The 64,591-nt window shown below is 40.1% G+C and overlaps 1 protein-coding gene across 2 annotated transcripts; it reads left to right on the forward strand.

The window, feature by feature from the left end:
* The first annotated feature begins 15,734 nt into the window (after positions 1 to 15,734).
* Positions 15,735 to 49,199, forward strand: BTBD3 (BTB domain containing 3). 2 transcript variants are annotated; one of them, XM_081833241.1, is made up of 5 exons: positions 15,735 to 15,894; positions 40,313 to 40,580; positions 41,084 to 41,174; positions 41,753 to 41,871; positions 45,162 to 49,199. In XM_081833241.1, the coding sequence occupies exons 2-5, from the start codon at positions 40,438 to 40,440 to the stop codon at positions 46,192 to 46,194; spliced, it is 1,386 nt and encodes a 461-aa protein (XP_081689367.1). In that variant the 5' UTR covers positions 15,735 to 15,894; positions 40,313 to 40,437; the 3' UTR covers positions 46,195 to 49,199. The 2 variants fall into 2 exon arrangements, with proteins under 2 accessions (XP_081689367.1, XP_006749891.1); XM_006749828.3 differs by lacking the exon at positions 15,735 to 15,894 and having other exon boundaries at positions 36,770 to 40,580.
* Positions 49,200 to 64,591: the final 15,392 nt, after the last annotated feature.

Below are 64,591 nucleotides of genomic sequence, written 5' to 3' on the forward strand. Positions count from 1 at the left end.
GCAGAGAAAGTCAATTATCATATGGTTTCACTTATTTGTGGAACATAAGGAATAACATGGAGGACATTAGGAGAAGGAAGGGAAAAATGGGGAGGGAGAATTGGAGGGAAAGATGAACCATGAGAGACTATGGACTCTGAGAAACAAACAGCATTTTAGAGGGGAGGAGGGAGGGGGGATTGGTTAGCTCGGTGATGGGTATTAAGGAGGGCACGTACTGCATGGAACACTCGGTGTTATACGAAAACAATGGATCGTGGATCACAACATCAAAAACCAATGATGTATGGTGACTAACATAACATAATAAAATTTAAAAAAAGAAAGAAAACAGCTTAAATCCAATACATCTAATGTTTTATATTAGTGTATTACATATTAATTTTACTATTTTCATTTTTGTAGACACATTAACAGATAGTAAGAGCTTGCACTGTTGGTTGTAGAGTTCCACACCACCATGCAAGGCAAGGGCTGCCTATATCTCCCTCATTTATTCATTCTTTCTTCTCTGTCTCTGTTTCATATCAGTACATATACTGTAACAAAAATGGTACCATAACGGAAATGTTTGGAATCCTACTTTTTTGCGTCACATATATTATTTCCATGTCAACACATAGAAATATATACCATTTCGCATTTAGTGAATGCAAAATATTCCACTGCCTGGCTGTTTCACCATTCATACAATGATTCTCCTATTAAAAAACATATAAATTGTTGCTTTTGCTTTAGGATTATGAGGAGTCTACAATGTGCTTTCTGAAAGTAGAATTGCTAAATCAAAGTAAGGGTGGTGTTTGTATTTTTTAATTTGGTAACATTACTGAACTGAGTTTCTGAAAGTTACACCAATTTATCCTTCCTCTTGGAGTGATAGACAACCCATACTCAGACTCCACATCACAAGTGGGTATTTTTAATCTTTCTAATCTTTGCTAATCCAATAAGTAAAATACTCTTTTGCTTTTTTTTTTTTTTTTTTTTTACTGAATTGTTGAACTAAATTAAATTTGTACTGGAGCAAAATAAGAGATCATGGCAAATTTCTATTTTACATTAGGAAGTATAAATTTTTATACTTAATTCATGCTAAATAACTTTTTAGGTCAGATAATTTAAGGATAGCCATATTCAAAGAGGCTTTTTTATAGTTCTTTAAAGACTTTAACTGTTGCATAACAATCAATGTTACCTCAGTCTTCAAAGACTAGAAAACAGATTGCAAAACAGAATACAAGTTTTAGAGTCTGTCTATTGCTCTTTTCACTGATGTTTGGCTACAGGTGTTTAGATGTTTATAGTGGTCTTTGTATGGACATCTTTGCATGCTAGAGATGCTTCTAACATTGGAACCCCCAGAAAACAGAGCAGGGATTAACAAATATTGGTTAAAGGATGGGTTTTATATCGGGAATATAAACATAACACTGAGAGTGAACAGACATGAGAAAAAATCAGCAAAAGTTAAAATGAAGCAAGAAATCAAACTTTTTTTTTTTTAAAGATTTTATTTTTAAGTAATCTCCACACCCAATGTGGGCCTTGAACCCACAACCCCAAGATCAAGAGTCACAGGCTCTGCCAACTGAGCCAGCCAGGTGCCCCTCAAACTTATTTCCATATCAAAACATTAAATTATAAACTTTAATATAATAACAATTGCAAAGTTAAGCAGTAAGTTCATAGTTTATTCTGTTGTGAAATGATGTCCTTGCTATCTATGAGGCTTGGTATGAGCATAGTAATTTTTAATAATTGACAAAACTTTAATACTAGAAGTATTCAAATTTCTGATTTTTTTCTGAATCCTCAGAAGGCCTGATAACATGAGACCTCTCATTCCCCCACAGCAACTATAGAAAGGGCTGAAAAGTAGCAGATTCCTTTACAAAGGGGCAAATTTCATAAGTCTCTAGCTCACCTTCTTTATTCATTTATATTGCCTGCCTACCTTTTGATCAAGAAAGTAAATCAATCTTGAATTTCCTTATAAATTTATATTACTAGAGGAAAGAAATGAAAACTTATTATGGATTCTGATTAGCATATCCATTATACACTTGAAAGGGACAGCAAATAATTTTATCACTCTTTTCAGACATTTTATTTCAGGGAATGATTTTTTTCTTTAATATTGTTCTGTTAAGTTCTTTTGGACTACCTGGCCATATAGATAACCTAATGCTGAAACACTGTGAGTTAATGCACCATTTAGGGGTTACACAGATTTCCACTGAATTTTCCACGGTCCTAATGGAAGCACTTACCAGACTTGGTGCTGGTGTGATCTGCTTTGTAGCTGAGAAACCTAGTCCTTTCATTTATCATCTCCACTAATTCCAGTCCACTTTTCTCTAAGAAAAGTATATAATCTGTCTGAAGTCACTCTCAATATTTTGTGGGCAAACTTCAATGTCCTCTGAGAAGGGTTATATTCTTCTACTCTAACTATAAATGATTTGCTTCATAATTGACTTGGCTAACAATAAAATTCTCAAAATATATGTTTTAGATAAGTAAGTAAACTTACTTACATCTCCTTCAAAACAACCAACACCTAGCAAAGATGGGCACTATGCTGGCTCAGCTGCTTCTGTCAAGATTCTAGAAGAACTGTACTTTTGAGTCTAATTCATTTTCAAACATTAGAAAGAGAGAATGAAAGGCATTTAGCTGGTTTTCCATTAAAGCAATAGAATCCATTATGGCAAAGAATAGAGACATGAACAATTCAAGCTTAGAATGATACTTACCAGCTCCTTAAAAGAAAAGCTAACTAATCAGGGTCATTCATCCCTATCTTGAGGGTATCATAGTACATTGACTGATCCTTGATAAAAGCTTTTTTTTTTTTTAATTCTGTGACTTACTACAGCTACTTGCTCACTGTCAGAGGTCTGTATCTTCCTCATCTTTATAGATGTACCACAGTGACTAGTTCCTTCATCTGTCCAAAGTTAGTGCTCAGTAAATGTCAATCTACTGACTTACTCACACAGAACCTGACTGAATACTCTTCATGCTCCTACTGTGGGTGGGTATATCCCTTTCATCCATCAAGTCAATCACAATATCCCATTAGCATTAGTGACCTTCTGTCATAACAATCCTTTTCTCTTTATCCTTCCCTCTATGGCCCAGGATCAGGAAATGGTCATCTCTCACTTGGACCCCGATAGTCCTCCCTGCCACTGTGGTCTAATATTAAATTCTGAACATACTACCCCCCTTTAAATTCTTCAGTGCCCTCCCCTCCCCACAAAATGATAATCCTTGGGATAATATAAAAGGCCCTTCAGGAATGCTCTAACACTTGCCTACCTGTCTAACTTCATTTCCCATTCCACCTATGATCCGATTTATAAATTCCAGTATTACTGGACAATGTCCAAACATGTTATCTCTTCAGACCCTTTTTTTTTTTTTAAGGTTTTATTTATTTATTTGACAGAGAGAGACACAGTGAGAGAGGGAACACAAGCAGGGGGAGTGGGAGAGGGAGAAGCAGGTTTCCCACGGAGCAGGGAGCCCGATGCGGGGCTCGATCCCAGGACCCTGGGATCATGACCTGAGCTGAAGGCAGACGCTTGACGACTGAGCCACCCAGGCGCCCCTTCTTCAGACCCTTTTTTTACATAAGCTATTTCTTTGGCCTGGAATGTGTACTTCTGCCTGTGGGCCTGAGTAACTCCCACTCATTCCTCTCAGCTCCAAAGAGCCTTCTCTGAAACCGACCCTCACTTCTCTAAAAGGACTTCACTTCGCCACGCATACCTCCAATAGAGTATTCCTCACATTGTAATAAAACTTGTTTGGAAGTATTTCTCACTCCTAGACTGTGAATTCCTCCAAGGGAGGCAGCTGTCTCTATTCTTTGCATCCCTGGCACTTGTTACTGACAAGTTAAGGGAGGTGTGCACAGGGAAGGCACTCAATTCATTTTGACTGAATGGAAGAACAGACAAGGCTGACTAGTCATTTCCTTAAAAACTTCATTCGTTCATTCATATTATCCATTCATTGGGTGCTTCCTAAAAATGAGTAGACTATTGTAATGGAAGCCCCTGGGAGACTTAATAAAAATGAGGCCACTTCATTTTTCAGGGCCAGAGGCACCAAAAGCCAAGTTAACCCACTTCAGAATTCCGCTTAGGGCCAACATATGCCAATTATTAGAGCCACTATGTAAATATAATAAAGAGAATAATGTACACAATAATTATGGCATCTCACACGTATACATCACTGAATAGTTTATGAAGCACTCAGGTGTTTGCAAGCTATTTATCACATTTTAAATCATTAGAAATATTTGAGAGGAGGGTTGGGTTCTGGATTATGATCATCTCCAACTGACAACAGAACTGAGGCTTGGAAAGATTAAGTGACTTGTCTAAGTATACTTTGTGTGATAGACTGCAAACACAGCTCAGTTCCTCACTCTCTCCTGTACCCACGTGTTCAGCTACCAAACTTTGCAGTACCTTCCACATGGACTCTGGCTCTAGCCACGTGACTTGCTTTGGCCAATGGGATGTCAGCAAGCATAACTTGGGCTTGAAAAGTCCATGCACAATTGGGCTTTCTTGCTCTTGCTCTCTGCTCCATGGAAAGCGCCTGCCCAGGCTAGCCTGTTGGTCCCAGAGGAAGGAGGAAAAACACTTGGAGCAGAGAACAGTCACTTCAGTTATCTAAAACATGGCTACATATTCAGCTAACAATTTAGGCACATGAGTGAACCCAGTCAAGGCTAAACTGCCCAGCTCAGCCCACACCAAATTACAACCCTCAGACTCATGAACTAACTATATGCTTATTATTTTAAGCCACTGTATTTGGAAGTGGTTTTGTATAAAGCATTATTGTGATAATTCACCCAGTTAATAAAATAAAAACTAGCACTAGATAAAATAATAAACAAAATATTGTTATTGTAGTCACTCTTTACAGATATTGGCAACCCTATAAGATATTAGGGGCCTAGGTATTGAAGGTTGAACATATCCAACTTAAAGAGTCCAGAATTCTCTTCATTTCCTAGGTGTTATCCACCCTGAGTAATTCTGTGACTTATCGGTGAGAATTTAGAGATACTTCTTTATGTCATGAATGGCTCATGATTTTCTGACTTCCAAAGTATCCTTCTTAGGAGAAAAAATTATTTTTCAATGAGAAAAATATTTTTATAAGATTTATTTATTTTAGAGAGGGAGAAAGAACACGAGTGGGAGGGGCAGAGGGAGAGGGAGAGAGAATCTCAAGCAGACCCTGCACTGAATGTGGAGCCCGATGCGGGGTTCAATCTCACAACCGTGAGATCACGATCTGAGTTGAAACCAAGAGTAGGACACTTAACCAACCATGCCACCTAGGTGCCCTGAGAGAAAATATTTTTATAGCATATTATCTCAAGCTAAGCTAAACTATGATTTGAAGACCAGTTGTGACTAGTGAACTGTTACGTGAGGGCACCCACTCATGGGAGGCAGGGGTATGTTAGATAGAAATGGTATATGTAAGTTTCTGGGTCAGAAATGGGAGGGATGAAGGGATCACTAGAGGTCAGTGGGGGATGTTTTTTCCAAGCTCTCTCTGGCAATCAAGTATAATGACCCCAGACAGAGAGAGAGGAAGGTCATGAGACATGAGCAGGAATGTGGGATTTGGATGGGATTTGGCCAGTTGGATCAAGGCAAAGGGATAGAAGTAGAGGCAGAGACAATGCTTTGAAGCCCAGGTAACAAAGACTTTTATAGTGGAACACAGAATAGGACTCTCGTGTAGGGAAAACAGAATGCAACATACCATATGCTCTTCAGTTGCCCTGGATTTTAGTAGCATCTGAAGTACTGGGCAAAATCCCTCTTGGTAGAGACACAGTACTTACTTAAAGGACGTGGTACTGATTAAACCACCTGCCACACACCTCGTGGGCACCAAACACTAATGAATGGTCAGAGACAAAATCTAGAAGAAAGAACCCTCTGAGCTAAATGGACAATTGGAAATAATTACATGGCTCTGAAGAGGGTATTAAGGCCCCGCATTTATGTAGTTGGAGACAAGGGACAACAAAGCAAATTTCAGTGTTAAAATCAGTGTTTAACCTACAGGCTATGATACCAAGAGGTTTAGTTCCAACTATTAGTATCTCCATAATATGAACCAGCACCTAAAAGAATGACTATCATGAAAAAGACAGATAATGTGATGTTTGGGCAAGATTAAGAAATAACAAGAACTCTCAAATGATGTTGGTGGGAGTATAAATTTGTACAACCACTGTTGGGTGGTATGTCCTAGAGCTGAGTATATGCAAATCCTCTGACCCAGCAATCCTATATGTAGGTGTAAGTTCAACAGAAACATGTACCTATGTTCATCAAAAGACATGTATAAGAAATTCATAGCACCACTACTTATAATAGGAAAAAACCAGAAATGACCAAATGACCATCAATGATCATATGAATGATTAAACTTTGAAATATTCACACACAGGATACGATACAATGATGAGGATGAACAACCTACAACCATACTTCATAATCTGGATGGAGCTCAAAAACTTGATATTGAGCAAAAAGAGACACAAAAGATACATACCATATGATTCTGTTTATATAAAGTTCAAAACAAATAAATGAATGCTATCAGAACAAAAGACAGTGTTATCCTGGGGGAAATGGGCAGTAGTGTCCGTAAGATGTATGAAATAAGCTTTTGGGAAGCTTTAAGTTGGGAAAATTCACTGAGTTTCATACTAATGATTTGTATGCTTTTTTACATGTATTAGTTTGATAAAAAAAATTTTAAATCTTGATATTAAACATCAAGTCAAAGTAATATGATAAAATATGATAAAAATTTAGTGGTTTTGTTTTTTGTTTTGTTTTTTTTTTTTTACAAATAGTGGATACTCTGTCTCCATAGCTGAATCGGTAAATTACCATCTCTGAGTTTTAGCTTCCTCATTTAAAAAAAAGGGAAAATGGTATCTGTTCTGTTCAGAAGGTTGATTTGAAAATCAAGTGAGTTAGCAGACATGAAAAGAAACTTTGTAAACTGTGAAAATGTGTACACATGGAAGATATTCTTGTTGGAACAAAGCAAAAGGGGGTTTTAATTCTAATTTTTAAATGATTTTACACTGTTAAAGAATAACTCCCTTTGACAAATGATAGTAATTTTAACTGTTTTGGATCAAGTTTTAAAAAGCAGGTTTGTCAATTATATAATGGTCTTTAATGTACCCAGATTGTTGCTTTTGTTTCAGAAAACAGAAAATTACATGATAGCTTGTAAATGGCACATTCAATTTCACACACTTGAGAATGTTTGAAAAGGGAAAGGTCCACATATAATGCAGGAACTCAAATTTAATGACATCAAATGATACATAATTTGATTCGTTCAACCACATTTCCAGAAATTAATCACTGAGTGTCAGTATCTTTCCGTCCTTCATGACTTGGTTTGTCAAAAGAAAACTGCCCTTTTTGCCATAGCACTACTAATCAGTAATAGTTGGTTCTCTGGATTTAGCATTTCAATCCTGCACTCAGCATCTGGAAACATTTTAAAAGGTCAGATTGCTACTCCCTTATTCAATTTAGTGTAAGTTTCACAAAACAAAATGAGCTTCCTTTCTGTGCCTCCCAACATGCTTAGCAACACCTTTAGAAATCACTGGAAACTTTGTCAGCGTAAAACTTGGGAGTAAAGATTAGAAGAGGCAATTGGAAGGCACGATCTATAGCTTCTTTCTTACCCCCACTGATGTTTCTCTAGATCAGAGTGTCTGAACAGGGTCACAGCTGAATTTTTAGGATGGCTAATTCTTTGTGGGGTAGAAGGGTATTGTTCTGTATGTTGTAAGATGTTCAGCAGCATCCCTGACCTCTAACCACTTGATGCCAACAGTTCCCTCCCTCCCCCACATTGGTGACAAACAAAAATGTCTCCAGCCACTGCCAAATATCTCCAAGGAGGGAAGGGGGGGGTAAATTTTCCTCCAATGTGCTTCTGATGGATATCTGCTAACACTTTAGTTTTTAGGTCTTCTCCAAGATGCCTACATCTTTGTACAAGTTCTTCCAAACTTTCTAGAAACAATCCGATGTAAAGTGGCCTGCACCAGGGTGTGTAAGTAGCCTGGTGGTTTGGCAAGCCCAAATGGTCCTGTGGGCATAGTGGGTTACTGTCTGGTATGTAGATTTTTTTTTTTTAAGATTTATTTATTTACTTAAGAGGAAGAGGGAGAGATTCTCCAGCAGACTCCCTGCTGAGTGCAGAGCCAGGTGGCTCATGACCTTGAGATCATGACCTGAGCCGAAACCAAGAGTCAGATGCTCAACCAACTGAGCCACCCAGGCTCCCCTAGTATGTGTATCTTTAGAGCATACCTTTATTGAGAGTATTGAATTCTGAGAGCATCAGAGAGGACAAGAAAATAGAAAATATGGGAAAAGAGGCATTAAAGAAAATGAAGATCATATTCAGGTCAGCCTGGGAAGGGACTGCAATGATGCCACTTTGTGTCCCTCTGTACCTGCTGCATACTGGGGCTACACTGCTCTTATTTCCTTACACCTACAGGTGCAAGATGCCTGGCTTACAATTGCCAGCAATTGATACTGACTTTTTTTCTGGCCACAGAAACACCTTCAGTTTATGAGCAAGGGCTAAATCAAAGTGCAGGGAATAGTTTCCCTTGGAGCAGCCCTTCATCTCTGATAGACTAGATGGGTGGGTAATGATTCCATCTCTCTTGTCCCTTGATGAATGGTAGTTAGTGGATAATGATCCCAGCTCCCTGGGCCCTTGACTGGAATATCCCTGAGGCGTGTGCTCTGTGCTGGCTCCCAGAGTTTTCCTTGCATGATTGAACTCCAGCCTGTAACTTGGCTGCTTCCCCTTTATTGTTTTACTTTCCCACTTCACCACCAGTGTTTCCTTGGATCACCTCCAAATAAACTACTTGCACTTGAATCCTGTTTGGAGGTCTGGTTCTAAGGAAAATCAGAGCGGGCCGGGGGGGGGGGGGGGTCTGGTGTCATATTAGGTTCCAGAATATTCCAAATCGACAAAGCTAACCTTGGGAGAATTAGAATCTATAGGGCTTCCCCTGGTCCAAGTTACTTTATCAGAAAGAATATGTTCTCCAGCTTTATGAGGAGTTACACAGTAATAACCGTTTTTAAAAGGGCAAACAGCATAACATAAGTATGGGGTGTTTTCTTAGTCTATTTTATGTCATTTACTCATGTAGGCACAAAATGTTGCACAGTAATTCAAAGCTCTGTGAACTGTAATTTACTCTTATAAGGTTATAATCTAGTAACAAACAATTTATAATGCCTGTTTACAGGGAAAAAGAAAAAAGGTTTCCATAGGACTTTGAATCTCCACCAAATAAGTAACCCCAGAGATGGAAATGTACTTGTTCTAGTTCTTAAAACATAGCTTAGTCATATACCCAACTAATGAAATACGACGGCTTTTATTTAATGTCTGGGTTTATGAATCTCTCCATATATAGCCCTTCAGCATATTTTCCTCAAAATTCAACCAGAAATGGCTTTATATGATGAACTGGGGAATGGTTTTACATGATAAATTGAGCCATCCATTGTAAAGAAATGCAGTGAAAAATGCACGTGTGAACTACAAATGTTAAGTAAACATTGGACAAGCAGGAAGTATTTATCAATATTATATGCATATGAACATTTATTTACTTATTTAATCTTTCCAAAATCTGGTTTAGAATTTTGACAAAATATATAGCATTTAATACCTTTTTTGAACTCAAGATAATATATAAAGTCTTTTAAACACATTGTATCTGTTTACTATTTAGCTGATCAAAAATCATATTTATTTTCATTTATCCATACAATCAAATTTAAAAAGAGGCTTTAAAAGTATAAAAATGAGGGGCGCCTGGGTGGCTCAGTCAGTTAAGCGACTGCCTTCGGCTCAGGTCATGATCCCAGGGTCCTGGAATCGAGCCCCGCATCAGGCTCCCTGCTCAGCAGAGAGCCTACTTCTCCCTTTCCCTCTGCCTGCCGCTCTGCCTACTTGTGCTATCTCTCTGTCAAATAAAGAAATTTTAAAAAAAAAAGTGTAAAAATGACTAAACCACAAAGAAGTTCGAAAAGACAGATACTAATAAAACTTAGAGAAAGATTTCATTTACAACAGGTAGAAATATTCAACCCTGCAGCTAAGATAAATTAAAAAATCATTGCAGAGTAAGAACAACTGGAAATGAACAGAATAGAACATGATAGGACTAATCAAATAAAACACTAAACATGGCAGATTGAATGCCCGAATGTCTGTATCCACACCTTTGGGAGTGCCCTCCTGCCCGGACTCTGGGCTTGCCCATGTGGCTTGCTCTGGCCAGTAAAACAGTGTCAACTTGATACAATCAGGGGCTTGAAAATCTGTTCGTGTATTTTTACACCATCTCTGCAGGGCCACAGCTGCTCTGAGAACAAACCTGCACTAGCCTGCTAGCTAAGATAAGGGACCACACAAAGCAGAGCTGAGTTGTTCTAGTTGAGACCATCCTAGACCAACCAGCCTTCAGGCACCCCATCAGCTAAATGTGGATGCTTGAGAGAGTTTGGACAAGATAAGCCAAGCCTGGCCCAGACACAGAACAGCATAGCAGACCCATAGACTTGATGGAAGAAACAAAGCTTGTTTTTTTTTTTTTTTTTTTTTTATTTATTTGTGAGAGAGAGAATGAGAGACAGAGAGCACGAGAGGGAGGAGGGTCAGAGGGAGAAGCAGACTCCCCGCTGAGCAGGGAGCCCGATGCGGGACTCGATCCCGGGACTCCAGGATCATGACCCGAGCCGAAGGCAGTCGCCTAACCGACTGAGCCACCCAGGCGCCCACAAAGCTTGTTGTTTTAAAGCCACTAAGTCTTAGAGTGTTTTGCCACTGAGAAATATTAGCTATACCCAATACATTAGGTACAGACGGTCAATAATTGCCAGAAAAGAAAACAAGATGGGAAATATTTGTCATGAATGTAGGTTAGCTCTTCTACTTGCAATAGGATGTTGGACACAAGAGTTAAACATATCAAATAAATGTAGGCATCATAGAAAGGTTTTATGATCCCATTGTCAGAGATGACTGCTCTATTAGGACATTTGCTAAATAAACACAAAGTAAAAAATCCAGAGAACATATACAGCAGTGCCACTGAGACCTAGGCTGTCCCACTAAAGTAGAAAATAAGGTATAGAAATAATTATTTTAATATTCACATGACTTTACAAAACCTTGCTTAATGTATGTGTTTACATTCTACAAAACTGGATATAATGCTCTGTAGAAGGTTCATTTTTAAAGGAAAAAACCCTCTGTAACCCAATACTGGATTTGTTGTACTGTTTTTACCATTGCTTATACAAAACAATTTATATGCATTTAATTTTTATGATTATACTTAATTTAATATTTTAAATGTCATCCTGATGTAAAGTTTAATATTCAAAAATAAAGGTATAATTAAAATGTGCAAAAGTCAGCTAATTGGAAAGTTGTGTCAATCACATTTTGTCAGTGGAATAAAATATTAGAAGGAGGTAAAGCCTGCAAAGAATAACCAATATTGTGTCATGTTATTAAATTTTGATTTTTCAAGATCAAATATACTTACAGGAAGAAACATTTATATTGCCATTCTCTCTACTGGGTGATCAACATTCTACTTTTGATAACTGAGCAAACTGAATTCATTTGAATAGCATTACTAAAAAAAATCATGGAGAGTGCTACATATGAATAGTGTAGAGCTAATTGTGTTTTAAGTCTAATTTTAAACCATTTAATGCTAGCACACTGGTTAAATTTTCAAGGCAACAGTCCAGGGTTTGTAATTTAAAAAAAAAATCTGGCCCAGGATGTATTTTAACTTATTTCACATCTCCTATTATCATTATTATTCATCAGATGATAATTAACATCCATGGCTGGAGGCCATTCCTTTTGATTTTTATTAAAACTCTTCCTTTTCTAGTATAGGGTTTTCTTTAATCCCAGATTAATTTATTTCCCATTCACCATGGCAGAGCTTCTGAAATGAATATATTCACAAATTCTCAAAATAAAATATCCTGAGTATTTAACGGTTACTAAAATGCTAGGTATTTTCCCCAAATCACTTGCTTCTGTAAATCCTGGAGTTGGTTCAGTCATCTATGGTGGAATATTTTGTTCTCAGCCAAAAGGAAAAAGGAGGTCACATTATGACAGCACTAGTTACAGGACAAACATAATGGTCATCTTTGTCCACCTGTGTAATGGTTTCCAACTCAATCATTCCTTGTCTTTTTATAAACGCAAACCCCCACCTTTTGTTATTTTCATTTTAGTTTTTATGTATTTTCCTCATAAATCTCCATTAGGTCAGGGAAAATTTATCTCGTTTTTTTTTTTTTTTTCCCTAACGCTAAAGTTACATTCTCCTTTACACAAAACAGCAGCCATGACAATAAAGAGAAACCAGGAGCTTTTACATCTGAATGAATAGTAAATGTCTCTCCTACCCTGCCATCTCTGACTTCATCCTATAAGCTCAGAAATGAGTCAATGGAATGTTATTTTATTTAATATTTATCAACTTTGCTCAAAACAGTTTTAAAAGATGCTTGCTGCTCTACCCCTTTGGTTCACACCATACCAAACTGTGCAAAGCTGTGGGCCACAATGCAGACAGGTTTAGGAGAGTGAGCCCCCAGCATCAAGTTCCTGAACAAAATGTAATTGGCCCAATCATTCACATCCCTCCAAAGGAACTTGCCACACCCTACCTTAAATTATAGGTATGATTATTCATTTTTTTTCTAGGCTCTTTGATAAATTCCCTGAGGGTAGGGATATTGCCTAGTACATAGTAAGTGGCAATATTTGTAGATTTAATGGAATATTTTATCCATTTTTGCATGCTCCCTATAGCTATGGGCCTGCCCCAGAAGGAATTCAATAAACACACTGAATTCTGTATCATGTGCCTACTCTGAGGCTGGGAATTATTTCAAAAGTAACCTCTTCTTAAGTTTCTCCTTCCAAGTAGCAAGTAGAGAGAATTGAACTGATTCTTAAATTGGAATAAGATATTCAGATGTGAATTCATATCTCTGCTTTGCATGTTTGGTGTTTTACAAGTACAGCTAAGGGGTACCTGGGTGGCTCAGTCAGTGAAGCATCTGACTCTTGATTTCGGCTCAGGTCATTATCTCAGGGTCCCGAGATTGAGCCTGGGTTGGGCTCTGAGCTAGGCATGGAGCCTGCTTAAGATTTTCTCTTTTCCGCTTCCCCTCCCCTCCCTACTTGCACATGTGTGTGCGCATGTGCATGCAGATGTGCGGGCGCTCTCCCTCTCTCAAATAAAGTAAAAGTACACCTAAAGTCTATCTTTTTTTTTTTTTTAAAGATTTTATTTATTTATTTGAGAGAGAGAGAATGAGAGAGAGCACATGAGAGGGGGGAGGGTCAGAAGGAGAAGCGGACTCCCTGCCAGAAGGAGAAGCAGACTCCCTGCCGAGCAGGGAGCCCGATGCGGGACTCGATCCAGGGACGCCAGGATCATGACCTGAGCCGAAGGCAGTCGCTTAACCAACTGAGCCACCCAGGAGCCCCCCCTAAAGTCTATCTTTACTCAATAGCTCATTTGGCATTTATTTGCAAATAATTAAAATGTTCATATGTATCACCTTTTAGCATGTCTGAGTTAGGAAGACCAGAATTTTCTGTTACCTCTTAAATTTGTTTATTAAATTTAATATTATTACCCAGTGAACTGAGAAAATACTTTTCAGTGCCAATATCCACCTTTTCTCCTCTTTTGCTTTTGCCGCTGCTATTCATTCACAAGAATAGTAGTTGCCACTCATTCAGACCCTAATACATGCTGCCTGTTTACCTACTTTCACTTAATTTTTCATAATCTCACAAGTTAAAGATTAGAATCTCCGTTTTTCAGATTCAGATGGTAATTAACTTATGTAATTTTCATAACCGTGCAAGGTATATTAATCAGGGTCCTCCAGAAAAACAGAACCAATGTCTATCTACCTACCTACCTATCAAAAGAGAGAGAAAGTGAGAGACTTATTTTAAGGAACTGACTCACATTATTGTGGACGCTGGCAAGTCCAAAATCTGGAGAGTAGGCCGGCTCGCTGGAGACCCAAAGGAAGAATTGCAGTCTGCTGGCAGAATTCCTTCTTACTCAGGGGATGTCAGTATTTTTCTATTAGGGCCTTCAACTGATTGTATGAGGCCTACCCACATTATGGAGGGCAATCTGCTTCAATCAAAGTCCACTGATTTATAAGTTAATCTTACCTAGAGAAAATACCTTCATGGAAATATCTAGGATATGTTTGATGAAATATCTTAGTGCTATGGCATAGCCAAATTGACACATTAAAATTTACCATCATGATTCCATTTTACAGATGAGCACAGTAAGACTCAGATATTAGTCATTTGTGCAATATTGGACAGTTTGTGATGGAACACTTGGGCTTTTTATAAAAGGGTTTTTTTGTTTCCCAAAGCCCATGTGTCTATACACACACACACACACACAGTCTCTCAAATTTGTTTTTCAATTGAGTAGAAATGACTTCTACCAGGATCCGATTCTAGTTAGATGAAACATTTAGTGCCTCTATTTTAGAGGTCTAATTTATCCACTAATAAATACTTCCCAAAGATGATGATCTAATCTAATGAAGTTGGTATCTGTCATTATAAAAAACTCTGTACACCCCAAAAGGCAGTGACAAAAGCTAAGGAATTCTCCTGTCCTTCACAATCTTTGAAAACTATTCCATGCTTTCGCTTCCTGGTACCAACACTGGAATTTAGGACCCTACCACTTCTTACCAGGATATATACATCGTATGTCTCTAGTCTTTATATTCCTAAATTCTGCATTTAATCAGACCTTACCTCCCGTCTCCCCCCATCTTTAACATTTTTCAATTACCCACTGAAAAAAGGTAAAATTTTGAGGTTAAGCATTAAAAATAATTTCCAGATGAGCTTCAACTACCCTTTCAGCCACCGTTTTTGTCCTTCACTATGAACAATACGCTCAGGTTAAACTTGCCCCAGTAGGGTTCGTGTGTGTGTGTACACTTTTTTTTTTTTTTTTTTTTGGCAACTTATTCGTGTTCACCTTTCTCTCCAGGTGAACTTCTGACGCCAGTTCTTATTCTTCCAGGCTTCTCAATGAAGTTTCCGGCATCACCCTAATCCAGCAGCAACTCTCCTTCCCCAAACCGCTTAAGAGTGTAGTGCACTCCCCTTATCTGTTCAAAGAGAAGAACGCAATCAGTACAGGAAAACGAATCTCAAGCCAATGGTTCCCATTATTGGAGAACTCCCTGTATCCTGAACAAAAGCTCTGCCAAAGTAGGTGCTCAATAAATGTTGAACACATTAGTTGAAGGAACCAGAGGCAAAAACCTGCAGTTTGTGGGACAAGGGTGAACTTGCCTCTCAGGGAGGAGGAATCCTAGCCCTCTTCCACTTTGCTCCCATTCACTCACTGGTCCAAGGTCACCGCCCTCTCGGCAACCGGACCCTAGGAAAGGACAAGCAGTGCGCATGCCCCTTATCCAAGGCTGCCTCCGGGCGCGCGGCCTGCTTGGTCCCGCCCCCTCCCGGCGCCGGGGAGCGCGCCCTGTCCCGCGGAGCGTGCCCTGCGTGCGGGTGCCCGCCAAGCCCGCCGGGCGCCGGATCCCCGAGTGCCCGGGCCGGGGCCTGAAGAGTGGGCACCGGGCCGGAGCGTCCAGCGGCGAGCAACGCAGGCGGCGGCTACGCCGGAGGTGACGAAGAGCGCGGACGGTGAGTGAGGGCGCCGTGGGCGAGCTGGCGGGCGCCTCCGCGCGTGCGCAGCACCGGACCGCCCGGCCAGGGGCGCGCTCCCGACCCCGGGCCGAAGGTGCCGAGCGCTGCTGGGTTGGGAGGGGGCCGCCGGTAGGCGCCCCGGCCGGGGGATGCGGGGGCGCCCGGATCCCCCGCCTTGGCTGGAGAGACGTCTGGCTGCACCGGCGGGGCTCCCGAGGGGTTCCAGGCGGGACGGTGCCGGGCCCGCGCGCGGGGGTCCCGGCGCCGTGGCCCGAGGGGCAGGGCCAGCTGCAGCTAAGGGGTGTCGCGGAGGGGCGAAGCGAGCCCACCCGGGGTCTAGCCGGCCACACGGCTGCCCGCAGAGTGCGCGACTAGAGGAGGTGGCGGAGGTCCAGGGAGGGGGCGCGGCCGGGGAGCGTTGGCGCCGAGCAGGTGGCGGGGGCCGCGCCCCTGGGCCAAGGAGGCGCATGGTTGGAAACGGGAGCAAACTTCCCTGAGTAACTTTATTGAGGCGCTGCCCACGGGGCCCGTATTGGGGGCTCCAGGAACCTACACCCCGGCCTTTCCCAGTCCTGGTTGCTTCACAACCCCGTCGAATGATGGTGGGTCTACCGGGGTTCTATTTCCCTCTGGTCTTGGAGCTCGTCCTTCTAAGTTCTGAGAGGCATTCGTGGCGCATTCGCTCTTAACATAGGTGTATAAGTTTGATGTTTGGGTAGCAAGGACGTTTGCTATCTTGGGAAGAAAAAGGTTATACTGCCTAGTCTTTTTATCTCAAAGAAAGTACTGTTACAGCATGCTGGGGATTCCTATTTGTCAAGAAACCTATTGTCCTGTATGCGCTTGGAGAAAGCCAGCTAATTCTATTACTAGCCTTAAAAAGACAAAGGGAGATAATTGTGCCTTCTTTTCTTTTTCTTTTTTAAACACTTTACCACTTCGCCAAGTCACGGACTACAGTAGTACCCAAAATTGGCCGCAGAAGAGAACCACTGGAGAGTTTTAAAACTCTAAGCTTAAACAGCACCCCAGACCAATTAAAACAATGTATATTTTAAAGATCCCTAGGCGTTTCCAATTTGCAGCAAAGTTTGGGAACCGCTGATTTAATAAAAGAAAGTCAAGGTTTCAATTTTACGAAATAACATTCAGTTTGTAATTGGGATAAAAGTCTAGCTTTATTTTCCATAGACAGGAACTGACAAAGGGTAGTTTGTTTCCCACCCGGGAGGGAAGTGTCTAATGGTTCAAACTTCAACCTAACTATAATGTGACTCTAGCGTCCAGGTCATTGTTTTCACTGATGTTCTGAGTTTCCTTTGGGGTTACTCAGCCCTCCTTCTCTGACCCCTGCCACAGCCAAGGAGTTTCATTGTCTTTTAACCTCTCAACCCCCCCCTCCTTTCTTTACCCTCTCCGCCTTCCCTTCTTTTAACCATCCCCCAACCTCTGGGAGAATCTCCCTCCCCCAGACTGCTGGCTCTGAAGGGTTACTGCGGGTTCCTATAGCAACGAGTCCTCCAGGGGAAGTGGGCGGGTCCTCCTACCTTTGGGTTTCAGAATAGGACTCTTTCTTTTCCGAATAATTTGAATCACCCTTTTCAGTTCTTGGCCTCAGCTCAGGTAAGGGTGAGCTCATACAGTTCCAGGTTTTCGAAGTAATTACGTAATTATTAATGTTGTATGGGGTGCTACTGCTCGCAGCTATGAGGAATATTCATTCTTCCCAGTCTTTGCACTGAGAACTTGTTTAATAAAGTTCCAAAATGTGGTGGAAACGATGTTTTTTTAAGTAGTTTTCCTTTGGGCACACAGAAGCCTAAGAATTGTATATATCATTTCTCCAAGGTCCTAATACCTCTTATATTTCAGAAATTTTAAAAGTGAAATATAATCCTACAACATGCAAAAATCTTCTGGTAATTTGTGCCCCCCCCCAAAAAAAGAAAAAATCATTATCAGCCTTTAACTTTTGTTCCTAGAAAGTGCTTTACCTTGATTCTTTACAAAAAGTCAAACCACTTGTAGTATTATACTTTAACAAAGGAAAGACATAGTTTGTCTACAAATTCGCCCACTCCTTCCCTTCCCCAGCATACACACATCCAAAGATAATTTTTGAAAATTTTCACTCTGTTATGCTCAAAACAGGTATTCTATAGCCATCTAATTCCAGTTTGCCTTGCAAACTGAACAAAGTAGTAGAGAAATACGTCATTTACATGTCTTAGGCTTTTTGCTTTTTGAAACCTTTCAAACATTACTATGTAAATCAGATTCAATTCATCAATTCCAAAATGTTTTTAGTAGGCCAGTGATTCTGAGCATGCATTGGGAGTTGAAGCGGTTTTTTCTTGCAACTATCTCCTGTCTTATGTGCTAATTAAATATCCATTAACTGGACTGTCAAGCAAATTCTGAAAGGATGATTTTTTTCCCATTTTACTCTGAGAAAATAATGATGGAAATCCCTTTCATTTGACGTACCTTGTAGTTCAACAGTAATGCTCTGCCGCTGATATAGTAACCTCTCACCTAATCTTTCCCTTTTTCATCACGTTTCAAAATAGAGGTCTTCAAAGCCCCTACATTTGAGCGGATCTGTTGTTTCTATGGCTTCTAAACATTTTAAAATAAAAAATTGTCCCTGTTGTGGACATTTAGGGAATTACCCCCCCAAAATTAAAATTAAAATCACAATCACATCATCAGAAATAAACAACTGTTCATGAGATGGCATGCTTCCACTTGTCCCTTGTTATTTTGTCTGAATATTTTAAAATTGGCAATTTTAATTTCATCTGCAGTTTCATATACTGCCCTTTTACCTAATTTACCGTACACATTTTCCATGCCTTCAAATCTTCGAATGTAAGATTTTTTAATGATGGGTATGTCAAAGTTTATTTAAGTAGTTTTCTGTTGTCTGACATATTTCCATTTTTTAGTGGTTGAAAAATTAGTATTAAATGCTGGTTGCAAATCCTACCTTGGCCACTTCAGATCTAAGTGACCTTTATTAATTACCCAATTCTTTGATTGCATTTCTTTATCCGTGGAATCAGAGTAATAAGGGTGCCTGCAACATAGAGTTTTGGAGAGATGGAATGAACCAAATAGATGAAGGCCTTCAACAGAATCTGGCAAAGGAGGTAGTAGGCTCACGAAGTAAGAGCAAACTCACAGGCAGAGCTGAGATAAATACCTATGCCTAAAAGTCTTGGTATCTTAGACTTGCTTGGGCTAGATTTATAGCAGAATCCCTGGGGCAGAGGTGAATTCTTTATGACTCTTGAGGCCCATTGCCAAACTGCGTATGCCAAGACACATTGATTCCCTTATGCACCTAATGGTTTCCCCACTCTGTCAGCATTCGTGTTTAATCTTTCCTAATTTTCTATAAAAATGTAATCTTGTTAAAAATTATATTCTTTGGTAACTAGTGAAATTAGTGATTTACTTCTTGTTTTACCTTATGAAAGGTGTTTGTTCAGGTACTTTGCCCTCTTTTCTCTTAATTGATGATTTTTAAAAAATGATTTTAAATATCTCTTTCATATAAAGAGTATTATGCCTTTATCGTATTTGCAGTGATTTTTTTTTTCCCCCACAGCTCATTATTTGTCTTTTAACTTACGGTGTTTTCCAAAGAGCAAAATAGTTTTATGCAGTCAAGCTCTATCTTGTCCTTTATGATTTTTCCTTGTAAACATTTGTTTGAAAAGTGTAGAGGTAAATGTAACAAGTTTTGGAAATATATTAGATTTTTACATTAAATTCTGTATTAATTTATGGATATGAATTGTCTTATACCATCTCCTCACCAGCTACTCAGTTCTACCAATACCATTTGTTAAATAGTCCATCCTTTCCTCATTGGTTGTGGTCTTCCCTTTATTACATGTTAAGATCTTGACTAGCTGTGGGTTTGCTTCTGTTTTAGGTCTTACTCATCTGTGTGTTGATCTCTAAACTTAATGCCAAGTGTTTTAAATTGTAGATTTAGAATATGTAGAAATACCTGGTAGAGCAAGTCACGATATTCCTTAGAAAATCAGAATTACATTTATCTGTCCTTTCAGGTAAAGATTATCTTACTATCTTTAATATATGCACATAGTTTAAGTTGAAGAGGACTAAAAGGTTTATTGTAAAATAAATGGTCCCTTGCCCCTCTTTCCCCTACCACTCCCATTCCCCTGAGTTTCCCCTCCCCAGTGGCAGCCTTTTGGCTGTTTACAGTTTCTTCCGAGTTGTTCACTAGGGCCTTTTGTAGAGTCTGTCCTCTTGGGCTGGTCAGAGAGTGTGGTCTTCAAGCATCCCGAGCTGTGGAAAGGATCTAGCTGCCAGTGTTCCCAGAGGCATCTGGCTCTGAGTCTCAGCATCCTCTTTGTATAGAATCACTTTGGGGAAGGTTCCTGTGCTCTCACAGCCCAGAGACTTAACTGTTTTATCTACGCTCTTTGAATCAGTCTCCAGTCTTGCTGAGCTTTGGGGTTGTAGGCCAGACCTTTGCAGCAAGTTGGAAGGGCATCCTGGGATGTAGGGCTTCGTAAACAGCCTTTACTTACCTTATTTTAGCCTGGCATCCTTTCTCCAGTTTGTGAGTAAACTGGAGTATTTCTCAATCTTCCTCACTCAAGGTGTAGCATTTCACTCTTTTAGGTGGACTAAGTTGCTACTTGTCTATCTGCTTTCCCCTTTCCTGATTTTGTTGCAGTTTTGCACTAGTTATGTGCATTCTTGTTCTTTGGCAAAGACTGTCATCTACATGTAGTCACTGTCTGTCTTAAGGAACATGAAAGGTTATCCAGACCTTTTGCTCTCCTAGAAGAGGTTTTGTTTGTTTTGTTTTGTTTCATTTACATCCTAATATATCTTGTTAGAGTAGTTCTTCTTCTTCTTCTTCTTCCTTCTTCCTCCTTCCTTCTTCTTCCTTCTTCTTCTTCCTTCTTCCTTCTTCTTTTTCTTCTTCTCTTCTTCTTTCTTCATGTTTTTGTTGCTGTTGTGATGGGTTCTTCAAATTGGCTACTGCTAGTATAAGACAGTCCTTGATTTTTGTATATTTATTTTATAGCTGGCTTTTACTCTAAGAGCTTTTACTCTGAGAGCAGTTTATTCTCTTGGGTTTCCTAGTTATATAATCAGTTGCCAGATAATGACACTTATTTCTACCTCTTTCTAATAATTACACCTTTTATTTTGGTTTTATGGCATGCTGCACTAATGTTAACATTCTAGAACATTATAAAATGATTCTGGAACATTATCATATAGTAAATGGTGGTAATGTGCAAACTTGTGTTCTTTATTTTACTAGGAAAAACAGTGCGATATTGGCTTTTGGTTTGTCATAATTCCTCATTAGGACAAAATCTATATTTTATTTCCAATTTACCTAGAGGTTGTTTTGTTTTGTTAAGGGATAGGAATTGAATATTAACAAATTACTGTTAGCATTTATAGTTTATCACTTTTTTAACAGTATTTCTTAACAAATCAACTGATTTGAGTTCCAACTATTAAATTGGAGTAAATCCTTCCTTTTGGATAATTCTTTAGAAAAACATTCAATTCATATGCAAATTGAATGATAACCTCCAATTCGATCCATAATTGTGTTCTGGGGTGAGGTGGGCTACAGTCACTAGGACTTTTTCTAAAGAAGATATTCCAAGTGCTAAATCCAAGTCATTTCTCATCTTTACCTATTGGCAGCATTGATATAATTGGTCATTCCCTTTTTTGACATATGTCACTTGATTCCTAGGACACCACATGCTGCTGCTTTTCCTCCTATGCTACTAGACCACTGGTTTCACTTTTTCAGTCATTTTTTAAAATTTGCACTGGTTTTTTCTCACCAACCTATTAATTTGGAATGCTTCAGGGCTCAGTTCCTGTAGGACTTTTGTCACAAACAGTTAAAGATTTTAATAAAATACCATGTAGCTGCATAAGACTCCCAAATGTAGATTTCCAGCTGGGGTGGTGCTCTGAAACTTCTGAAGCACATGTCAACTACTTTTTTGACTTCTGAACTTGAATATGTAAAAGATACCTCAATTTTAACAGGATTAAAACCGAATTTTTTATTTTTCTCTACAAACCTGCTCTCCCTGCAGCCTGCACATTTTGATGGGTGGTAGGTCCATTTCTCAGGTTTTTCAAGCTAAACCTTTGGAATCATCCTTACTCTTTTCTCTCCACATCAAGGCTATCAGCAAATCCTGCTCCTGTACCTTCAAAATGTATCCCAGAATCCTGTTATCCACATAAATCCAGGAGCTCAGCCCCTTTCCCCACCTCTGTCTACTCCTCACACCTTTGTCCAAGTTTCCAGCACCTCTTGATTAGATTATTACAGTGGCCCCTCCTTTCTCCTTCCTTGGCTTCCTTTTAATATATTATCAGCATAACAACCGGAGTGATCTTTTTAAAACAGAAGTCAGGTTACATTAAAACTGTCCCATGGCTTTCCATCTTACTTAGAAGAAAAGTCCGATTCCTCATGGTGACTCACAAAGCCCAATACAAATCTGCCTACACTAACTGCCCTTTCCCCACTTCTCTCCCTCTCCTGCCCTCCATTCCAATCATCTTTATCTCCTTGTTGATCCAGAAATACATTAGGCACATTCCCACTTTCAGGTCTTTGTGTTGGGTTTTCCCTCTGCCTGTAATATTTTCTCCCTAGGTGTATTCATGGCCAGTTTCCTCACCTCCTTCCAAACTTCACTAAAATACCTACCTTGTCAGGGAGGTCTGCTCTATTTGTAACTGCAGGTTAAACTCTATCTCTCTTGTAGAGCTCTGCATTTTCTTTTTCTGTAGCATCTATTACCTTCTAAAGTACTACCTGAATGATTGGTTAATTGATTGATGGTGAATTGTCTCCTGCTAGGCTGTAAGTTCTGTGTTGGCAGATATTTTATGCCTGTTCATTAATGTGTCCCATGTGTCTGGCACTTAGAAGGTGTTCAGTAAATATTTTTTTAATGAATGAATGCAGTCCGCCTTCTCTCTGTTGTTTTTTTTTTGTTCTTTTTCAATGAATTTCTTACAAAGTAGCATAGACCTTGGCATCAGTGGGTCCAACATTAATGATTTAACATCCCACCATCAAGGGAGAAGTTCCAGAACATGTACGATTTACAGTGGATATAATAATACATAGACTGGTTTTGAGGATTAAGTCAGAGACTGTAAAGTGCTGAATTGTGCCGTTGTGTAGGGACAAGTTGCTTAACTGTCAGAAAAGCCTAAAAAAAAAAGAAAAAAAGAAAAGCCTAGCCAACTGCCTTGATTCACATTTGAATGATGTGAATTATGTTCTAGAACCTGCTCTCTGGATTTCAGCTTTTAACCAAGGGGGGACAGTGGCCTTACTTTGGGAACTTTTCAAAATACATGTCTGAGCTCCCTGGTAAATATCAGTGATACACTGTTACTATATTTGTTTTTTAACCACGCCCTTAAAGTGGAATGTAACCATTTGTTTTCTCCTTTTGTGCTTTCTTGCTGTTAAGGATATCTCTCCATCTCTTATGTCCCCTTTAAACTTTTTTCCTCTGAGGTTGAAATAAGTTCTTTTATAAAGTGATTTAGAAACCACTCAGAGCCACAGAGAGAAGCACATAATTGAACATGGTACAAAATCCAAGCATCTCAGTCCTTTACCTTCAGCTTCCCAGACTGCAGTCTGCTGCAGTCATTCCTACAGCAATCATTACAGCAGTCATTTTAGAGTTTTGCTTACAGTGTTTCTAGAGTCTCCTCTTGTGTCCTTCAAATCCAGAGTATCTCAAAAACATCAGATTCCCTTCCCTTCTCTTTTGGTAGAGTAAGAGCTATTTGTATGGTTTGTCCTGTTGTAGTTGCTGTGCAAATAAGTGATGCCTTGTGCAAGAAAAGGATGATCTGTTAGAGATCATACAAGCAACAGAAGAATAGACAATAAACCAAAATGTATGTAATTCTAGAAATGCATAAACCCAATAGCTGTTACCTAAACACAAAATCTGTGAAATTTTTCTTCAGTTTCTACTTTCCTTTCCTCTAAGCATGTCTAGTTCCTTATTTTTTACCTCCTGAATTTTTCTGTAGTAGTATATGAGCAAGAGTGATCCCCATATACAGTTAGAGGGTGTAAATATTTTAGATGTGATAACCGTACCCATCAGAAGGAGAATTTCTGAAGCACCACTGTTCTGAATGCACCTGCCTGATAAATTTGCTTTGCCTTTGAAACTCAGGTTAGCGTTATATCTGGGTTTTGTTATTGTGAAGATTCATTCTTTTGCAAATACCACTGTTATAATTTATTTTATTTTGAACCTCACACAGTCTAATTGGCCAAGTCTGAATGGAAAGCATTGACCTGTCTTTCTGCTGCTAAATCACAAAATAACCCTTAGTTTAGGCTATTTATTGATAGCCCAGTTGGAAAATATACCTTGTTTCTATAGTTCTACACTTGGTTTAGGGACATATGTAGTATTTTTCTTTGTAAAGATTTTTTTTTTATTGCCACCTCATTTTATATTCATCCAGTGTTTTTGGAAGTGGTGATCTTGCCTACCCAGCACCAGCAAACATACCTACACTATAGTGAGGCACTGATTTTGGCCTTCAGGCATTATTATACTTTAGGTCTCTGGATAGACAAGGGATTACCAAGGTCCCACCTATTTTCATATCTCTGTTCATGAAAAATGTAGTAAAAAGTCAAGTGTAGTAGTCAAACTACATTTAGCTGTGTTACTGGGGGGCTTATTGGAGAATGGTCTACATTCCTAGAAAGTTGAGAAAATGGCAAAATTTTTAATTAGTGTTAGAGCAGGCTTCTCTTCCCAAAGTAATATCATTGTCGCCATTAAAAATGGTGGGAAGCTACCCAGAAGCATTTCCTGCTCAAGATGTAAGTTCAGGCTCCAAACAGCTGTTGCTAGCTGTTGCTTTCTCTTGTATAGCCCGTCCCTCAGGCCCCGTCCCCTCTCACCCCATGTCGGACACCCATTCTGGCAAGGGTGCATCCCAGAGCGCCCCCTCCCTTCCCATGGTTTCTTGTCTCTCCCTTTCCTGGGGCCTTTGGAGATACGATAAGTAAGTGCTAGAATGCTAGAAGCTGGCACTGTTTGTTGGAGAGTGGGCGGTCAGTGTAGGTAAGTGTGCAGTGCAGTCACTTCTGGTCCCTGCTGGTCATTCTCTCAGCAGACTCCCACCCCTCCCCGAGGTGGTTTCAGCACACCTTTCAGTAAATGTTGTAGAATTTTCTTCTGTGAATTAGTGGATTTTCTAGTTAATTTAATACTACTCAACAGTATTTCTGTGGGACCTCCAGGGTCAGCCCATGCTTACCTGAAATTCTGGGTTACTTTATTATCTACTTTCTCTGTCAGTGTCGTGAAAGTCTCCTTAAAATTGCCAAATTTGATCCTGAACTCTTGCTAGCATACAGCTGCTGACAAGTACTCAAAATCATCACGAGGCAGTGATATACTCTACGAAGTGGGTGTTGGTTGGGGATGTCAGTATATAATGGTGTCTGGCTTGAGTTATAGAAAAATCAGATGCGCAGGTTTGGGACAACCTGTATTTTGATTTTACTGTCTTTCTGTAATATATAATTATTGGGTATAAAGTAGTTATGAGGATTACAGTTCTACCAACATACACGACCCCTAAAATCCTTTTATGAGTGAAGCTAAGAAAGTGTTTGAACACCAGGTCTTTAGTAAAAGGCTTTTTTTTTTTTTTTTTTTAAGATTTTATTTTTAAGTAATCTCCACACCCAACGTAAGGGCTCAAACTCACAACCCTGACATCAGGAGTTGCATGCTCCACCAACTGAGCCAGCCAGGTGCCCCAGTAAAGGCTATTTTTAAATGAAAAATTACTGCTTGTAGATGAGTATTTCCTTTGGACTTCAGCAAACTCCTAACCTGAACTTTATTTCCAACAAACTATTTCCTACTACTTAATGTGTTACAAAGATTTTGGTATTCTATAAAACCAAATACCGTACTATGTATACATAATACATGGGTATTAAATTAGTGTGAGAGAGGCAGGTTTTAACCAAATGTGTCTGTCTTTAAACGAAGGGAGAACGTGAACATAGAAATTCTCTTCACGTTGGCAGCCATGCTTACCTTGCGGGGGACAGCAGAGGCTGCTACTTCTAATTCTCCTAAGGAAATGTGGTATAGGAGAAAGATTATCAGGGAGACACATCTGCATCTTTCTTACTGCTAAAATTTATGTGAAGCTTCTAAGGACAGTTGTCTACTCAAAATCCATTTAAATTTTTCTCTTATTTAAAGTCTTCCAAGAAGGTATCGATTGATAAATCTTTACCTCATGCTCTGTGAATTTTGTGAGGTTGGGGCAAAACTAATAGGATGCCAAACAGGGTCATAGAACAAATAGAATATTAGTTTTTTGCTGTTAATTTTTGTGGCAGATATTGCTTTGTTTCTCTTGTGTTCTCTATTCTATCTACCTAATGTGCAAAAAAAAAATTTTTGGAACGAGTAGTTGAGAATTATGCTCTGAGAATTATTGTTTTCTAGAAGAATAAAACCAAAAGACTGCTATGTTAAAAGAACCTTTGTTAAAAACCTCTAAGGGCTGACCACCAATCATGTTACAATAAAATCCGAACTCCTTATGATGCTAGGCGGGTGCCAGTGGTTCTCATACTTTTTGGTCTCAGGATTCTTATATTCTTATTTAGAGAAACCCAGAGAAATTTTGTATATAGGGGTTATATCTCTTGTTATTTATTGGAGTAGAAATGAAAGCAAAGAAAAATTTTATGTATTTACTTATGTGTTTAAAAATAAATAAATGTGGGGCGCCTGGGTGTCTCAGTCGGTTAAGCATCTGCCTTCAGCTCAGGTCATGATCCCAGGGTCCTGGGATCGAGTCCCACATTGGGCTCTTTGCTCAGCGGGGAGCCTGTTTTTACCCTGGCTTGTGCGCTCTCTCTCTCTGACAAATAAATCTTTAAAAAATAAATAAATGAATGAATATATGTATGTATGTATGTTTTGGGTCGAATCATATGACAAAAATCTCTTCTCCCAGATAGGTCGCTGGGAAAGGAAGGAGATTTTAATAGCCTTTTCAGATTATTGTGAATCTTCTTTGATACCTTGTCAAAATTTGAATGGTAGCTTTTTTAAAGGTTAATTGCCATGTGAAATCTAAAACCATCAGTGAACTTGTTGTACTCCTGTTACACTGAACTCCATTGGTCTGTCTTGTACTTCAAAGGGACTATTTTTTCCCCTGTGCGTGGTTTTGTAATGTAATTGCATTGTTATTAGAAAACATTAGTTAAGTGAGTTACGCAAATCTTTCAAATGTTATGTTTCATTATATAGTATTTTAAAATTACATTCATTTAATATCATCACCAATCTCATCAGAAACAGTCTTTAAGTGTTGGGAGCTATCAAACTCAAACTCATGGTGGTATAATCAAGATTTCTGAAATTTTAATTTTTGTTTGAACGTTTGAATTTTATCATTGGTAATACTTTTGTTTTTTGTTTTGTTTGAAGTGACACTTCATTTGGAGTAGATATGTCAGCTATTTAAGTGTTATAAAGCATATTTGGCAAATTTTGTCAAGTACAGTGGTATTCCATGAAAAAGTGGCTCGTTCAGCTCTAACACAATTGCATGAGTATTTTTTTCTCAAGGCAACCATTCTGTCTCTGTTTCACTAGAAATTCTTTAGGGGTACTTCCCATTTCATCACAGAATATTAAAAAATATGTGGTCAAGGGTCAGGGTTTAATGAAATCAACAGTTTTTACTGCTGCATCTCCCAGAGATTCCCCCAAGAAACAGTACATTGATTATGGCAAAGGAAGGCACAGTAGCTAATCTGCATTCATGGGAGCTCTTTTACCACTGTTCCTAAATCCTCCCATTCCCCAGGTGTGGGCGGGGAGGAATGGGGAAAGAAAGGCGATTTGACTGGTCCTTCAGTGCGTGTTCCCTTCAGCTGTTGAGGATCCACTGGAGTGATCTTCACTTCAGGTGGCTTGGGAACCAGCAGCATCAATAGTGAAAAGAGTCACAGAGCCAGACTATGGACCAGTTCTTTTGGAGCTTCTGGAGCGAACCCTCCCTTTTCTATTTGAGGAGATGGCTCCTCTCATGAGGGCTTTGGTTATGCATCACCACTACCAGATGTTACTAGGAGGTTTCTGAAGGCTGCAGTCACTTCTACCTACTTCAATTACTTTTTAACTGGTGCATTTCAAAACTGCTTAAAATGCTTCATACCTTAAAGTCATGCATACTTTCAACAACAGACACAAAACAATATATTTGCCTTATCCCACCTTCCAAAAAAATGCATTTTTATAGCCATTTTATTTGGAAATCCAAGTTATTATTTTTTTGCCAGCACACAATTCAAACCATTGCTTTATAAGTTTGTTAACATTATCAACCCTACTAATGATTTTTAAAATCATTGCTGGTGGTAAAAGTTTCCTTTATTAACATGCAAGAGACTTTGCAAGCCATGGAGAAGATATTCAGCTATTGCACTATTGATATTACAATCTTCATTTATTCTTACTCCAATGTTGTAAGAGAATATATAGACAGAAGTTGAGAATTCTTTATTTTGGGGAAAAAAATCAAACACTTTTTTGGTTCTTAGTAAAGGATGACATGGAAATGGACACATGTAAAAAGTGCACTTTTCCACTTGTGCTCATGCTCTGTAGTGACATTGCCCATCCCTGGCACTGTGGTTTGTTTGCCATGTAGGCGTGAGTTTCCAGACTGTTCATATACTGTGCCCTGTACACACAAGCCTGTTTTATTACTTTGTTTGAAGATTGGGTGTGTCTAATGTAGTGGAAATTTATCCTTTCAGTGTTAAGTACAGACAAAACGCATTTCAAAGCAAAAGTCTCTTTAATTATCTTTTTTGAGATTATTCATATGACTGCTTTCTTACTTTCATGTGAATTGCTGAGAATTTATTATCCTTTCCAGTTCATTAAATCACTAAAATTCTCTGCTGGTGCTATAATAAATATGCCAGACCATGAATTGAGACTAGTTGATAAAGGCAGCTTTGTCCTAGTAACTGGGTCTTGCTTGTGGTTAACCCACACTTCGAATATGTGAATGTCTGTACTATAGTAAGTTTTAGACTTCTGGTGAAGCAAAGCCTTGCTTTAACACATGTGGGGACTTGTTTTAAGTGGAGCTTTAGCATTGTCAGTTGGCCTAGCTGCAAGATGAATGCAATATTACAAAACCACATTTGTGCTTAGACATGTTCAGGAGAGCCTCGGGACACATTTAATAGATGTGTAGGTTCTTTACCACTGTACCTCACATAAACCTGCAGCTCAGGCAGCTAGAAACATCATAGACCTCAGTTTCAGACCATTTTAAACCCAGGAACAGTTGCACTCCATAAATGCACTCTAGGGTTCTAGATGGACTTGGACGTGTTGGACTCGATCCTTCCTGTTACACAAGGATTGAAAGCCAGGTGTGGGTGTGGTGCTGTTAGCTCTTACTGGGAGATGTGAAGATGCAGCCCTCAGAGAACTCAGTCTCATCAGACCACGTAAGGCAGGAGGAAATATGAGAAGGTGCTTCATGGAGAGTCCCTAAGCACAGGAAATCTTCCTTGTTGAGGTGTCTTTGGTCTGCATTATGAAGGATGGATAGGCTTCTGGTAGGTAGATTTGTAGGGAATAAAGAGCAGTGAGGATGGCAAGAGGCAACAGGCTCATTTGCAGTATGGGAATAGTCTTGTTTGCTAGGTGAGCACATGAAGAGGACAAGATAGAGAGGTCACAGCCAGGTCATGGCAATTCAAAATGCATTGCAAACCATGTGACTCCTCTCTCTGAGAAAGGTGAGACAGAATTTCTTCATTTCTCCCTGGATAGACCCTTGGTTTGCAGTCCTGACATACTGGTGGAGCAGGAGAGACTGACCCATCCTTGTTTCACATGGTACCTCATTAGGAAGAGCAGCACAGAGTAGTTGGTTAAAACTTGGCCACACACCACCTAATAAATATTCCTTTTTGTTTCCTTATCGGTGCTTTATTTTAAATTTTATGAGAGAGTGTTACCTTAAATACTGACATCAAGTCTCCTTTACTGAACTCTTAGTGGATCATGGCATCCCTATAGCTGTCTAGTAAAATGCTTATGCAGAGATCTAACTCCTGTAAATTTTTATCACCATCTTCAGAGACTGTCTGCTTTTCCTTTGTCTGGTTCGTCATCATCATTACCATAGACCTTGTATGGGTCCATGTAGCTCTGAACTGTGGTGAAATGGTGTTCTGTAATTTAAAAAAAAAAAAAAGGAACAGTTGAATTGCCACATGTTGAGGATATATTTGGATTTGAATGTTCATTAATCTTTAATCTGCTCTTTACAGTTAAGATACACATGTAAATACTGTCTGCATGTTGTTTTGTGATGCAGAGTAGGGAAACCCGAATTTAAAAACTTTCTTATGAATACTTTTGACTTTATAAGTGAGACTCATTTGAGCATTATTTTATGAGCAATTAAGTTATTTTATTCTATACTTCTGGGCAGTTCGAGTACTGACCTACTTATATAGTAGCTCTTAATTAAAAAGAGAAATGTTTGCTGAATATATATTAGAATTGAATTTTTGTTTGAAATACCTTATTTTCTTAGTTCTGGCACATGCAGTGAAACTAAGTAACAGAACCTTCTCAACTTTTATTCCGATGACAACAGCATGAGGGATGGAAACAACAAGGGAGTACTTCATCAGTGCTAAATAATTATTTTCTGCAGCAAATGGAAGCCGTCTTTGAATGTTACTTGGTGTTGATATAGTTAAGGTTTTGCCAACCTTTATAAGACAATGTGCCTTTATATTGTGTCCTTCACAACAGTCATGGGGAATTGTATACTTTAAAGTTAATTAAAAGTAGCATAAAACCTAAGTTTTTAAATTTGGATTTAGAACAGATTTTACTTTGAGTTTTTGCCAGAAGTTGGTTTCTGTAATAATCCTCTGTCACACAGGCTTCTGATTCTACTTGCATTTTTTGTTAGGAAACATTTTGTGACTTAGTTTAGAAATACATGTGCCTTTTTCATTTTCATTTGGTGGTCTCTACTCCAGAAAAGATAGGTTAGAAATTGGGTGTGCAGATGCCTTGTATAATTTCACATGAATTTGTATTTTCCCATAACACAATTTCTCTCAGTGGAGCAGATTTCTTATTTTTAGATCTTGTACTGTTTGCTTAATATAACTATTTTATTCTAGTCACATACATTGTAAAAGTGAAAGAAGGCATTTCATTATTTGAGCCCTTGTGGATGTGTTTATTATGATGACCAAATCATACAGTTGGTAACTGGTTTTTTTTCTATGTGATTTTGTTAAAATAAATAAAAGCCCCTCCCACCTTCCCCAGCCTTGCCTTTACCAAACCTATCCTGTTCACTTTACAGTGATAAAAATTTTAAATCTAAGATAATGCGTATCATTACTTCAAGTGTTTCAGGAGGTAGTTGGTGCATTGATAGGAAAGCAATATTCATTTCCAAGCACTCTATAGTGACGAAGGGCACAGCACATATTTAGATGACTTGTATTTGGTTATCTTATTATTATTATTTTTTTAATCTTGTAGAGCTTTTTTAACTAAGAGTTGTGGATGTTGGGAAGATTGGTCTGTGACATTTATGTCGCTAATTACCAGTATTGATATACAGTATCTGGTGGTTTGAGCATTGTCCCATTCCATGTGCTTATTGGACAAGGATGACTTTCCCAATAGAGCAAGGAATTCTTTAGTTAAGTTTAATTAACCCTTAATGAAGAAGAGCTTTGGGTTTTTTCTTAATGATCTGATTGTGGAAATGTTTTTGGTTATTCCTGAAGTATCGGGAAAAAATAGCACCTGCTAAAGTAAAAAAAAAAAATCTGTGAAAAAATGTTTTTCTTTGACTAGCACACAGTTTTCTTCTGTCAGCTGAAGCCAACAACCAACCTGGAGAAGGCAACAGCAAAGTTAATTCCGTTCTGGCATTTCCAGTAGGATTAATGTCCCCTGTTGGATCAGTACAGTCTGTCTGCCTTCTGGCCTGCTCAGAAGAGACTTTCTGAAGCCTGACTTTACTTTTCTTTGGATAAATTGTTTTTAAGTACCTAGGTGAAAGTCATACATATAAATGGGATCATTGTATTATGGTAATAATATATCTACCTCTTAAACTAACATTTTAATATGGATTCTATTTGTTTGAAAATAATTTCTAAGGAGTCCTTTAGCTCCAGGTTTAATCTGTATATAGTTGTTGTTAATCTTTGATTGATAAAATATCAGTATAAAATATTACCCAGAGAATTAATAGGCTTGTTAGTTGTGCATCATGAGAAAATGTTAGAAATGCATTGTATTAAAAAAAAAAAAGAAATGCATTGTATTAATGCTGGACACTTACCAATGGAGATTCTCATTTTGGAATTTCCATCTAGACTTTCTACCATATCATCGGTTGTCGTAGTAGCAGTCTCAATTGAGAATTGTGATTATATACTTTATCAAATGACTATTAAACTCAGTTATTCTGATGTAGTTGAGCCAGAATCCTGAGCTGCCATCTTGCCTGGTTAGGGGAATAATTAACCTAAAGAAGAGAGACCTTTCTGTTGAATTATATATTTTTTACCTTATTTCACTGACTGTAAGGTGCCATCAGTTGTAGGATATGCTATTATTTTATGTACCAAGAAGAAAGGGAAGAAAAAGTCCTAGTACTTGTACTAATGAGATGCCATCAATTATAAGATAAACCTAATTTCAGAGATGTTAAAATGGGGGAGAGGTTAGTAATAAATAAAATATGGCACATATGTATGTACATAGTTTTTGTTGGGTATTGGTTATAATCCTAATATTAAAATATAAAGAAAACCATATTAAATAAGTAAGGAATAATCAGTATTCCTGCCAAACATACAGATTTCTTAATCCTAGAGAACTATAGAATTGGAAAAAAATAAGAGATTAAATAATCAACACTTTTACACAAGAGGAAATTTACTAGGGAGATCATCTAACCTATACAAAAATTAGCAATTGATTACCTTGTTTACCAAAGTATCTTAAACTTTACAAAAGAATTCATAGTAGTCCTTTAAATAGCTATCTTTAGAGTATCTCATGGTAAATTTTCTATACTGTTCCTTCTCAAGATCACCTCATTTAACATATGATAGAGAATGACTTGGGATTTAGATGAGGTGTTCAGTATCCCAAACAAGTGCCTCCGACACAGCTTATAAGCATCAAATACCATGTTAAATACCATACAGAATTTTTAAAAGACTCCTTGCTTCTGCCTTCAAGGAATAGTCACATTCTACCTTTGGGCATATTTTCCCATTTTAAAGTACAATTTAAGGTTAACGGGAGCTCTGTGTGATGAAAAGGAAATGACTTAGTGAAACTGTCCATGAGCCTCATCCTTCCAGCCAGCAGTTAGGTATGCCAGGCCCAAATACTTGTCTTAGTTATCACCCTTGGTGCCACAGTTAAAACTAGGTCATTGTTGAGAGAAGCCAATTTGAGTTGCTAGTCTAGGCATTACTACGTGCTCCACAGATGGACGGCTTGCAGCTTTGGGCTCTCTGAAAGTGGGTACAAGCAGAGCATCTGCAGGGAGGTGCTCTCACAGGTTCGAAGTCAAGCGGACAGCCAGCCTAGAGTAGGGGTTTCAGGTGCAGATTTGCACATCAGGTGGGGACCTGATCACAGTGTATAACACACATCTTAATGACTGAACCTCACCTGCAAAATACCAGCAAGATCCTCAGCAACCTAGGCCCTTCTTGGCCTGTGAGTGAGGCCAGAGCAAGCCTGCAGATGGGGTGAAATGTCAGTAGTTGTGAAGCCTGGAAAATTATAAAGGCAGGGAGTGCCAGATTAATCTTTGGTTTTTGTTGTTTTGGAAGATTACATCACAAATGTTTCCTGCTTTGGGTACAATTGTTACTAATAGTGAAAGCTTATCTTTGCAAAGTGTTTTCAACTTTTATCAAAATGCTTTCACAAACATGTAATCTTGCCTTCACAGTGAACCTGAGAGGGTTGAATGGGTATAATTATCCCATTTGGCAGATGAAAAAAACAAGGCTCATGGATATTAAATAACCTGAAGGTCACTTTTTTGGGCTCTTGCTTTTTTTCACTATACCGTGCTGTCAATGCTTGACTCCATGTTTATTTCTAAATTTAGAAAGCATATAGCTTGTTTTCCAGCAGCTCTTGCTATCTTAAGGACTGCCAACATTTTGTTGCTTATCTTTTTTACCTCCTAAATCACAAGCGTAACTTTTGTTCAGTACTGAAAAGTAAGCAAAAACAAAACACTGTTCCATCGTTGACTTATCAGGTTAAATTAAAATGCTCTCCTCTGTGATGGTCTGTCAGTAATTTTTGGAAGTGATACTCATTTCCGCAGTCTACCCTACCTTGTTTAAACTTCAGTTAACCTCGCTCTGCAACTGTTTAGGTATCTTGCGGTAAACCATATACAAGTCCAGACAAGAAGTTCAGAATTAGAGCAAGTTAAACAAGACTTGACAGCATTGTTAGTTGTTGACATAGGATTTGTTGGTATAAATCATGAGTGCCTGGTTTTTCCAACTTTCATTTTACCTGGCAAGCCTCTTCTGTTTTAGAGCAGCTTCCTCATGGCTGCTAGTCCCATCTATGTTCCTTCCTGTTATAGTTCCTCTCCATGTCTCTCCAGAAAGTGTCCTAGAGTTCTTCTGCAGGGTGAGGAGCATATATGTTCATGGTTTTCATATCTGTAAGTTTTGCATATATTTTTTTTCTTTTAAAGTAGATCAGAAGTATGAAGATAAAGCATTGTGTAAAAATGTGGGGTAATTAACTGTGGATGGAAATTAGAATGAGTGGAACAGTCAAAATTAGGCAACCAGTCTGGAAATCTGCATTCTAGTCCAGACACTGCCCCACTGCTTAACCATTCACAAAGCCCTTCTGGACACCTAGTCACCTTATCTGTGGACAGAGTTGTATTAAATAATTCCTAGAGTCCCTTTCAGTTCCAAACCTCATTCAGGTCCCCACACTGAATGTACAGGGTTCTGCTAAATAAAGAGAGATGTCTGGCAGACCTTCCAGTGGTGAAGAAGATGATTGAAGTGAGCTTAAATTCTGCTGATAATCTTGTTATTATTGGAAATTGAATGAAAAGAGATAAAGATGGTTGAAATTTCTGACAATTGTAAAAATCATCTGAAACCCACTGTGACTAGCTAACCTGTTAAGGTTGGTTCCTAATCTTGCTCAGTATTGTATGCCAATCACCTAACACGCTGCAAGATCAGCATGTTGAATTTTAAGTACAGGTTTCCCCTACTATCCAAAAGTATAGTGTACCTGTGAAATCTTTTGTAAGCCAAAATGGCATAAATAAGCAATTACCATTACTTTATTCAGAAAAAGTTTTGAGTGTTCCCAGACCCAAAAAATAACCTCTTTTTGGCTTTTCTGATATTTTAGGACACATCTTGCTAATGGATGCACAAAATAAATCAAGATAAAGCAAAGATGCTGTGGCAAAGCTATGGCAGCCTGATGCTGAGTGTAGTTCCTGGGGAAGGAGCTCGGTGACGCCACTTTTCTCGGGATGTGTGCGGCCTCTAACTACTCACTGCAAACAGGCTGAATGCGGTTTTTGCTTTTCCTTTGAAAAAAGCAAAAATTCTTTGGATTTCCTTTAGCTGGTGAAAACAGTATTAATGTAGGTCTTTCATAAAAGCAAAGTGCATAACATGAACTTTCAAAAAGTGAGGGATACATATGTGCTTTCATAAAAGATTAATGGGCTTCTTGACCGATTTACTTTATTAGGGCAGATTAACATGTCTCATAACAGCTTTAAAGTTCAGGAGGTGTAAGAACAAATGATACAGTGCCAGTTGAAAAGTTTTAGAGGGAAATGTGAAAATACATTTTGGGCTGGTATCCTTTATTTATCCACCCTTCAGCCTAGTGGGGAGTGTTTTGGGGTTGCAGATTCAATAGATGGAGTTTCAACTCTTTATGTTTAATTTCAGGGGGGAATGAAATAGACTATAGATATGAAAGCAGAGGGGAAAAGTGATAGAAATATTTTGTATATTCAAATCAATCTTAAATTTTCATAATATTTATTGTGCTCTGGGTCATGGATTACCCTGAAAGACAGATGATAACTGTGGCTCCTCTTCCCAGGAAAATAAATGCACACTCCCGGTTGTGTAAGCCATTTGTTGATGCAGCCATTGCCTTCTTGCCCTTAGTTCAAGTTCTTGATAGAAAACTACCCTGGAACGTTAAACCGCGGAAGCTATTAGAAATCATCTAGACCAGTATTACTTAAACTGTGCTTATGAAATCAGCGGAATTAATCAAGACCAACATTAGAAAGAAAAGAGAAAAATAAGATAGAAAATATCTGTACTATCATTACATGCTAAGTGTTCTTGTTTTGTGAACCGTCTTTCTATTTGTGGGTGTGTGTGTGCGTGCGTGCTAGGACTGAGTCCGAATATAAAATGCGTTTCTTACTGAGGATTGAAGGTAAAGACTGAGAAACACTCATCTATTCTAGAGAACCTCTTCATATTGTAGCTGGGGAACTTGATGCCCTTAAAGGCTAAATGATTTGTCAGACTCCCCTCCCCTTCAACACACACCACACACACAATCAATTTTTTGTGGCTGAGCCAGGACTGAACCACATTACTTGATTGCTAGTTTTGCTGTGCCACAATACTAATTTTTTGAAATAGAATTGTGAAGTAGATTATTTCAAAATATTAAGTGGTTCATCTGTTTCACACTTGGCATTCTTTAATCCTTTATTTTTCCCACTAAAATGATCTCTGTTGTTTCCCTATGAAGTAATCTGAGCTTGGGGTGCCTGGGTGGCTCAGATGGTTAAGCGTCTGCCTTCTGCTCAGGTCATGATCCCAGGGTCCTGGGATCGAGCCCCGCGTCGGGCTCCCTGCTCTGGGGGAAGCCTGCTTCTCCCTTTCCCTCTGCTTCTCTCCCCCTGCTCATATTCTCTCTCTCTCTGTATCTCTGTGTCTCGAATGAATAAATAAAAAAATCTTAAAAAAAAAAAAAAATCTGAGCTTGAGCTTCTTTTTCAAAAAATATTTTGAGGCCTCTTGGTTGGCTGTCCACACACCTGAATCCTAGAATTTTGACATTTAGGGCCTAATCAGAAGAATTTCAGAGTAAGACATCAAGGTTAAGTTTTAGGACCAAACCAAATTAATCATTTTGAATTATTTCTTCACTCACTTGATAACTGAATGCAAAACGTGGCTCCAGATGTTGATACTGGATAACTGGGAGACCGGGTAACCTTCTTTATTTTAATCTTACATGAGGCTTTCTCAAACTTGAATGTCATACAGATTGCCTAGAGGGTCTTGTTAAGATGTGCACTTCTGATCCAGACTCTGGGTGAGTTTCTGGACTTTTCTAGCAGGCTCCCGGGTGGTGCCGCCGCTGCTGCTGCTGGGCCATGGGCCACACTCTCAGTCACAGGGGCTTTATGTTACCTGTTTTTTAAACCACGGTAGGAAAACGAAGCTGGGAAGTTTTCCATGTCTTAGTTTTATTAACATTTTCATGCTTTTCAAATTGGCTACAAAAATTAAAATTCAAATGTCATTTAAATGTTTTTAATTGGATTACTTTTTGTATTTTAGAACGTATCTTTAAAACAGCCATACTCCTCAGTCCCCACATTTCCCGAATGACAGTGCCCCTCTTTGCAGCAGCGTTCTAGGGGATTCAGAATGAGCAGTGCTTCGTGTAACTAGTATATTCAAGCTTTTCCACAGAACTTAATTTTCCTAATACCTAAAACCTTTAATTTCAGAAAGAACATGTTCTAAAACATTATGTAATTTTCTTCCTTAAGCTGTTGCGTGCACTTGTTATTTTAGTGGTATAGGAATAGTGTTTGTTCGAGGCTTTCTTGGTAAAAGGTGTTGAACTGCATGTGAAATGAATAAAAGCCACAAAGCCTTCTAAGTTCTTCTATCTACTTTTTGTGCTTTTAGTATTTTGTCTGTCCAGTTGACAATTATTAGTATGTCTGTCTCAAAGCAGTCATTTCCCTTTCCAGTGTAATTGATCGCTGTCTGACCTGAAATGTATGGGACTAATCCTGGTCAGAAGGACCTCCCTGTCATGGGGGTTTTCCTAGGAGGTTGGTGTCAGGAAGTTCAGTAGCACACGTGTTCCTCCTTCATACTTTTCACCACATACTCTTAAAAACTATTCTGGATCTCTCTCTCTCTCTCTCTAACGTGTGATTTGAAAGGGTGTGTGTGTGTGTGTGTGTGGTAGCCCTGTGATTGGGAACACACAATAATTGTAACCAATAAGCAGCACTTCAGGGTCCATCTAAAACGGGGATGAATAGCTTTGTGGTAAAGACCTTTGGTTCTCTTCTATATATATAGCCTGTCTTGTACTGGCTTTGCAGTTTTAAGAGTAATAATGATGACAATAAAGAGGATATTCCTTGGCTGTTTCATGATTTAGGGTCCCAGGGATTCAAAGTTTGATTTCAGTGTGTTCTCCTCAGCAGATTATTAGTTACAATAACCAGCATAGTGCATTTGTTGAGTCCTCGCTCTGTCGGGCGCTCATTATTCAGATGAATGCTGTGCCACAAGCAGGCTGTGGCCATGAAGGCTGCGTTAGGTCTGGGGGACGGGGGGGGGGGAGCAAATGGCTGCTGCACTTGGAACCAATGAGAGGAATCCAGATAGACAGATAGGGGTAAGATTAAATCTCCTCATTAGTCCCTCTTTAGAAATAAATAAGCATGTGTGGAGCCTGTAGCAGGTGTTTTGTTTTTTCTTGCTCAACAAAGCTAGAAATTGTTGGGAGATTCACATCCATGAAAACCACATACATAGTAGTGGATAGTCTTCTGATTCAAAGCAGAGAGAACCTGTTTGCATTTTAACTAAGCAGCATCAGAACATTTATCATTTTGAATAGCCTTATTACTGGTTTTGTGTTAGAAGTTGTGGATTATATTCTTTAAAATTATGACAAGTTAAATGTAGCCATAACATTTAGGCTGGATTTTGAGATCCTGAGCAGGGCCCATCTGACATATTTTTAGTAAATTATAACTTTTAAATACAGATTTGTCTAATTTGAATCTTACTTTTTATATCTAAAATTTGCTTCAGTGCAGCTAAACCTACTGGTATAATCTTAGTCTGACTGAAAGTATTTTCTGATCTGGGACTCCTGTTAAAGATCATCATAGGAACTAGAAAATGTTGGGAGGTAAAATGAACACATGACCTCATCTCTCTCCTTTTGCACTAAACTATAACGTGCATTCAAAGAGACTGGAAAAAGAAAAACAGCATTCCTTTCCATTAAGCTGTAATAAGTGTGTTGTTTAGTATGGTTTTGCTATTAATAATCCCTTTTAGCGGGAAGAAAGGAGGATTTTGTTTGAAGTATTTGAAACTAAATGCTGCCGGGATAAAGATTTTACTAGAAATACAGAGTATATACCAGTCCCTACCCTTTGTTAATTGATCCTGCTTGTTTAACTGGGGAAATAAAAACGTACATCTACTGAAGAGAAATTTGTGAGCACAAACTGTTCCTTTCCTGTTTGCAGATCTATTTCATAGGTTGTTTATCTTATTTTAATATGCAGTAATACAGGAGACAACAGAATGCCACTGCTGTTCCTTTAATATCAGAGCTCTGCATGTTACAATAGGTGTCACTGTTTTGCTTGGTCCAATCATGATTGGTGACTTCAGCTATTGGCTCCGAGCACTGGCTGTCTGACTCCATCTGCAGGGCTGTAATACCTACTCTCCTCCCATCCATTCACCACACAACTTGAGCCGGCTGAACAGACTCGCACGGCTCCAGCACATCTTGCTAACCTAATTCTGAAAACAAGTGCTACAGCTCGCTGCCTGTCATCTTCGCTCAGTGTAGCATTTTCAGGTGATCTAGGAAACTGGGTTATTTTTATGAGCAAATAAGAGAAATAGGAATCATGATGGAGATGTATTTAGCAGACCCAGTACTGGATAAAACTTAAAGCCAGTTTCTATTCAACATAGTGAAAAGGTCACCTTGTCCGGCTGAGAAAAGAAGCAAAATAGCAGCTTGTTGGTTTCTGTTAACATCTTGGCTCGTGCCAGCCTCTTTTCCTTGATGTTTGCACCAATTTGGGCTATCTAGCTATAAAGAGAGACATACTGTACTCATGGTAGATGACAAGGAGAAGAACATGAAATGTCTCACCTTCTTCTTGATGCTTCCAGAGACAGTAAAGAATAGGTCCAAGAAAAGCTCGAAGAAGACAAATAGCGGTAGCAGCAGCGGCGGCAGCAAGTTGCCCCCAGTTTGTTATGAAATAATCACCTTGAAGACTAAAAAGAAGAAGAAGATGGCTGCTGATATATTCCCGCGTAAAAAACCAGCCAACTCCAGCAGCACCACTGTCCAGCAGTACCACCAGCAGAATCTCAGTAACAACAACCTTATTCCGGCCCCAAACTGGCAGGGTCTCTACCCCACCATTCGAGAAAGGTAAGTGCCCGGCCAGCATATTTACTTTAAAAGTTTTCCTGTGTTGAAGTTTCTGCTTTTGCACAACCTATAATGTATTTTAACATAAGTCTGTGTTTCCTCTTTTCCCAGAAGCTTTATCGGTAATGGAAAACTGCCTTGTATCTTTTCCAAAATAGTACAGCTGTTTTCCTCTTAGATAAAAATGTTTTTGCAAGCTGTGACATTTAAGTGACAGGCTTGTGTCTACTGACCATGGAAGGTTTGGAGATAGAAACCTTCTATTTGTCCTTCATCTAGTGAAAAGTTTGGATAATTTTTGGTTGGTTTTTTTTGACTTAGTTACTTCCCATGTGTTTGCAATGATCACAAACAGTTGTTTAGTTGGAATCTTGATTTGTAGTTTTACCCTGAAGTTACTAAACTGTTGCTTAGCTTGTGAATCTTTTGTGGGTTTTGTATGTCGGGGAGGGGATATTAAAACTGCTGGCTGCTGTGCATTAATGAATTGCCTCTGTTTATAGAAATGCAGTGATGTTCAATAATGATTTGATGGCAGATGTACATTTTGTGGTTGGGCCACCAGGTGGGACTCAGCGGTTGCCAGGACACAAAGTAAGCAACAGCTGCATTACCGGTTTAGTGCTGAGATTTACAAAGAGGGACCCTCTCCATAAGCCTGAAAGTTGGTTGGGGTGGGCAGCTTGCCGATGGCAGGCAGTGCGCGTTTCACCCATCACAGAGAAGGCACAGCCTCTCCAAAGAGTCTTGGCCACGCTTATTTTTTTTTCCTTTGTTTCTTTCTATCCTGCTTTATATCCCACACAAAAACATGCCCTCCTAACTCTCCAGTCATGGGAAGTTGTTGCGACAGGTTAGGAAAGTCATGTTTACCCTTCCCCTAGAAATTGGTTAGATAAGCTTTTATTTTATTTATTTATTTTGTAATGAGAGAACTTAGACATTAATCTCTTAAAGCCTTGAGGTAGTTAGCAGTATAAAGACTGGCTTGCGTGAACATCTATCTTCTGCTTTCACCGCAAGATAAACACTGTCCCTTGACTTTGAAGAAAGCGCAGGTGTAGGTGCTCCATGTCCACTAAACCCTGATTGCTTAGAGTTGTTTTTCTGGACTGATTTACTGAAAATGCTTTCAGTTTAGTGCATGAAATAAGATTTCCCTTTCTCCACAGTATGTTTTAGCTGTTGGGAGCTCTGTGTTCCATGCAATGTTTTACGGAGAACTTGCTGAGGACAAAGATGAAATCCGTATACCAGATGTCGAACCTGCTGCTTTTCTCGCTATGCTGAAGTAAGCATCGTTCATTTGTTTAGAAAGAGTTTGTTTATGCTGTGTTTGTAGTCTGCTGGTTTCTCAGTTAAATATAAGAAAGGGAGACCGATGAAGAAAGAGGGTGCTGCTTACCTTGTAAATGGTTTTTGGAGAAAACTACTCTGCATCTTTCGGGGGAAAGCATGTGGAATGGGGCAAGCATTTATCATACACCTTGGCATGGGATTTGGGAGCAAGTGGCATGGAGAGTGATTTGATTTTTAACGACTCACAATCAAAGAAAAACAACTTTCTCGTGCAGGATTATTTAATAGCGCATGTTCTCTCTGACAGCATTGTATATGAAGGAGTCTCTAAAGACATAAATTATATTTTTGTTTCACAATTCCAGAAATAATATACCTCGTTTAAGTACCACTAGTTAAGAGATTTCTCAGTTTTCTAGGAGTTACTGTTTCCTGTCAGCAAATATAAAACTTGCTGTGTTAAAATAATCTGATCTTTGCCCATACGTACATGTGCATACTCTTACATAAAATCAGATACCATTTCTCAAAGATAAAGAAGCATTTGCATTTGATAGTAGAGGAGACATTTTTGAGAGAGATGAATAGTTTTCTATAGTTTTATATGTATTTTTATAGGAAAACTTTAATTGGTAGTATAAAAACGCAAAGCTGTAAGACATATACTTATTTAAAAAATAGTTTTCTGTCTCATAGGTCTTTTTCAGAATCCAGTACGTGTTGACCAGCTAAATAGAATCCGCTTCTCTGATGTGCACTGCTGCCGGACAGTGTCATAGTCTACCCTGTGATTAACATGCAGTGATTATTTCAAATAATGTTTTATGATTTTTGTTCAATCCTTCTTCTAGCACACCAAGTATATCCAGTGTCCAAGGTTATCTACTGCTGTAGGGATTTTGGTTCCCTAGAATAAATATGTTTGTTAAAAAAATTATTGTGTGTCAACAAGTTGGACAATAATCCCACAAATGGTTAAAAGGTTGCGAGATATTTATTGACTGCTCCTACTGAAAAATAAGTACTGCAGTTAATTGTAGAACTTAAAAGTATTCTTTATTTATGTTGTAGTTTTGAAATCTAATTGCATCTGACTGAAACTTTCACAGTGGGAAATAGGGAAATTAAAGATAAGTGAGCATGTGAAGTACCAAAAGGTAAACTAATTCACCATTTTGAAACAACCAACACTTAGTGACATTTCTAATCTTTTAGAGATACATGTACAGAAACCAGTTTTACCTGGGAAGGTTTTTGTTTTGTTTTGTTTTGTTTTCCAGTCAAGTGAGCTTTGTATGTTTGACATTGTCTCTCGCAGAGGAGAACGCTAACACTGGTTCAGCATTTTGACTGCACTGCAGTCCAGCATAGTGTTGTGTTGTTTCAGCCAGAGAGAGACATAATTAGGGAACACGAGTAAGAATTACAGAATTACATTTCACCCAAGTCATTCCATTTGCATCTTTTCTTACAAATGTATTACCTAGAATATATCTCAATACAGCTTTTTAAAATTATACATGCAGTCCACCAAAATTGGTAAGAATCAGAAATGTAGTAAGGTGCCGTTTGCTGTTGGGCCATAGTTGATCAGGACTGCACTGTCACCACGGATAGTGGAGGCCAGTTTTTCCAGACAACTTTGTTGTATGGCTGAGTAGCCAGTATTCCTAGAAAGGGAACCATCAAGAAAAAGGGAAGACTGCTCACTTGACAGTTCCAGGGTAAGAGCCACAAAGTGCTGACCTTGTTCCAGATTCTTCGCCATCGTCCTGGTTCTCAGGTCAGAGCATCACCGAGCTGCTGGTATTATGTGAGTCCGTCTTGGCCAGTGGTATATGGCTTAGCCTATCAGAAGAGAAGGAGCTTCCTGGGAGTAAAAATGGAGGTTCATTTGTGATTGTAGACATTTTTCTTATCATCATCACTGTGGGGTTTTTAACTTTCTTTGCAGAAGCCATTACTGATCTTTTCTTATATGTGTTTCACTGAGTTAAAATATAGTAACTAAAGGAAAACTTCACAGCAAGTAGCTAAACACCTTAGCTTTAACTGGAAAAAATTAAAAGTTAAGTGTTATCAGAATGTACTTTTCACCCATATGTAGTTCTCACTGACTCTTGTACTCATCCATGGCAATCTAAAAGAAGCAGATGATTTTTGTTTTTACATACCATATTGGGAGACTGCCACCATCCCCCCAAATCACCAAGAAGTGTTTTATCTCCTGACATAGGGATACTTTATAGAATCATAAAAATGGTGCATATTTGGGCTTTCTTGCTTTTGTCTTTTAATTAAATACATCCAGAAATAATACGTTCTTTAATTCTGAAGGTAGAAGAAATGTGGGGAGGAGAGAAGAACGAATTTAGAGTTTAAAAAGAAAAAAAAGCCAGATACAAAGCCTGTGTTGGATTCTATGTAAAGGCAACTGGAAGATAATTTTGAAATCCATAGATTATAATCTATTGAACTTAGAACTACTTGAAAAATATCTTTCTTAATCTCAGGTTTTATTTTGTGTTTAGGGAAAATTCAAGTCATACTTAGTTAAAAGAATTAAGGTGTAATCATTGCCAACATAGTATTAAAGGCATTTGTTTCTATCTGAATGTACAGAAAATTTTAAAATAAAACTATATATAGAGAGAGAGAGAGAGCACTTCGGAAACATAAGATTATTCCTTTTTTTAAAGAATTCATTTATTTATTTGAATGAGAGAGAGAGAGAGAGAGCACACAAAGGGTGTGGAGAGGGACAGGATCCCCACAGAGCAGGGAGCCCGACAGGACACGGGGCTCTCTGGACTTCTATCCCAGAACCCCTGGATCATGACCTGAGCCGAAGGCAGATGCTTAACCGACTGAGCCATACAGGCACTCCAGAGATGATTATTTGATTAAATATAATACGGTGTATTTAACATTTAATTTTTCCCTTTTTTTTTTTTTGTTAATACTAACTCTGATATACAGTTTTTTTTTAAACAGTTCTAGTATCTTATGTTTTTTTGAGAAGACATTGAATGCAGGTTATAAAATAGAGGCTAGAATGGTAACATAAAGTTAATGTCTTTAATTATACAGACTTACTGCTGAGTTGAAATATTAATAATTTATGAACATATTTCAGATGTTTCTTTACTCCCTAATCATTTTTGTAATAACTGTCACATAAGATGATTTTCTTGGAACTAACTTGAAAGTAGTTGCATCCTTTCTTGCTGGACACGCTCGTTTTGTGAAAATTCCATTTATATGCTGTGTGCTGTCTTTCAGATATATCTATTGTGATGAAATTGACTTGGCTGCTGACACAGTGTTGGCCACTCTTTATGCTGCCAAAAAGTACATCGTCCCTCACCTCGCCCGCGCCTGCGTTAATTTCCTGGAGACCAGCCTGAGCGCCAAGAATGCCTGTGTGCTTCTCTCCCAGAGCTGCCTGTTTGAGGAGCCGGACCTGACCCAGCGTTGCTGGGAGGTGATCGATGCCCAGGCTGAGTTAGCTCTCAAGTCTGAGGGATTCTGCGATATCGACTTCCAGACTCTAGAAAGTATCCTCCGCAGGGAAACTCTGAATGCCAAAGAAATTGTGGTTTTTGAGGCAGCTCTCAACTGGGCCGAAGTGGAATGCCAGCGGCAGGATCTAGCTTTGAGCATTGAAAATAAACGCAAGGTCCTCGGAAAGGCACTTTACCTGATCCGCATCCCCACGATGGCCCTGGATGATTTTGCAAACGGTGCTGCCCAGTCTGGAGTTTTAACTCTCAATGAGACCAATGACATTTTCCTCTGGTACACTGCAGCCAAGAAACCCGAGTTGCAGTTTGTGAGTAAAGCCCGCAAGGGCCTCGTCCCCCAGCGCTGTCACCGCTTCCAGTCATGTGCCTACCGGAGCAACCAGTGGCGCTACCGGGGCCGCTGTGACAGCATCCAGTTTGCGGTTGATAAGAGAGTGTTCATCGCTGGCTTTGGGCTGTACGGCTCCAGCTGTGGCTCTGCAGAGTACAGCGCCAAGATCGAACTCAAGCGGCAGGGCGTTGTTCTAGGGCAGAACTTGAGCAAGTACTTCTCAGATGGCTCCAGCAATACCTTCCCCGTGTGGTTTGAGTACCCAGTGCAGATTGAGCCAGACACCTTCTACACAGCCAGCGTGGTACTGGATGGCAATGAACTCAGCTACTTCGGACAGGAAGGCATGACGGAAGTCCAGTGTGGCAAGGTGACTGTCCAGTTCCAGTGCTCCTCAGATAGCACCAATGGCACTGGGGTGCAGGGTGGGCAGATCCCGGAACTCATATTCTATGCTTGAAAACCCCTCCCGAAGCGGTGTGAGCTCTGAGGTGCACATGTGGTTCCCACTCGCTTGATGCTTAGCTCATCTGCAGATACGTGATCAGCGCAGGTAATTCGTAATGAACGAAGCTGTAGGCAGTTTCTGATTTCTTTCAACCTTTTAATTATGTACAGGCAAAAATGCAGCATTCAGCTTTTAACTATATGCTTAAAAGAGCCAAGTTCTTCTTAAGGCTTTGTGGTTTTTAGAGTTGCGTCTATACACCTGGGGAGAATTTGTGCTCTTTTCCAGCTGCCCCACTGACCTCCCAGTTGTGTCCCTCTTAAAATTTTCAGGATCACCCTGAATTTCCTTTAGGGCTTTATTTTGACAAATAGAAATAAATACTCTAAAATAATAATGATAAGAGTTATATTTAAAGAGAACCCCACCCCAAATTACAGGTAAACCTCAGTGTACAATTTTGAAAGAAGTTTTGCTTCGTAAGTAATAATTTAGAAAGTAGGCAGTAGTTATGTTTAGCTCCTATTTCATTTTAAATATTTTACTCTGGGCATTATTTTTTCTTAAATCCTAAATTCATAAGATTGTTAAATGTTAAACACTGCAAAGTATCCATGTAAAATAGGAAAACAGGAAATGGGATGTTTGCTTAGGCCATGACCTACTACAAGCAGGTTTTTATTCTTTTAGTTTAGAAGACAAACTATTGCAGTACAGATGCTTCTTTTAGAACTAACTAAATTACACATTTTTATTGTCAATAGGGAAAAATCGCAGGCCTATTAATTTAAACTAAAACAGCTTATAAAGGAGACCTTAAAAAGTCCCATTCTACAAATAGTTTATTTCATGGCATAATAGAATATACCATTTGAAAAAGCCAGTCTTCTCCCCACTTGCTTCTGATCCCCACTGTTTGCTTGTGTTTGTAAGTTATACTGTATAGAATTCTTACTCCCTTTTTCCCGTGAAAAGAGGACCAAACAGTTCTTCAGATATATGGAGTAACAGTTTTGTAGCACTACATGTTAACGTAATAAGATACTTTTATTCATTGATTTTTCTTTTTTTTAATCCAAAATACACTTTACCTGATCTACTTTGACCACATACTACCTTTTTCGTTAATTATAATTATGTCCTGTTCCTAGACTGCTAGAATTTGGCCTTTGGCCATCCTTAAAGTGCCAATAAATGCCTGCAGGGTTTTAAAAAAAAAAAAAAGGTCTGGAGCGATACACTTGATTGTACCTAATATTCACTGCATCAGCATCACATCCAGCCCTCTTATTTGTACATGGTTAATGTAAACAAAGGAGGGAAAAGCTCATCCCAAAATTCTCCTTCAGTGATGGCTTGTGATGGTTTTGTGCCTGTGACCCTGGTAGTGTCCAATGTGTTCACTTCCAGTTGAAGTATCCATGTGTTTCTGGGCAGCTTTTCTGCTCAGCGTGATCCTGAGATGGCTTCCCCCACCACCCAGAGTGTGGTCCCTGGCCGCCTCCTTCTCCTGCTCTGCGAGTCCCAAGCTGGCTTGTTTGGAGCCAGGGGTTAGTCCTGGGGTGGGCGGGTGTGTGCGCGATGTGGGCGTCCGTGCACGTCCATGTGCATGCAAGTGTGTTTGCCGACTCAGGAATTGTCTCCTCCCTGCCTGGCCAGTAAGAGGTGGGACAGAAATGGTCCCCCTGCTGGCCCCAGCAAGGCCCCAGGAAGTGACTACCCTTATCTTATTCACTGTGCTTCTGGGCCACCTTTTCCCCCCGTAGATGTGGGCTTGTTGCTTTTGGCCGGCTTCCCTGGTGGAGGAGAACACTGGATTATGGGAAATGTTTTAATCATGTTTGCCATTACCTATGTCTGTTAGCATAGATAATCAAAAGCTGTTACTGGTGATTATAGATGAGTACTCCCAGGACAACTTTCCAAAATTATCTAACAATTATTTCTTATTAGGAAGATGACAGTAGTTTTGGCAAAGTATCTATGAAATAAAGGTATGTTTTCAATTTAAAAAATACTTCTATAAAGGATTTTGCTTTTAAATTATGATGAAACATTTCGGTAACTCATAGCTACCATGCAAATTGGTAGGCTGTATACCTGATTAGAAGGCACTCAGTTTTAAGCCAGAGGAGAAGAAACTTGATTTAGCACTAATGTCATCATCTCAGATTGTTGAGGTGGGTGTGATAACCTTAGAGTGAAGATTGTTCATTCAGTAACGCTCACTGTCAGTGCTCCTGTTAGCAAGATGCCCTCCACGTGGGTAGGGAACTGCTGGGGGAAAGCAGAGGGAGATCCTGTACACTGTGGGGGTATGAGAGCTTGGTTTTATGCTAATCACCGTTAGCTAAAAAAGGAAGACACGTCCACCACCCGATTGGCTGGTGTCGAGAGCCGTGGGTTAAATTTGAAAATTGTATTTAGAATAAGAAATTTTGTATTTTAAATCCTATTCTCCCTTTTGCATTTTCAACAACATGGAATGAAAGCTAACGTGCTTGCTTTATTTCCTTTGGTAATCTCGAATTTTGTAGCTTTTAAAACTAGAAACCATTGTTCTGACAAGGCAGGCAACTCTAGTGTATAAACACAACTTTATTAAACAGAATACTCTGTAGATGCTTTTCCCAATATATCTGGCAGTCTTTGTCGTTGTTCATACTGGGGATAAAGGGGAACTAGGCTAGTGGTTCTAATGTAACATTCTTTAAGCATATCTTAATATAGTATTTAAGTAAATGGTCTAATTTCTACATAATTATTGCACTGAACTGTCTTTTTGTTTTTTAAGGTGTTTAAATAAGCTCAGCTAATTCAAGACACTAGCACTTGTGCATCAGAGTGCTTGAATTTAGTAGCTTACAGCATTATTTATGAAGGAAAAATATATAAATATGAAGTACCTCATGTTGAATGTTATTGTACTGTATTTTTAATGTAACAGTGCAGATCTTGTTAGACACATGAATGTGTATAATCATGTTAAATGCAAATAAAAGTAAAATTGGTTCATAGATTTGTTTTCCTTAGCATTTTTGTAGGTCCCTTGAAACAATAAAAAATCCATTCTGGCACTTTTGGTGCCACTGAATTTTACAGAGATGGTTTTGCAGGAGCATTTGTTTGCTTAAGTATTCAGATATCTTTGATCCCTAAAGATGTAAAAATTTGAGGCAAAAGCATCAAGAACAATGAATATGTTAATCAATCGCATTGTTCGAAGCCTGACTGTGAAGTTAACGAAAGGGAGTGAATGGGTGCATTTATATTCCCTATATGGAACTCATGCTTTGCTGGCGTTCTGTTGCTATAGTCGCTCACATATCTGTGGATCTGGCTGTACTAAGGGGGTGTGGATGGATACTGAATCACATCTAGCTTTAGATGGAACCAGTGCTGCTTGTTCCTGCTTTGTTATAATAGCTTAAGTCTCTGAATGAAAAAAATAAATGTCATATGAGAATTTTGAATATAATTTTTATGTGCTCAGCTAGTTTTCCATTATATTTGCCCGTATCAAGTAATACATATACACACACGCACACACATTCATACATAATTATATATACCCGGGCATATATTTGTTTAATCACTTCATCTGCTCAGCCTCTGTAGCATACCTGCTCAGAGGAAATTTGGAATTATTCCAGAGAATAAAGAAACTGGAAATATTCATTCTAATCAGCTTAATTACAGATACAACCTAAATTGCAAAGGTCTTTAATTCAGGAAAGTCAGCTGTTTTCTCAGTTGCTATTTAAACTTAATCCACATATGGTTGTTTTCAATATCCCAAAACAATTGGAAATGATCCTCCTCTGTTGGCACCCAGGATCAACATGTCACGGAAATTATCTCTTCTCCCTGTGGACTCGATGGCTTGCCTACAAAAGCCATGAACTTAAACTTGGGAAAAAATAGAAAGGAGGAAAGTACTCTTGATGAACTAAATCGTATGAAACGTAGAGGCCGAAACAAGCAAGTGGCCCTGAAAACCTGTGGTTACCCTAAGTGTTCATTAGAGTAGGACTCTGGGTGCCTTTGAGATGTGTCGATGGAAGTTGACTACACTTTTGATTTCAAATTAGTACATTTCAACATCTTTTTCTGAGCCATTTACATTTATTGACCAACTACTCCCTTTGCTCAACACTTCATATTATCCTCCACTTTTTAAAATATATCATCTAGCAAAACAAAAAACTGGGGAAATTTTTCAAAAATAGAATTCCCTCAGTTATTTCATAATATAACCACCCTAAGCACTGGTGAAAAGACCTCAATCAAGATACTGCCCTGTGGATGAGATGGAAGTATTGGTGAGGCGGAGTTGAAGACGTGGTTGACCCGGTCCCACACCAAGCAGCGTAAGCCACTAGCAGCATAGATCAGTTGCTGAAGAACCTTTGGATGCGTTTCTCACTTGGGCATCTCCCCTCTCTGCTGCCTCTTTTAAGCCTTTTTAGAGGGAGTGTGGCAGGGGAGGTGTAATTCCCATCAATGCCAACCCTAACTATCCTTATGACCCTTGTTTTCTATTTGCCCGTTCATATTGATGTCCATCGGACAGCAGTTTTACTAGCAGATGCAATTTTATACTCTGCCATCTACAAAGTCCTTAACCTCAAGATAGTTAACCAAAACACCTGCTCTTTACTTTGTCTAACGTGTATTTTAATTCTGTGTACCGGACGTGATTCAAGTGATCTATTCAACTATCAGCACTTTGGTGTTAGTTTGCCCCAACTGATTTCTCTTTAAGCTGGTTTTGGTAGTAACCAGTCTAACTGCCACGAAGGCAGGAGGGGCTTTGTGTCAGACCTCAAGAATGGTGTCCTTTTTCCCTTTGTGGAACAACAGTACCAAAAATTATTTCAAAATTCAGGCACTTTATTTGTTGTTGTTGTTGTTTACAATGTTGGTGAGCAGTTTATATTTAACAACTATGTCTTTATCAGTTTGTTTGAGAGGAGTGAAATTATACCTGAAAAAAGTTGAAAAACAAGTCCTACTAGTAGCTTTCTTAATTTTAGCGTAAAGTGCTGCAAGAAAGCTTTCCAAGCAGCAGATAGCATAAACACTGTTGTGAGAAACCAGAGAATCTGAGATATTTTGATATGGAGCAGTCTTTACTGTGGCTGTACAATTTGCATTTTCCTTCCTAAACTATATTCAAAAAATAGTGAAAAGAAAGAGGACAATTTAAGGAAAGCTGCAAATAATCTTTCAGAGCTTGAAGCAGAGGGTACCACCTTCTGCTGTACGGTAGAATACATAAAAACGTACTTTTGAGAGATAACTCTGTGCATTTTTGTGCTTTTCTTGATCAGCCCTAAACTTTAAATTATTTCAGTGCCCCTAAGAATAGTGCCAAAACACCCTAGCCAATTCAAAATTAAAGACAAATTCCAATTCTAAGAATATTTGGAGGCATTGATGGAATACTCCATGTTTCCTAGGTAAAAGACATAAGGTTTAATGAATCAAAGGATTAACCCAATGTTCGTTCACCCATTGACCATTTATTGATCCTTTGCTTTATCCCAGTCAGTAAGAGAGATCCTGGGGAGTCAGAGACCCAATAAGATGTGGTATGTGCTCTCAAAAGGTCCAGGGCAGGGCTGCTTCGCCCTCAGCATGCAGAAGAATCATGAATTGCCAGGTTCTATCCCCAGAAATTCTGATTGGGTAGGTCTAAGTTGAGGCCTGAGAAACCACATCAGCAAGCTTCCGTATGCTGCTGCCGCCGTCTGTCATTCACATTTTGAGGGACCCCTACAGGGTAGGAGAGAAATACCTTGGCTCCTCCTGGAGCACTGCAAAGGGCATCCAGATCAGTGGGAGAAGAGAGAATGCTTGAGTTGGGTTTTGAAGGATGCATTAGAATTATCTAGTGAAGGCTGGTGATGCCAGGGAAGAGTTAAGGGAATTCTAGAAGAGAAACAGAGCAGAAAGGCAACAGCTCAGCGTGGCTTAGGCAAAGGGACATGTGGGGGAACGAGGCCACCTACTGTGTGCCAGGTGTGGAGCCAGCTAGCGAACTGGACCTGAACACGAAGCACATCATCTGCTAGGCTAAATTACCTGGCTTTTATCACAGAACGAAACAGTGGCATTGAAGACATTAGAGAGAGACCAGAAAACAGCTTTGCGTTTTAGAAACATCTTTCTGAACTTTGGGAGTAATAAACTGGGTCAGACCAAAGACAGAAGTACTTAGGGCTGGGCTGGGAGTAATGCAAATGAAGACCGAAGGGCGCCAGGGAATGGAGAGAATGATGAAGATTCTAGAAACATGGAAGGGTGATCCCCAGCATGCAGTGGTTGTAGCATCCAGTTAAAAGAGGGCTTGGTGAAGATGGAATGGCTTGCCTTATATTTATCCTAAAGGAGAAAAGTTTGCTTTGTTTTGCTCTACCATCCTCTGTAGAGAATTGGTCTATAGATACCCACCCTTGATTCTAAGATTCTTTTAGGAAGAAGGGAAAAACAGTCAACATAGTGTACTGGTTAATAACACTCCAGAGCTAGGCTACAGGGCTCTGGCTGCACGTGACTCCAGGCAAGTCACTTAACCTCTCTGAACCTCAGTTTGCTCAAGAAGGATGGCAATAATAATAGGGCCTTCCTCAGAGGGTTATTACGATGATGAGAGAAATTAAAATTTCGAAAGCACTTACAACAGTACCTGGCAAACAGGAAGTGCCATATAAGTGTTAAGTAAAACTAAATGTGAAAGGCCACAAATTAAACGTATGCATCTTCCTCATATATGCCCTTATGAGAACCAGTTTACTTAGAGTTTACACACACTTAACAAGTTGTCACTGCAGACAATTCAAAAGCATCATTTTGTTGCTGTTCTTTTAAGTCTCGGGTCAATAGCTAAGGAGTATATAGAGCTTACAGAGAGTTGTATTGTTCTGTACTGTTGAGGAATTCTCTCCTAGTTTAACCAAATTTCTTATAAGTATTTCAATTTGGTCATGTTAACGAGAGATAAATGATGTGGGTGGATTCTAGCACCTTAGATAGGATTCTTCAGAAAACTACTCTGTAAAAGCTGACAATGAGTACGTAACAAGTGTATGAGAGACCCTTTGAAGACATTTTCCAAGAGGAGTCTATTTGCAGGAAGAAAAAAAATATCCTGTACAGGTTCTGTTAGAATCAAAAATAAGCTCTTTATTCTTGGCTTACAATCTTAGACAATTTTGGATATCACCCCTTCTCCAGATATTTGGGGATTAAAATCCATTTTAGTATTGAAATCATTTGTTGTATGTTGAAAGCAGGTTTGACCTTTATTTTGAGTGATGTGAACATCACAGGGGACAATTGAATGGCTAATTGTCTATTCAAGTAAACAAAGGTGTGCCCCAAGTACTGGCAACTCTGAGTTTGCCTGCTCTTGTGGGCTCTTGGTCTCCCTTCTACTGCCTTCCCCGCGAACGTTCCCCCATCTGCAGACTCACCTCCTGAGCCAGTGCTATGGCTTTATGTGACAAAGGCCCTGACGTCAGCTAATTTCCAGTCCCTTGTTCAGGGCTGGATTCTCTGTTTTGCACAATAAGCCTTTAGGAGCCTCACTCCCCAGAGCTTCTCATTCTGGGGCCAGTCACTTTTATCTGAAGCTCAGGGCAGGTGTGTAGGGTTCCTGATGCACATGAAAGGTTGGGAACCCCTGGTATAGACAAGCCTCCTAGAGCCTTTCCTCACATCTGCATGGACATCTAGCCTTTAGCACCTTGCTCCTTGCCGGCGATCCTGGCAACATACACTCTCAGAAATCAGTCTTGTGCTTATGCCCTGAACCCATGGAGCTTGGAACTGGCCCCAAGCAAAACCACAGTCAGCATTAGTGGATGAAATAAACCAAGGGAATCAGAAGACCTAGCTTCTGACTTTAACTTCTTGACCCTGACCTCTGCTTGTTATTCTTGCTCTGGCCAGTCTTCCTGTACCCCCCAGTCCTCCATCTGAACCTCAAAAGCCCAGAGATCCAGTGTGTTCAGTGGTGCCCTGGTCCCAGCTCTAATCTAGTTGACCATGTCACCTGCCGAAGTTCTGATCACCATTATTAACTGGTCTTGGTGCCTGCCCATGTTTGGGACCCCGGTTCTGAGCCCCATCTCGGTAACCATTCCACTTCCTTCAGACATGTGCTGGCCTATGCATTCAACCTGCAGGGTCTCCTCTCCCAGGCAGATACTCCGGGCCACTGGTCCTGACAGAGCCCCCTGCCCAGCCTCTCCGATTGCCCCCACTCTCCGTTCTTTTCTTCTTAACATTTGTGGTAGCTTCCCATTGCTCAGGTAATGCCTAACAAACACAAAAACTCAGGAGCACACAGCAATACATTTATGCTGTGGTGCCTAAGAACAGCTGTGGGTTGTCTTGGCAGTTCTACATACTTGATTGGGCTCACTCACGTGTGGGTGTTGGCCTTTGACTGTGGCAACTCGGCTCTGATGGTCTCTCATCCTCCAGCAAGCTAGTCTGGGCATGGTTTTGTGGCAGTGGCCAGGGCACAGGAAAATCACCCGCAAGGGGAAGAACCATGCCTGGCCTCTTGAGGCTTGGGTTCAGAACTTGGGCACCATCACTTCTGCATTCTGTTGGCCAGAAGCAGTCCCAAGGCCACCCAGAAGCAAGAGATGGTAAATTAGATTCTACCTCTTTACTGAGAAGAACTACAAAGTCATGTAGGAAGGGCTGTGGATAAAAAGAAAAATATCATATTGGGCCATTTATGCCATCAGTGTTGAAGGTGCCTAAGTGTAGACCCCGTGCTCCTTTCTAACCTGGACCCCAGAGTCAATGCAACTCGAAGTTGCCCACAGAGAATCTACAAGCCCCAAAAGCATTAGTTAACATGAAGGTTTTATAGGGGAGAGGAGGAGGAATCTTCCTCTTACTCACACATAAACTTCCCAAATATCCATTTGGCAAATGTCCTCACTACGTAGTTGGTTGGTTCTGCTAACGAGTTGCTTCTTGGTCCCAGTCCCCCAAGCACAACTATATCTTCTCATCAGATCACATCTCACCCCCTAGCTTTAGCTCCTCAAACTGGAGCCTTCACTTGGAGTAGTAGACACCTCGTTAGATGTGATATTGTCACTTAAATCACTTCCATTCTCATACACTTCCCCATTAGCATTGCTGTACAACTTAACTCAGAAAACCAGGCCCCTCGTAAAGCAAGAAAAGATGGTGGAGGTGGATAGGAAGGAGCATTTCCCTTGTGTGTTTCTTCATTATCATTAACAGCAACACTCCTAGGAAATTTTACCTGGTCCATGGGCTTCTTCCAAGTACAGGAAGATGGGGAGAGACTGTCGGCCCTCAGAGGGTCAGGAAGGAAAGAGGAAGTTGTAGGTTGATAGAACAGCTCAGCCATCCCTTGGGGCCAGGAGGGACTGGAGAAAGAAGGTTGGCTGGAACAGGGAGAAAGGATGAGGTCCCAGGTAAGCAAGAAGTCTCACACAGCTTTTCTACCTGGAGCCTCTCTTCCATTTCTCATTACTTTGGGAATTCCTGACCTGGGACCTACCCACAGTGTTTGATCTGGGGAAGTTCAGCAGGTAGGACAGTTTAGGGCGAGTCCACCAGCCAGAAGGTTGGGCATATCACTTATACTCCTCTAAGGTCTGTTTGCCAAGGGCTTGCTTAATCTGCTGTGTACATTGTGACCGTATCACCAAGACCTCATCAATGGAACAGGTTGCTTATATGACTTTTCCAGCAATGCTTTGTCACCTCACATGCACATTTGTAAGTCAGCTGTTTGTTGCTACTGGCCTTGGAATATGACCAATGCCCTGATCCTGCTTCTGTTCCTTTCTTCTCTGAAGAACCCCTCCCTCACTAGTGCTCCTGGAGGAAAGCCTTGGACACTTTGTCTCTGTTTCTGTTCCACAGTACAAAAAGTTTTAACTACTGGAGTGTCCCAGATCCTTCCATACTGAGGCAGCGTACTTGGTTACTAGTAACCAGTCAGAATCTTGATTGCCGAAAGATTTGCTAAATCTGCCCACTCCTTCCCCAAATTTCAGATTTACTTGCCAAATAGGTTTATCAGAATTCCAAACAAATTCCATTTGTTTAGGCTTCCAACATTTACTTACCTTAAATAAAGAATTGCTGAAATAGAACAATTGTGATAGACTTTAAATATTTTCATATTCACCCATAAAGGGTGTTGTTACCCCTAATAAAAATTCCATGACTGTAGGCATAATTTGGGCTAGAGGTAATATTCAGTATGAATGGGAGTCACGTCACATGGTGGCTTCCCAGAGATTAACTCTGTCATCCACCCCAATCACAGAACTGTGGCTGAATTTGACCACCTCTTGGGACAAACCTCTTCATGTTAAAACTTCTCAACCCCCTTTCCTCCCTCCTCGACTACATTCAGGAGGAATGTACCTCCCAAGAGAGTACAATCCAGCAGAGTGAATGACATCCATTTCTAGTAAGATTCCAGTATTCAGACTGAATTGATGTGCAAGAACACTCCGTTTGGGAGTGTTTTGTGGATGTTCGTGGTGGGTATTATTGCAGTTCTTTAATGTTTCATTTATTCAGAGTTCAGAAGACAAGTGGGAAATGAGCTAAGCTCTTCCCTGTAACTGCAAAGAAATACCTACCTACCTTTTCAGGTAAACAGCTATTGGATTGATAACAACAAATCCTCTGTATATTAAGTCACCTTGGCCTCCAAGAAAGCTTCAGAAATGAGCATGGATGTGACTAGAAACAGGATAGTGCAGGGGCTGGAGTAGGGGGTGAGGGTAAGAGAAAGGAGCCTGGTGCCTCCCCATTTCCTCTGAGATGCAAAGTCTTTGGATGAAGTAGGAAAGGAGTCCTTTGGGTGGAGTGAGTGAGTGATGTCCAGTAGTGACAGGTGGCCAGGGGAAGAGGACATGGCTCTGTTAGACCTCCCTGGTCTGCTACCCACACTCTGTAAGGAGCCTTTGTAGGTTTGCCAAGCTTTCTGTGGGAGACCCATGAATGACTTTCTTAGGGGCTTTTCAGCTTCTAGGCCTCCAAATAGAGCCTAGAGTGCAGGCCAGACCCACCAGCCATTCAGAGTTGAGGAGTAAGGCCAGAAACCAGGCCATCCCTAACTCCTCTCCATCAAGTACTACCCTTGGGCCATGCTACAGCTGCAAAGATGTACAAGCTTTTTCCTTCACCAGGAAGAACCAAGTTTGGCTCATGGCAGCTTCAGACGTATCTGGAGTCCAGAGGATTGCATTGAAATTTCTTACTGCTCTGCTATGCCCACCCCACAGGTTGGGTGGAGTCTGCCCCATGTGGGGAGGCAGAGGTTCTCTTGGCTTGCATGCATTCCTCCTTCCTTTTCTACTCTTCTTGCCTCAATGGCCTCATTCCTCTGCTGCTCACTGGATTCTAGCTATAGCTTTTGAACGTGAACAATCCATCCCATTTCCTGCCCACCATCCCCACATTCATTGGTGAAGATGTTAAAAGGTAGGGGAGCTTTTCTCTTCCAGAACTGTGTTCACCTTTCACAGCTAAAAGACCACTTCACAAGAGGTGGGAGAATAAGTAGGGACAAAGCAGGTGGAAGAGCCCAGAGGCGCCATGTTGTCACAGTAATGATGATGGGTGGGAACAAAGAAGTGAACGTCACCAGACACCTGACCCCCGACACATGGACAAGACAAGTGGCTTCTTACAGCCTAAATAAAGTGTGCCAATTGTCGGGCTTTGCCATGTGACTGCCATTTACACAAGGGCTGTGCAGTCTTCCCTAACTCCCACTAAGACGTCCTGGTTAGAAAAACAAATTACTGCATGTGTCCAGAATGCAGTCTTTCATAGGTCATTATCAGAGCGGGTCTCTTGTCAATACCATGCCTGATTGGGAGCAGCTCTCAGAATCATTTAGTTTCTCTTGTCAGGGGAAGCTTTTTAACTGCTTCCTGCTGTCCTGTCATTTTGTGCTAACCCCAAAAGGCAGTGTTAAATTGATGTCATCTTTCCAATTTCTTCCCAGAAGCATTTTCCTTTCTGGTTAACAATGGAAACATTTGCGCAATAATCAAGGGAGAAAAGTGGCCAAACACGAATGCTGTGAAAACCCCTAAATGGGATGAATGCATTTATTTATCTGTGCATCCCATCGTTCTGGATGACAGAAAGAAGGATGAATCTCATTCAGGTAGTAAGATAAGTAAAGAAAAATAAAGAAGTAAAATAAAAGCAAGTCCAAACCAAGAAGAAACCCATTGCCTTCAGTCAAGAAAAGGATTCGATTTGAGGCTCTTGTAGAATTACCACCAAACAAAAAATTGAAGAGAATGTTGATAATCATTGAGCTAGTTGAGGAATACATGGCTTTCATTGTACAATCTATGTTTGTGTATGTTTGAAAATTCTCACAATAAAAAATTATTTTAATTGTGGTAGGAATTGGATAAATGAGCTCATACATGTCAGGCAGGTCCTAGGCAGAGGCCATTTCCGCCCTATCTTTACATTTGCAAAACTAGTGGGGCCCATTCCAATAACTTATAGCTGAAAGCATGTTTGAAAGTAAACTTTGTATTAGACATACACGTGGACAAAGGGTTCTCTGTGATCGACCCACCTCTGGATTTGTATGAACATAGAAAACTAAGAACATACGAACATAGAAAACTAAGGTTTTCACACATGCTGGATGTCTGAATTTTAGAGCTTAAATTACGAGTCTTCTTAAATGCAGGGATTGACAGGTATGCTTAGTTGCTTAAATGAAGACTCCTACTTCATAAGATTCCTAATTAAATGGGAAAGGCATTCTAAATTTTTGATCTTTGTTAATCATATCTGGGAGAACTTGGAAGTTTAGATCATGATTTAATTAGGGCATTCTTATAGTTCCCCTGGTGGCAACATAATCTAATTTTAGCAAATTTTAATTGCAAGTGCAAAAAGGGTTTATGTGGATTGGAGCTGAGGCTGAGATATTCTAGCTTCTGGAAGTAGCACCACCATCCCCTCCACCTCAGACCCTCCATTTAGCCATGCCTCACCCTAACAGTTTAGGGCCCAGGGCAATGGTACAAATGGTGACCTATATATTATATGCCTAAATTTTAGAAGTTATGTATCAAGCTAACAAATGCTAAATAAAATGTGTTCTAGCATTCTTTTTTTTTTTAAGAGAGAGAGAGTGGGGGTGGTGGGGCAGAGGGAGAAGGAAAGAGAGAATCTTAAGTAGGCTCAACGCCCAGCATGAAGCCTGACATAGGGTCAGTCTCAGAACCCTAAAATTGTGACCTGAGCTGAAATCAAGAGTCAGACATTTAAACAACTGAGCCACCCAGGCGCTCCTCTAGCATTGTATCTTGACAAATATGACTCCATAGAGACCTGGAAGGCCAGATTCAGGTTTCAAACTCTTGGCTCCTCAGAGTTCTGTACTGGGGAATGTTGGTGATTAAGAGGACTCTAGCTTGTGGGCCCCTACCTATAGTTCATACCCTTTCCTTGACTTAATGTCTCCTCAGCCCATACATTCAACTTTGTTCATCCCAGTCCAACAGCAAAGAGCTACACCTTGGCCACCCTTGGGGCCTACAGGTACACACACTGGTGGTATGTCTGCCATGAGGACAGAGAATTCCAGGATCCCAGATACTGCATGATGCAGAGATTGAGGCATTGGTTCTAGATAAGCATGTCCCCTTGCCTGATTTGCAAAGGTTAATGAAATCCATGGGAAAGAACTTTGTTTCTCCTCCATCAGGCCCTAAATGTTGGCTCGGTACTCTTTCCTCTTACACCCAGGGCTCAGTAATCTTTCCTCTCATACTTTCTTCCTGAGTGATCTCATTGGTTCCATGGCTTTATATCCCTCATTCATTCATCCAAGAAATATGCATATTTCTAGGTACTAGTGATACAGTAGTATATAAAACAGAAGACAAAAAATCTGTGTCACAGAGCCCTTCCTTCCATAAGGAAAATAGGGCAGTTTTAATCATGATCCTAAATTCCTGGGTATTCCAGCTAATGCAAGGTGGAGTCAAAGTCTACTCTCTTGAACTTGGGTGGTCCATAGAGCCTGGTGAAAGTGATGCTGTGTGACTTCTAAGGCTAGGTCATCAAAGGCCATGACCTTGGTCCCTGGAAATGCTCACTTCTGGAGCTCTGCATGGTCACATAAGGAAAAACACCCTGAGACCACCATGCTGGAGAGGGCACATGTTGGTATTCTGGTTGACATTCCCAGCTGAGTCAGTCCTTCAGCCCAGGCATGAGATGGGAGTGGGAAGCACTTGGAAGTGAATCCTCCTGGCCCAGCTGTTCCAGTCTCAGCCATTTACGTCACTCCCAACTGAGGCCCCAGACGTTAGAGAACAGGAAGGTTCTGTCCTCACTGTGCATTTTCCAATACTGGTCCACGATATCTGTGAACAGAATAAAGTGGTTATTGTTCACTCCACTAAGCTTTGGGTCAAGATGTACAGTGACTTCTAAATGTATGTCTCCAGCCCAGACCGGAGTTCCAGGTTTGTATGTTCAGCTGCCTTCTCACAACTCCACTTGGATTTCTAAGTGGGTGTCTGAAAAATGTCCACTTCCAAAATGAAAGTCTTGATTACCACCACTGCCTCCCAACAACAAACAAACAAAAACAACTCATTCATCTTCCCAATCTTAGTAAAAGTCACGACCTCCACTCCAAATGCTTCAGATACAGTCATCCTGGATTCTTTTCCCATCGTTTCCCAATTCTAATCCGTTAGCAAATCCTGCTGCTTTGACATTGAAAATAGATCTCTCATCTATTTCCCCTCAACTCCACTGCCTATACGCTAGCCCTAATCACCACTGTCTCTCACCGGAAACAGCCTCCTACCACATTCCCAGCGTCCAAACCTAGCCACTCTAGTCTGTTTTCCAAACAGCGGCCGGGGGGATCTTTCAAAAACATAAATCAGGATTTCCAGGCCAGGATGGTGCAGTGAGTGAAGACTTCAGGGCTTCCTAACCACCGCCCCTCATCCCCACCACCCAATTCTCTAAACAGATAATAATGACGTTATATATTACAAGTGAAAAATGGAAACAACAAAACTGGGATTAAACACAGAATAAACAAGTCCAGGAAAAGGAAATGGAATGACACACACGCTCACCCACACGCACACGTGCACACACACACACAGTGGATGGGATGGCAGCTCCAGGCTTGTAGTCTTCAGGTCTCAAAGCAAGCAGGAGGTCCTGGAAAGGCACATGTGCTCCATGAGATATTTCTTCTGAGGAGACCCCTGCTTGAAGTATAGGCTGGGCGTGGTCTTCCAAAGTCCTAAAATGAGGTGGAAAAAGACCACCCCACTACTGCCTCTGATTATAGCTCCTGGCAAGTAAAGCATGGGGAAGTGGATGACACAGACACATCCCTGAGATCAAGAGCTGAGCCAAGCTACCACTGGCTCTGCACCACCATCTGCAATCTAGTTCTGACCCATGGGAGTGGAGGTCCAGATGGAGGCAACTGTAACAGTATTAGACAGTGAGAGATACACACAAAAGGACAGAGGTGTGTATTGAGGGAGGATCTCCCATTTGAAATAAGCCTGTAAACTAAAAGTCCCATATACATGAAATAGTCCAGCGCTAAGAAGGACAATAAAATAAGACATCAGAATATAAATTCTCTCTTAGGAGATCTGTGTGTCAGTTTAGTTATTGCTATGTAAAAAAATCACCCCAAAACTCAGTTGCTTTAAACAATTTTATAAAATATTCCAACAAAAACTTTCAGTATCAAGATCTATCAAATAGATAGATCTACTTGCACTAGAAAGAGAATAAGAGTTTATGAACCACAATCAAGTTTCAAACATATAGAGATATACATTTGATAGGCCTGAAGGATGGGCCACTTGAAGTCAGATTGCAGGAAGTGGCATTGGGGTCAAGAGGGAAAACAAAATCACCGTAAGTAAGGAAGGTTGCTGTTCATTCTCAGTAATGGGAATGGGCTGGGACAGGAGACCAGAAGTGTTAGGTTAGTAGGAAAGCTCCAACTGGTGAGGACTCCTCTACACCATGGTAGGGAGGGAGATGTAGCCTAAAATGGGAAAATACATTTCACTGAGGGACTGAACATCTTCCACACGCAAGCACAGACTCACACATGCATGCGTGCACACGTGTGAACAGAAGGAGAGTTACTTCCAATCAGCCGGAGAGGTGAACACCCAAGTTCATGGAGTGCCTGGTGCCTCTGAGAATATGACCCTCTGGAAGGCTCTTCAACACCAGGTCATCTGGGGGAAGAGTTTCAGATGCGGTGACAGCAACAGCAGTAGTATGAGAGAGAAAAGTGCCCAGGAGAGGTTCCTGCAGAAATAGCTTTGTGGACTAGCGAAGTAGGGGAGGCAAAATTATAGGTAATGGAAGTGGATGTTACAACGAGTTAAACATGAGACAAATAAAACCAGCCTCTGCCAACTCTGGTGACTGCTAGAGAGATACAAGGAAGGGGGCGGGCTGAGATCCTGCCATTTGGCTGTGGTAGTCAATGAAGCTATGAACGTTAGGAGAAATAATTGAAGTAGCATTCCCTGGGAACGGCAAGCTGGGGGGCAAGAGGAAATTCAGTTAATAAGAGAAGGATCTGGAAAAAAATATACAGTTCTCTGAGCACTAACTTGTAGATCTAAATCTGCAAAATTATTTGTGGCAGTCAGCCTCCAAGATGGATTGATAGATTGGATTGATCCCCATGTCCTGGTATTCACACAACTGTGGGGTTCTGCACACATTGACTAGGCTGCCCTGTGAAACCAATAGACTGTCATACAAATAATGGTGTGTGATCTTAGCTGCTGGGTCATAAAATACATCATAGCTTCTGGGATACTTTTTTGGATCATTCACACTATGCGCAGCCAGTGGTCATGCGGTAGGGACACTCAAGCCATCCTGTGGAGAGTTCCAAGTGGTGTGGAATTGACGTGTCTTGACAATAGCCTTGTGAGTGTGCCATCTTGGAAGCAGATCCTCCAGCCTCAATCAAGCTTTTAGCTGACTGCAGCCTCAGTCCACATCTTGACTTCAACCAATTTAGAGACCCCAAACCAGAGCTACCCTGTTAAGCTGCACTGAGATTTCTGACCCACAAAAACCGCACAGGATAATAAATGCTTATTATTCCTTAAGCCTTTACATTTTAGGTAATTTTTTATGCCCCAAGAGGTAGCTAATACAGATTTGGCACCAGAAATGAAGTCAGACAACAGATCCCTTAAAGATTTTAAGAATGTGTCTTCTCATAGTTTCTATGGATATAGTATTCTCATGCGTTCAAACCCCTCTAGACTGCATTGACTCAGCCAACTTCACATGGCTGCAGCAGGCTGGCCTGGGCTTGTAAACAGGAGAGTGACAGGAATCCAAGAGAGAAAGAGAAAACACACAAGCATTTTTCAAGCCTGGACTTGAGTCAAATTTGCTACTGTCCTGTTGGCCAAAGAGAATCACATGTCTAAGCACAGAGTCACCTGGGAGGCTGATACTCAAGGGCATGGATGAGGCAGTTGTGATTAACTGGGGCTATTAATACAGTTAATGTACCACAACAATCCGCTAAGGTTGCTTTAAATATGTCAAGTTATAGGAATACTTTCAAGATGACAACCCCCTTATTCACATGTCCCTGTTTTCCACAGCTCTTTAATCTAACCCAATTTTCCTTAAGTTTTAACGAATGGTTTCTTAAATGTGCACAAAATTTTCAGTGTTAAAGCCTCCCCAGTGTATCCAGCCAGTTTTCACACCAAAATCTCTTGGAGTTACCTTTTTTCATGGGTTGCCAGAGGCTTCCCTAAGCTTTGATATGCTATCTAGTAATAAAAACCTGACTGCTGGGCGCCTGGGTGGCTCAGTTGGTTAAGCGACTGCCTTCGGCTCAGGTCATGATCCTGGAGTCCCGGGATCGAGTCCCACATCGGGCTCCCTGCTCAGCAGGGAGTCTGCTTCTCCCTCTGACCCTCCTCCCTCTCGTGCTCTCTCTCATTCTCTCTCTCGCAAAAAAAACAAAAACAAAAAAAAACCTGACTGCTTATAAATACTATTTTTTAAGTGTCGTTAAAATTGGAGTTTTTAAGAACTGTAGATCACTTCGCCTGGCACATACATTCCTTGGCTCTTTTTCTTACAAAAGCAGAAGGGAGATTAAAAAAAAAAAAAAAAAAAAATGGAGGGACGCCTGTGTGGCTCAGTTGGTTAAGTGTCTGCCTCCAGCTCTGGTCATGACCCCAGGGTCCTGGGATCGAGTCCCAAGTTGGGCTCCCTGCTCGGCGGGGAGTCCGCTTCTCCCTCTCCCTTCCCCCACCCCCGCTTGTGCTCTCTCTTTCTCTCTCTCAAA

Source organism: Leptonychotes weddellii, chromosome 10, assembly GCF_054177405.1.
Source record: "Leptonychotes weddellii isolate Sample4059 chromosome 10, ASM5417740v2, whole genome shotgun sequence".
In the NCBI taxonomy this organism is placed as follows: domain Eukaryota; kingdom Metazoa; phylum Chordata; class Mammalia; order Carnivora; family Phocidae; genus Leptonychotes; species Leptonychotes weddellii.

Bases quoted from the DNA above. Each gene is read 5' to 3' on its own strand.
- BTBD3 (XM_006749828.3), top strand. From the start codon at position 40,255: ATGGTAGATGACAAGGAGAAGAACATGAAATGTCTCACCTTCTTCTTG. The intron at 41,175-41,752 runs GTAAGCAACAGC...CTTTCTCCACAG, and splicing joins AGCGGTTGCCAGGACACAAA to TATGTTTTAGCTGTTGGGAG. The intron at 41,872-45,161 runs GTAAGCATCGTT...GCTGTCTTTCAG, and splicing joins GCTTTTCTCGCTATGCTGAA to ATATATCTATTGTGATGAAA.